The 72,089-nt window shown below is 44.5% G+C and overlaps 1 protein-coding gene across 1 annotated transcript; it reads left to right on the forward strand.

Annotated features, from left to right (window-relative positions):
• The first annotated feature begins 22,509 nt into the window (after nt 1-22,509).
• NOM1 (nucleolar protein with MIF4G domain 1) lies at nt 22,510-57,253 on the forward strand. Its single transcript, XM_088450378.1, has 11 exons — nt 22,510-23,602; nt 28,858-28,982; nt 31,685-31,880; nt 33,020-33,343; nt 34,054-34,164; nt 35,088-35,252; nt 37,113-37,234; nt 49,291-49,423; nt 51,391-51,522; nt 54,339-54,448; nt 54,675-57,253. Exons 1-11 carry the CDS (start codon nt 22,550-22,552, stop codon nt 54,850-54,852), a joined length of 2,649 nt encoding a protein of 882 aa, XP_088306504.1. The 5' UTR covers nt 22,510-22,549; the 3' UTR covers nt 54,853-57,253.
• The last annotated feature ends 14,836 nt before the right edge of the window (nt 57,254-72,089 follow it).

The raw sequence follows: 72,089 nt of genomic DNA on the forward strand, positions 1-72,089 counted from the left end.
ATACAGGGGACCCCTACGTCATTTGTCCTCTGTATTTTCACAACCAGGACCGGCGGTGATCAGATGAATTGCAATTAATTGCAAAGTCCCTCTTTGCCATGACAATGAACTTAGGGCCTGATTCAGACCCGCTCGCAAGCGCACAGTGCTCGCAAGCGGGTCGATGGTCCCCCACTGCGCATGTGCTGCCTCTGGCGTACGCATGCGCAAGACCCGTCCAGCGACGGCTACTCCGTCACTACGGGTCTTGCTTCAAGACGGGGCGGCTGTCAATGTTGATTGACAGCTCGCCCCGTTTTGTAGGTGGGGAGGGGGGGTGGCTGCACAAACGCAGGCATTCCCTTAGGAACGCCTGGCATTTGTGGGCGGCCCTACTGACATCACTAGTGTCCACTCGTGCTTGCGAGAGCTGAGACCCTACCACAGGGTCTCCTCGCTAGCCCGATGGTTGCGATAATCGCGATGGGCTCCAGGCCACTCGCAAAAGCTGTGGGTGGTCACCCACAGCTTTGCAAGCAGCCTGAAGAAAGAAAAAAAACACCCATCAGACCTGCGAGCTGCCTCCGGCAGCGAGCGGGTCTGAATCAGACCCTTAATCCCAAAGGCAACATTTCCACTGCATTTCAGTCCTGCCACAAAAGGACCAGCTGAGACAGCCGGGGGAGGGGGGGGTTTGGTATTGATGAAAATGCCTTGCCACAGGTTGGGCACCACCCTTACCCTCTAGAGCCGCTTCTGATGCTGGAGCGATGTAGCGCCATACGCTCCTTTAATTGACGGGTAGTTTCACCAATGTAGAGCATTCCGCAAGGGCATATGATGTAATATACTACAAATTTACTGGAGGAGGTTAATGTAAACTTCATGGGGAACTTTTTACCAGATCTCGGGTGTACAAAAGTATCACCTAACTCTAAAAAACTACACGTGATGCATCCCGTGCACTTATAATTACCAGGTTTACGTGCCAAAAAATGGCTGGGCGTGGTATTAGAGAAATGGCTAATGTCATTGTGTACTACAATATCTCTAATATTTCTCCCTCTTTTAAATGATGGGAGAATAGAGGATCCCAGAAGGGCTGGGATCTGTTTGTCTGTAGATACTATAGGCCACGCTGTTTTAGCAATCTTCATAAGTTCACTACTCCCAGACGAGTAAACTTGTGTCCAAACTAACTGGTTCTGAGAAATCTTTTGTGAAGAAGCCTGAAGTGCATCTGTGCAACTTATAGCCAATGCTTGATCACGTGCATTGATGAGTGATTTGTAATGATATCCCCTTTTAAGGAATTTGACCATCATGTTCTGAATTTGTAGCTTTGCTTCATTCTGATCACTACATATCCTCACCACTCTCAAAAATTGTGTGAAGGGAAGTCCAAATTTTAAAGTTTCAGGATGTTGGCTATCTGAAGCAAGCAGAGTATTTCTATCTGTGGAAAAAGGAAACAAAGTAGCGCTTGTAGAACAAAAATACAAACAATTTAATGATAATGTTGCAATCAATAAAGCAATATGTATGTAACAATATAAAAGTACACTGCAATCCCTCAGAGATGGAGGTGTGTTGGAGATGGATGATCTCTCTAAAGGATGAATATATAAATATAAAAGCCAATGTCACTCAAAAAGTCCAATGGTAATATCCACTGATAGAATAAGAACTGATTAGAGTATATAGACCAATCAACAGGCTGATTGAATAAATCTCCAAAAAGGCTGATGAAATGAGAGACATAAAATGAGATGGATAAGGGGCTCACCTTTGCCTGGATATGTGTCCAAATCTTCAATAAGTACACTCAGTCCGTGTGCATGGTCCCCGGTGTCTGTACTTGAATCGGTCTCTGACGCGAGGACATCCGCTGTATGCACTCAGTCCGTGCACACTGACCACAGCTCCTGTGGAGAGAGCTGGAAGTCACGGCCGCTGACAGTGTATGCGGGGGCCCAGCTCGGAAGAATGGTAAATGGAGAAATCCCCACGGTGAGTGCTCAGCCTGTGAGCAGAGGGCTCGTCCAGCCGTCAGTAAAACTTGTATATTTACAACTGCTGTTGTTGTAGCTCGGGCCGGCGTGGTATCAGAAAGTCTCCTCTCGGCTGGGGCTCTCCAAGTCAGGAATGGACAGTAAATAAGCAGGTGTATAAACGGCTGTGTACAGCCCAAAAAAAGCCTTAACGCGTTTCTCTGGGACAGCACTCCCGGTTTCTTCAGAAGGAGGGCTCAAAATAACAGACCAGACACCCGGGCCCCCCCCCCCCCGGCTGTCTCTAGCGCTGGTGGGTCCTTTGTTTGCGACGTCATCTGCAGGCGCAGCGGCTGGGGAGCTCGTGGAGGTGATGGACACTGGGTGAGTAAATGTCTATATAAGTTTTGTTCTGTATATTATTGGCATGTCTTGATAAAAGCACTAACACGCTGAAAGTTTGACACTACTTACCGGCTCCGTCTGGTCTGTTATTTTGATTACGCTGCTGAATCCTGCCGAGTGCCCTCCTTTCTTCACATCCTTGCATTTACCCATGGACTGGCACCCAGGCACATTAGAGTAGTTTATTTGGGAGCGCCGGACCTATTTGCTTTGTTATATTTGTTTCCAGATTGGCCACTTTGCAGTGGTGCATTACGGATTCTTGTCAAGGCACCCTCTTTTTTTTTTGTTTATCAGACGATTTTTGCTCATTCACTGCGTGTTCACTTATCTCACATCTGTATAGTCCCATGGGATGTCCGCTACGGATGACACCACAGGATTTAGGGACATATCTTTACCTCCAGGAGAACAGTTATGTCTGACTGACTCAGATGCAGATGGCATACTATTTAAAGATAAATTACAGGATTCATCTAATGTAGATTTGGTGGAACAATTGGTGGCACAACTGGCCAGATTGAAAAAAATGCGAAATCGATTACTATCTCCATGGTGTTTCTTTATCAGACTATTATAGAGATAAAAGGATACCGCGTGGGTTTAAGATATGCAATATTCCGACTATCGGTCGGCACGATCCTGAATTCTGTCGTCGGTGGGCGGCAGTTTTGAATAAATGCTCCTATGATTTAATATTATTAGTCATAGGGGAATCACGGAGAGAATTGACTACAGTTAAAGAAAAGATTGACACTTTTGAAAAAAAAAAAATCTCACCAATATCAAGGCAGATTGTTCCCAAGATTGGTGTAAGAAATTACAGGATCAAATTGATAAATATAGAGTCGAGTTGGTTCAATTTAAAAAGTCTAAACTGCAAACAATCATCTGTGACTACGCGGAGCTGCGTGTATACAGCTGGGCCTATAACAGCGGACCCAACCACGATAAACGAACAAAATTCCGCAAACTGAAAAGATTCCCTTTGGAAACTGAACAGTCCATTGGGGCAGCTTCGTCTAGTGAGCCAGAATGTGCCGATATAGCCACTACCTCCTCCAGCAGCAGGCCCCCTTTAGGGGTAGCTACAAGAGCCACTCTAGTTCTCACCAGAGAACCCACACCCGGTGCGGAGGTCAGTGGGCAAGACAGGCTAAAAATGATGTACAATCGGAGACGGTAGTCTTCAATTTATCTTCAAGAACACTCACGGAAACAGAATTAAAAGTACTCAACAAAGCATTGTCTTTTGTTCCTATCAAACAACTGGATGTTTTCCAAAATAAGATTGATTTGTTTAAATTCGATCGTCGCATGAAATTAAAAGAGCATTTTGGAACCTGATCCTATACAGAAAACGTCTACCTTTATCCCTCTCTCGTCAAATATGAACATCAAATGTTTCACCAACTACATGGACATTATTCAAAATGACCATCACAGTTCAGACAGCAAGATCTCCAATCTGACTTATCTTGAAAGACAGGCATTAAAAAATGTAGGCTCATAGCAGGACATTACCATCCGTCCTGCTGATAAGGGGGGTGGCATCGTGGTACAGGATCTAGCTTCTTACAAAGCAGAGATCTACAACCAATTGAACAAGACTAGGATATATGAGTTATTATCAGCAGATACCACCATGCTATTTAAGAAAGAACTTGACAAAATACTATCTGTTCAGGATAGCAACATTAGTCATTACACTAGAGATGCACTTACGCAAGCAAATCCTAAAATTCCAGTGTTATACACCATCCCCAAATTACACAAAGATGCCATATCCCCACCTGGCCCACCCATTATAGCAGCACGGGACTCATTATTCTATAGTATTTAAAAATATTTGGACCATTTGCTGCAACCTCTGATTCAGAAAGAAACATCTTTCCTCAAGGACACCACATCATTTATCTTAAAACTGCAGGCTTTATCACCCCTTGTGGAACCTCATTTGATGTGTACCATTGACGTAGCCAGTCTATACACTAGCATTCCCAGGGCCGGCGCTAGGCTGTGCTGCGCCCAGCGCCGTCCTGTGTTGCCACCCCTTCCCTCCTCCGCTCCCTCCCCCTGAGCTTAAATATCTCCTATAGCGCTGGGAGGGGGATGTGGGCGTTTCCTGCGCCCTCCGGAAACAGTAGCGCTCCAGGCGACGGACCGGCTTGCCCGTGCCTGATGCCGCTACTGAGCATTCCCTAAGCACAGGGTATAGAAGCTATTTGTAAATGCATTTCAGGCAAACCGGAATACAAAGGTCCTTAGATTGATTTTTTTATTCAATTATTAACATGGACATTGACGAGGAACTACTTCATTTTTGATAAAAAGATCTTTATTCAACGCTCGGGGATCAGGCGTATCCCCGAGCTTGGCGAATATATTTATGTTTGCCATTGAAGAACAATTTTACTTTTCAGATCCAACTATCACACAATCTATAGATGGATACTGTAGGTGTATATAGATGACATTTTCCTGCTCTGGAAGGGCACACATGATGATTTTGACAACCTGATAGACAACATCAATCAACAGGATTGCCCTATTAAATTAACCTCAGAAAGCAGCTATACCTGTATCCACTTTTTGGATGTTTCCATCAATCTCCAGCAAGACGGCATTATTCAGACCTCTATGTACTACAAGGATACAGATAGAAATACTCTGCTTGCTTCAGATACCCAACATCCTGAAACTTTAAAATGTGGACTTCCCTTCACACAATTTTTGAGAGTGGTGAGGATATGTAGTGATCAGAATGAAGCAAAGCTACAAATTCAGAACATGATGGTCAAATTCCTTAAAAGGGGATATCATTACAAATCACTCATCAATGCACATGATCAAGCATTGGCTATAAGTCGCACAGATGCACTTCAGGCTTCTTCACAGAAGATTTCTCAGAACAAGTTAGTTTGGACACAAGTTTACTCGTCTGGGAGTAGTGAACTTATGAAGATTGCTAAAACAGCGTGGCCTATAGTATCTACAGCCAAACAGTTACCAGCCCTTCTGGGATCCTCTATTCTCCCATCATTTAAAAGAGGGAGAAATATTAGAGATATCGTAGTACACAATGACATTAGCCATTTCTCTAATGCCATGCCCAGCCATTGTTTGGCACGTAAACCCGGTAATTATAAGTGCACGGGATGCATCACGTGTAGTTTTTTAGAGATAGGTGATACTTTTGTACACCCGAGATCTGGTTAAAAATTCCCCATTAAGTTTACATTAACCTGCTCCAGTAAATTTGTAGTATATTACATCAGATGCCCTTGCGGAATGCTCTACATTGGTAAAACTACCTGTCAATTAAAGGAGCGTATGGCGCTACATCGCTCCAGCATCAGAAGCGGCCCTAGAGGGTAAAGGTGGTGACCAACCTGTGGCTAGACATTTTCTAAAATAACAACACAATTTATCGAGCATTACATATAAGATGATAGATTGGGTTCCCCGAATATCAGGGGTGGTGACAGAGGACGCATCCTTCTCCAGAAGGAGGCGAAATGGATCCATATACTTCAGACTGTACAGCCCTCTGGTCTGAATGAGAATTTGTCACTAACCTGCTTTTTATAATGTCCATATTCCGTTATTTATCATGAGGTTCAGTCTCAGCTATTGCATAGACATTTTGGGTCATAGTACAATATTTATTTATGTATGTTTGTGTTTTCCTATGATTGTATCAGGATTACATTGTTCCTACTACATGCTATTTCAGTATAGATATGCATAGCGTAGCTTTCCCTACATCCGTGTCATGTTGTTTCATTTGTATAGTTTGTTGTCATAGTGATGGGACGGGTTTCTGACCACGGCCCTCCTCCCCCCGGCTGTCTCGAGTGCTGGTGGGTCATTTGTTTGTGACGTCATCGGCATGCGCAGCGGCTGGAGAGCTCGTGGAGGTGATGGACACTGGGTGAGTAAATGTCTATATAAGTTTTGTTCTGTATATTATTGGTATGTCTTGATAAAAGTGCTAACACGCTGAAACGTTGACACTACTTACTGGCTCCATCTGATCTGTTATTTTGATTACGCTGCTGAGTCCTGCTGAGTGCCCTCTTTTCTTCACATCCATATATATATATATATATATATATATATATATATTTATATATATATATATATATATATACAGTCACAATGGCTTTGAAATTAAACAAACAAGATGTGCTTTAACTGCAGTCTTTCAGATTTAATTTGAGGGTAATTACATCCAAATCAGGTGAACGGTGTAGGAATTACAACGGTTTCTATATGTGCCTCCCACTTTTTAAGGGGCCAAAAGTAATGGGACTATCAACTCAAAAGTTATTTCATGGACAGGTGTGGGCTATTCCCTCATTATTTCATTATCAATTAAGCAGGTAAAAGGTCTGGAGTTGATTCTAGGTGTGACATTTGCATTTGGAATCAGTTACTGTCGACTCTCAATATGAGATCCAAAGAGCTGTCACTATCAGTGAAGCAAGCCATCATTAGGCTGAAAAATAAAAACAAACCCATCAGAGAGATAGCAAAAACATTAGGTGTGGCCAAATCAACTGTTTGGAACATTCTTAAAAAGAAAGAACGCACCGGAGAGCTCAGCAACATCAAAAAAAAACCGGGAGACCACGGAAAACAACTGTGGTGGATGACAAAAGAATTACAACAGGAAGACCAGATTAGAGTTTGCCAAACAACATCTAAAAAAGCCATTACAGTTCTGGAACAACATCCTATGGACAGATGAGACAAAGATCAACTTGTACCAGAGTGATGGGAAGAGAAGAGTATGGAGAAGGAAAGGAACTGCTCATGATCCAAAACATACCACCTCATCAGTGAAGCATGGTGGTGGAAGTGTCATGGCATGGGCATGTATGGCTGCCAATGGAACTGGTTCCCTTGTATTTATTGATGATGTGACTGCTGGCAAAAGCAGCAGAATGAATTCTGAAGTGTTTCGGGCAATATTATATGCTCATATTCAGTCAAATGCTTCAGAACTCATTGGACGGCGCTTCACAGTGCATGGACAATGACCTGAAGCATACTGCAAAAGCAACTAAAGAGTTTTTTAAGGCTAAAAAGTGGAATGTTATGCAATGGCCAAGTCAATTCCCAGACCTGAATCCGATTGAGCATGCATTTCACTTGATGAAGACAAAACTGAAGGACAAATACCCCAAGAACAAGTAGGAACTGGAGACATTTGCAGTAGAGGCCTGGCAGAGCATCACCAGGGATGAAACCCAGCGTCTGGTGATGTCTATGCGTTTCAGACTTGAGGCTGTAATTGCCTGCAAAGGATTTGCAACAAAGTATTAAAAAGTGAAAGTTAGATTTAGGATTGTTTAGTTTGTCCCATTACTTTTGGCCCCTTAAAACGTGGGAGGCACACATAGAAACTGTTGTAATTCCTACACCGTTCACCTGATTTGGATGTAATTACCCTCAAATTAAATCTGAAAGTCTGCAGTTAAAGCACATCTTGTTTGTTTAATTTCAAAGCCATTGTGGTGGTGAATAGAGGCCAAAATATGAAAATTCTGCCAATGTCCCAATATTTATGCACCTTCCTCTATATACACACATACATGCAGGGGCATCAAAAAAAAATTATGTTGGGGGTCAATATATAATTTAATTTTGGCGCCCCCCTACCCCCCACTTACCTGTTGCTGGGCATAGGCGCTGGAGCACCATAGTGGAGCAGCGGGTGGTAGGGACTGGAGCCGCGGACGGTCAGGGGCTGTGCTTTATAGCATTAGGCTGCACAGATTCTGCACTGTACGGAGGAGGTGTAATGTGTGGTCTTTTAACTTAAAAACCACACATTACACCTTTGTGCAGTGCAGGGGCTGTGCAGCCTATTGCTATAAAGCAGAGCCCCTGACCGTCCTCGGCCCCTGCTCCACTCACACCTTTAAAATGCTTCCAGTACCTATGTATATGGTTTTGTAGGGAGAGAGGAAGCAGTGCATACAGTATATGTTACATAAACAAAAACACAAATTGTGTCACTGTCTTCACACTTCTATAAAGTGAACATGGTAAAGATAAAATTAGTTTTGAAAACAAACTCATAAAGCACACAGTGAGCATAGACACAAATAATTGGGAGATGTGTGTTTAGTATTTTTGTTGCATTTAGCTAGTACTGTATAGTGTCATTTGCTTATTCTTTATTTTTTACAAGTTATTAATATCAAAATATCTGACGTAAAATTAAATGTTTTAACAAATTGCTGGGTAGGCTATAGGAAGAATCTTGGAAATTAACATATTTCTTTGGTAGGCTTATTCTGGCTACTATTATGCATTACAATTCAGCACAGTGTCAAGGACTGCCATGGCAACCACAGTCACACAGCTTTGAAATGCCCCTGTCAGTACTGTCTGATCTGTGTACTTTAAAGTTCTCCCTTTCTGTCTCCCACCACTGCCTTCACATGTAATTCTAACCGTTACAATGATACTGTCTAAAAAATTAAATAACATTCAATACTGATGCCATGAGTAAAATAAATGCTAAATATCTAATAGCATATAGATAATTATAATTAAAAAAACACATCATATTGCCAGATAAAAACTGTCCATATTTTATATATGAGTTCAAGAAAATTGGGAATAAAACTCCAGGATAATATTCAAGTTCTGCTTAAATATAACTGATAAAATATTTCCACAAATTTGCTGAGTTTAAGCTCTGTACACACGGAGCAATCAGACAATGATCAGATATCGTTGTCTGATCGTCCTGCATGTGCTGGATGTTCAAGATCAAACATACAGCACATGCACCAACCCCCAAACAACTATAACGACCCGTGATCGATGATCGCAGGTCCCTATAGTAACCAGGCTAACCTGGTTGATATCAACCAGGTTGGCCTGCATGCACGGGCGATGGTCGATATCGACCATTCGTGCCCGCGCATCGACCATCGTTTGGGGGTTGGAAGGGCCCAAAAACAGGACGATATGATCAATAACGATATATCGATATCATTATCGTTCTTATCATCCTGTAAAATCTGACCGTATGTACGCACCATTAGATAACAAGTTGTGTAACAATGTCTTGAATTCGTAACATGTATTTTATAGATAATATGGAGGTCTTTTGCCTGCAGCTGGCTTGTATATACTCTATGTTCACTTGCTGTCCTAAATGCCCGGGAAATGAGAGGGCCTAACTGATCGAGAGGTGGTCAGATTAGGTGCATTTCAGCACACCCCAAACAAAAAACGAAGTTTGAGAGGATACGCCTATTCTGAACCCTGTGTCACAGCGTGCTGGGTTCACGATCCCTCTTACCGGTTGTTTCAGCGCTGGGTCTGTGATACCTCGGTGTGCGTGGGTCCGTCAGCGTCCGCTGTTGTGACCTCCTTGTTGCCGGTGGCGGGGTAACAGACAGGGTGCCCCGGTGGCTACTGCCACTAGTATTTCTTGCCGGCTTCAGGGATCAGGCAGCCATAGCTCTCATAGGGGAGCATGCACCGCTGTGAGTGTAATTTAAAGGGCCAGGTACACCAAGTGTGACATCACACTGATGTCTAATTTGAAGTCCCTTCCTATAAAAAGGTATCTCTGAGCACTACTCGGTGCCAGAGTATAGGCTCCCAAACCATACTCCAGCATTCCTATCACTAGTGATTCCTGCTGCTCGTTCCTGGCCTTGACTTTACGCCTGATCCGATTGCATCTCCTCCCTGGTACTGCGCTTGGTAATTCTGGATTGACCTTGGTTATTCTCAGTGACCTGTTTCTGTCTGATCCCAGGTACCATATCATCCATTTGGTTCTGACCCAGCTTGTCCACAATGATTTGTATGCTTTCTATGTTCACCAGCAACTGTACAAAGAAACATTATCAGAGGGCCGTGACCTGCGTGTCGGGCGCAGCTAAGTCCAAACCTCCTTGTGGGGCTCCCTGGTGAATACCACCGACACGTTAGAATCTGCGCCTCTGTACTGGGTCTTAACCAGTCCCAAAGTACAGACAAGCATCCACTATCTATCCATGAGTTGTGACGGAATACTTTGGCCACACAAAGTTGGATGCCGCTGGTAATCTCTCGCCACTAGATTTGCTTGGGAAGCTTGTCGCCAAAGTCAAGAAACAAGACCAGGCCCAAATTATGCAGTGCCTACAGACACTCATGCACTGAGACGGTATCACCCAGCCACCTCCAGTACAACCAGCACCACCTCCTGTAGCAGTCATTCACACTGCAGGTGCTTCCACACCACTACAGATCCTGAACCTCTCAAAATTGATGGTCATCCCAAAAGGTGTCGGGGCTTTCTGAACCAGCGCTCGATTCAGTTTGAGGCCCATGCTGCAAATTTCTCATCCGAGAGGACGAAGGTGGCTTACATCATCTCACTGCTATCCAGACAGGAACTAGCATGGGCTTCCCCATTGTGGGAGAGAAATTACTCTATGGTCAATAACAGCTCTGAATTCATAGAAGAATTGTGCATTCTCCGCAGCACCGGGTATTCTGCAACTGAAGCAAAACAATCTGACTGCTGGACAGTATGCAGTGCAGTTCCGAACCCTTGCTTCTGAGTTGGGGTGGAACAACGATGGCTTTGTTTTTTGCAATTATGCAAGGACTTTCAAAACAAATTAAGGGTATATTGGCATCCAAGGAACTGCCAAGATCTCTGTATGAGGGAACAGTCTTGTCGCTTCAGCTTCAAACTTGCTCCTCATTTAACGGCTCCGACTGATACTCCTGAGGAGCCCATGCAGATCAGTGTCTCTGCTATTCAAGGAGTAATCAGGAACTCTCAAGGTCTTCTTGGATTCTGGTGCCAGTGGCAACTTTGTTACAGCCTAGAAAGTCCATGAATTAGGAATTCCCAGTGTGCCTTTGCAGTCTTCACTTTTTATCATTGGAGTGGATCAGAATAAACTTCCTGCAGCTACCAACCACTCTCGAACTGCAGAAATCACCATGCAAGTGGACATTCATCATAGGGAATTAATTTCCTTCTATATACTCCCATCAGCAGAGAGTCTGATCATCCTGGGTCTTCCGTTGTTACACACGTTAGACTGGAATGAACCCCAAATTTTGTCATGGGGATCTCAGTGCTATCAGAAGTGCTTGTCGACATCCACATCATGTAATCCAGAGTTCGACCATCATCTCCCCAGATGATCCTGTTCCTGCTCCGTATCAGTCCTTCAGGGATGTGTCCAGCAAGAAAGCCGCTGAGACTCTGCCACCTTATCGAGAGTGGGACTGTGCTATAGATCTATTACCTGGGAAAATGCATCCTCGCGGAAGAGTCTTCCCTCTCTTGCTTACAAAAACCCAGACAGTGTCTGACTAAATCAAGGAGAATTTGGAACGCAGGTGTATAAAAGAGTCCAAATCACCCATAGGAGTCAGTCTTTTCTTCGTTAAGAAGAAGGATGGAGGGTTAAGACTTTGCGTCGATTACCGGGTTTTGAACACCATCATCATCAAGGTAACCTCTACCTCTGATCTCAGAACTGTTCAATTGAATAAAGGTGGGTACACACCTGACAGATATATCTGCAGATCGAGTTCAGTGTGTATGCAGATCATATACACTGAACGGCCATCATCTGTGTCTTGCTGCGGGTCCCGGCGACCAAGGGGCATGTTTGGGGCATGTCCCAGCATAGCCAATGTGATGTCGCGAGTACACACTTCCCGACGGGCAGCAGATACATTGGCCGATCAATTGATCGGCCAATGTATCTGTCAGTGTGTACCCAGCTTAAGAGGGGCAAAATCTTTGTCCAAGTTAGATTTTAGCGGGGCCTTCAACACTCATGATGGCCACTAGGAGTACCTGGTCATGCCTTTTGGATTAAGCAATACACCTGCTGTTTTCCAAAAGTAGATGAATAACATCTTCCGAGACCTGTTATTTAAGTACGTGGTAGTGTATTTGGATGGCATCCTAATATTCTCAGAGGATGTAGCGAGTCATGTTTGTGAGGTACTGTCGTGACTCCAGAATAACCGTACTGTCACAAATTGGGGTCTTAGCATTCATTACAGACTCAGACATTCATTTATTTCAGTTTCCAAGACTTCCCAGGGATGCCTCCCTGTGATTAACTAATGCACCTGTGTGCTCACCTGGTCAGCTAAACCAATGGCTATTGACCACCTCCCATTTAAACCAGTTCATGTGAGCAACTCATTGCCTGAACATGTTCCTATCCAGGATAGTTCTAGGCTCCAGGCTTACTCCTGTATCCTGTGATCGCGTTCTTTGTGACTCTATCTGCTACTTTCTTGGAATCTCATCTGCAGTGTGTAGCGTCACTTATCAGCACTGCAGCTTCCACGCTGCATACAGACCTGCATTCCATATGCCGCTGTGCTCTGTTACCTATCAGTGAAGCTGTGCCCACGCTGCATACAGACCTGCTCCAACCACTACTTGTCAGCCAGCAAGTATACCGCTTTCCATCTACCGCTGTTACCATCACCAATAGCTTGCACGCTGCATACCAACTTGTTACTCCTCAGTACAGACCCGGCAAGTTCAGCCGTGGCCTTCATTCCATCATACCACTGGGACAGTGCATGCAAGTTACTTATGGTGTTTTAATCTATGCTCAGTGGTTGTCCAGGTTATCAAGTTATACTATTGTGTTGACCTTGTACTGGTTTCTTGCACTGTGTTCTATTTTCTTGGGCTGGTACAGAGAAGGGTGATGGTTCCAGGGCTAGGGTTCAGTGGCCCTGATTCAGCTTCAGATAGAATATCTAAGCTGCTCGCAAGCATCTTAGCTATTCCGTCTGTGCTGATATGGTAATGCAGCAGGAGGCCTTCTGCTGCATTACATATCCGAGCTGCATTGTCCAACACAGCATCGCATACTCTGCGGACCATCGGCCAGATAAGGTGACCCATGGGGTCACGCAGCTGGCTGTCACAGCTGCGAGTAAGAGGCCAGGAGATCCTGGCCTCTTCCCTCCCCCCCACTGGCGGTGACACACTTCCATTTCAGGAAACGGATGCCATCACTGCTCCCTCCCCGCCCCCCAAATGGCAGCGGACTGTCAATCACTGACAGTCTGCTGCCAGTTTACTTGCTGGTCGCAGACCCGATCTGCATATGCCCAGTGTGCAGTATACGGTCTGTATACTGCGGTGTCCAGTAAGCTGTATTACCTATCCTAACTTTCAGTTACTGAGTTCCTTGCTGGTTTCAGGTCTTACTTCAGAGCTGTACCAAAATGACAGCTTCCGCAAGTTGTACTCTGACTACAGTACATAAGACCGATTCCTGGCTTGAATTCAGGGCCGGTGACAACTGTACCCGGCCCCGAGGTCCTAGGGGGCCCCGAATTGTACTGCTGCCTGCACTGCTGCTGCAGTGATCAGCAGGGTGCAGGCATGTACGGGCAGGGCCGTAGCTAGAGTAGTGGGGCCGGTGCCATCGCACAGGGCACCACAGGTCAAGGGGTGCTGTTTGGGCCTGTCAAATTTCTGTTTATTATCATTCTTGCTTGCAGCTTCCTCTTATTTCATACCCAGCATCTCCTGGCCTCTCCTATGTCTTCCCTGGCCCTTCCCCATGAAGCCCTGGCCCTCTTTTGGGTGCATTATGTCCCTTTGAAAAATGAGGGGGCGCTAATGCTCTTTCTGGCACAGGGCACCAAAAAGTCTAGTTACGCTCTGTGTACGGGGCCCCTGCTGATCACTGCAGCAGCAAGTCCAGTGGGTGCCGGGGAGGGGGGGGGGAGCAGGGTGCTGTCTGCCACCTGGCCGGGAGACATTACCTGCAAATGGGAGAGCACATATTTCTATATATATATATTGTGACACAGTTAGGTTAGGGGGTCCCTCTCCTGGGTAGAGGACTCCTTCCTTTCACACACAGCAGCTGGGAAACAGTACGCCAGACTGGATGCAAGTACAAGCTGGTCGGCGCCAGTCTTTATTGTGCAATGTCAGAAATAACACAAAGAAAACATAAACGTAAATCCTAGCCCTGTCGGGGCACTAACTTCACAGGTAGTTCCCTCACTACCAAAACCTGGCAGGGCCTAATGCCCTCACCAGCAACAAAAGCACAGCACAACACTTACAGTTAGGTTTTCAAGTGTCTCTGAGCAAACTCCCTGTCTGCTCTCCCAGGTGAGACAATCAGCCCTCAACACACTAGGCTTATATTGGCCACTCTCAGGTGGAAACCCTAACAAGCCTGTTACCAGGCTAAGAGAACCAAAACCTGGAGTGGCCGTGGGTGGAGCCCTCCCTCTCCTCTCACCCACAACCCCCAGGTCCCAAACCGGCTTTTCAAAAAGCCGAGACTCAAGCCTGCTACACTGCAGACTTTCTCCTGGGGATTTTAAACACATAGGACAGGAATCTGGGATAAATGTCCCTGCCACAGACCACTTTACCAGTGATCCTATCACAATATATATATATATATATATGCTTATGCAAAGGAGCTAATACCAGTCCCTATGCTGCTTAGGTTATGTCCTACGAGAATCAAGTAGCCGGCGGAGTCAAGCCAGCACCGAGAGAGGAGAGGATCCGGCACATGGCAAGATGAGGAAAAGACACACAAGTAGAGACGCTGCGGCAGGCATATATAGAATAAGGTAAGGTGGAACATGGAGGGAAACTGTGGGGGCTCAGAGGTTCCCCAGAAAAACCACATATAACCATACCCCCCAACTGTCCTGCTTCTGGTGGGACAGTCCCGCTATTAAGGTACTGTTCCGCCGTCCCACCCGCGGGCCGCAGTGTCCCGCGGTGGGTGGGAGTTGGGAAAAATCTATTTCACCGTTGTGCAGAGCAGCGGTGAATAGATGCCATGTGCACGGCATCTCTTCACTGTCTGGGAGGGCAGACTCAAGCAACTGGCCTGTTTCTGCCAGGGACCCTGGAATGGGGGACCCCTAAAGAATGGGTGTACCAGGCTCCATGATTTCTGATGCCGGCCCTACTTGAGTTAGGGTAGCAGGGAGAGGTCCCTAATGGCGGCTGCTGTAACTGTGGCCAGAGCTACCATAGGGAACTGTAATTAATTTAAAGGGCCAGGCATGCTTAGTGTGATGTCACTTAGGAGCCAAGTTTGAAAATTCTCCCTATATAAGGTTGGCTCTGAGCACTTTTCAATGCTAGAGTATAGGCTCACCTAGTTCCAGCATTTGTATTCCTTGCACATTCTGATACTTGTTCCTGACCTCGGCTATCCTTGTGACCTGATTCCGTCTCCTTCTTGGCTCTGTGCCTGGTAACTTCTGGTTTGACCTTGGCTAGTCTAGTGACCTGAATCCATTTCATCTCTGGTACATAGCTGTCCGTTTGGTTCTGGCTTGGCCTATCGACTACGCTTCTTAACGCTATACAGCGAATCAACCGGGTGCACTCCAGTGTATACCAGCACCTGTACTTGGGAACCCAGACAGAGGGCCTCAACCACAGTATGTGCACTCACTGGGCCTGATTCAGAGCCGCTCATAAGCGGCCCGATGTTGAGGCACTGCGCAGGCGCCGCATCCGGCGTGCGCGAGCCCCACCGAGCGACTGACGGGGCGGCTGTCGATGGTGAGTGACAGCTTGCCCCGTTTTGTGGGCGGGTAGGGGTGGTGGCTGGACAAACGCAGGCGTTCCCTTAAGAACGCCTGGCGTTTGTAGGGAGGGCAAACTGACATCACTACTGATGTCAGTAGTGGACTTCCTGCTCTATTAGAGCAGGAAGTCCAGTCGGCCTTGCGGCAGCCTAGACCCTGCCATAGGGTCTCTAGTCGCAAGACCGATGGTTGTGATTATCGCGATGATCTAGTCGCTCGCACAAGCTGAGGGTGGTCTCCCACAGCTTTGCGAGCGGCGGGAGGAAAAAAAAAAAAAAAAACGTCCACACTCCCTGCGGAACGCCTAGCGGCAGCGACCGGGTCTGCATCAGGCCCACTGTTACACCTTCAAGGACAGATAGATAAGTGCATCTTTAAAACGTTTACTAAATGTATCTCATAACTGCATGAAAGACATAGACCAAATTCATGAAAGCAAAAGAGCTAAGGAAGTCTCTGCAATTGAGATGAAGTGAAGATGTATAGTACGATACCCCACTATGCCTTAGGTTAGATTTACCTGCCTTATGTCCCTGTTCAGGCAGGTAAATCCCTTACAACCATAGATCATATGTACATACAGGGCCGTAGCTAGGGTAGTGCGACCGGTGCCATCGCACAGGGCACCACAGGTCAGGAGGTGCTGTTTGGGCCTGTCAAATTTCTGTTTATTATCATTCTTGCTTGTAGCTTCCTCTTATTTCATCCCCAGCATCTCCTGGCCTCTCCTATCTCTTCTCTGGCCCTTCCCCATTAAGCCATGGCCCTTTTTGGGTGCATTATGTCCCTTTGAAAAATGAGGGGGGCACCAATGCTCTTTCTGGCACAGGGTACCAAAAAGTCTAGTTACGGCTCTGTGTACATATTCCATGCACAGACCACTTGACCAGCTGAATGATATAAGTCCCATTCACTTTCTAGTCGCAGCAGTTTATGAAGGACTTCTCACCAAAAAATATTTGAAACACAAAAAACAGATAAATCAAATGAATATGTAAAAAAAAAAATTACATGAAAGATTTATTTTTAAATCATGAATGTTCTGTTCTAATTAAATTTAAATGTATTTTATACCTCTCCAGAGCGTTAATATAATAAGTGGTCCTCTTAGGAGCTTAATATCCTTGATCCCTGTCAATAATTATAGCAGGTGACTAATAAAGTCTGATGACCAGCATTTTTTAATCTATACATTCTCATGCTGTCTCATTAACTGTAATGAATGGATTGGCTCAGTGCAGAATCAGCTGAAAGGCTCAATGTTAATCAAGGACGCGCAAAATAAGTTTCCATTTTTTTTCACAACTTTGCCTGTTGCTCTACTCACATCCCCACTGGCAGATTCATGTTCCATGGCTTATTTATGGCTCTATTCTGCTAAACTCCTAACATTTGCCATTTTCATGTAATCTCCTTATTTATTGCTACATTGCATTTTGTCTTGAAATTTCATTCCTTTGGGTTATGTCAAATTGTAAAAAATATCTACTGACTCCCTTAAATTGATCTGAAGGACTCTCGGTTGTCTCAGTTTAAAAATATCTTCCTTCCAATGTTACATTAGATTGGGGCAGAAAGCTGCTGACTCCCTTGAATTGATTTGAAGGACTCTCAGTTGTCTCAGTTTAACTCCCCTACTGTAGTTCTGTAGTCTAATTCAGAGAATAAAGGAACATATAGCAATTATGTTTAGGTAGATTTACTGTAGTAGTAGTAGTAGTAGTAGTTGTAATATTAATAATAATATTAATAATAATAATATTAAATCAGAAATGACAATTTTGGAGAGGGTGTTATTTAAACATTTTAGGAGTAATTCAATTGATACTGATGAACTGCCGGAAATCATCATAATGTCCAGCTGCGAACATCTATTACGAAAGAAAATCTTTGCTGAAGATAACAAAGATACTGGTCACAATCTGCCTTTGCCCAACCAATACAAAGGCACCATGCAGCCATTTTTTTATAAAAAAAAGAGTCCCCCCCCTCACCCTTACAGACTTAAAGGAGGTAACTGCTAAAATCTTTAATATATTCAGGCATAACCAGGTCTGTAGCAGGGTGAAAATGTGTTGTCCCCGAACATGTGACAATGTCACATTAAGGGGCAGGTCTCAGGAGCAGCTGAATGCCCAAAGGATGCTCTAGCGGTTCTACGGAAGCTTGCCGCCAAGACCAGGGAGAAGTTGAGCATCCTATGTAGGATCCAGATGGCAGCCTACAAGGGAGAAGCTGTACGCCCGTAGCATCCTAAGAATGCCCCAGGCGGTGTCTCTCTGGGCTGCAGGGTGCTGCGCCCTGGGCAGTGGCACTGTTCACCCCTAGTTACCACCATAGACATAAGCAGGGCCAGCTCGAGGCATGTTTGACCAGTGCGGTCGAACAGGGGTGCCACCACATAGAGGGCACACCCCTCCCAACCATCCCAATTTTCAGCGGGACAGTCCCGTCTTTTGGACACTGCCCGCTGTTCCACCTGCGGGCCGAAGCGTCCCACCGGTGGTCGTGAGGTTAGGCACCCTCACCGCCGCAGCTATGCAGCGGTGCCGGCCCCGGAGAAGAGGAATGGATGCCGAGCGCATGCGCGCAGCATCCATTCAGTGCAGGGAGAGGGCTGGGTGCAGCCCAGCTACTGAAGGAGTGCTGAGCTTGCCCCCAGCCTGACGTTAAATGGGAAGCGTGCCTTACGGGCACGCCCCCAATTAGCGTCATTTAGGGGGCATGTTCTATGTTAATTAGGCCACGCCCTGTCTTGCAGGGTAAGGGGGCGTCGGAGTCCCTCTCTGCACAGGGCGCGGCTCCTCCTCGAACCAGCCCTGGACATAATAGACTAATGGGAAAATATTTATAAACATGAGGTGCTTGGTAGATATTTAAAGACTAGGGGCTCTATTTACTACAATTCGCATTTAAAATGCGGTTGTAGTGTGATATTACTGACTGAATATCACAGGGATTTATTAAAAATCCCATGCAGGGACAGAGCTTGCGATAAAGCTCTGTCCCTGCAAATCCCCTCCACAGCCTTATCACTGTATTTTTCAGAAAAAATGCAGTAACGAGGTGCTTCGGTGATGTCCTCCGTGGCACCGGTCAGCTGGTCTCCCATCCTGCACTGTGACCCGGTCAGCTGTTCTATGCAGCAGCTGACCGGGTTACAGTGCAGGATGGGAAACCAGCTTACCGGACCACGCAGCTGATCACTGGGACCCAGCTCCCGGCTCTGCTCTGCCTGTTAGAGCAGAACAGGAGTCCAGTAAGCGGAGGAGACCCTGGATAATGCCACATCCAGGTGGCGTTATTATCACAGGGTTTTCCCCGGTATTTTTTCACAATTTATTTTTCGTAAATCCCAGGCCATTACAATTCTGGAAAATGCGATCTGATTACTAAAAATATGTGATAATTAGGGCTTGGAGTAGAATTTTACGAATTCTACTCCAATTGCACTTTAGTAAACTTAGGTGAAACTAAAATAATGTGAAAATGGTGTGAAAACACCCTTTTTCACTTTATTTTAGTACAAATAATGTTAATAAATAGAGCCCTTTGAGGGAGATTGATCAAATTGTATAAAGAGGAAAATTTGAGGTTTTGCCCATAGCAACCAATCAGATTTTAGCTCTGATTTTGTAGAATGTACTAGGTAAATGATAGCTAGCAACTGATTGGTTACTATGGGCAATATCTCCACTTGTCCTCTTTAAGAGGTTTGATAAAACTCATTAAAGGGAATCTGAATCTGTTCTCCCATTGTATCTGTGTATTTATAGTCTGCTACCTATAACACTTACAATATTTGCATACTTGTCATACCTGCCATACAGGAGATGTGAGGGGGAGGTATGGAAAGAAGAGGTGAGTGCAACATAACAACAGTATTCGCATCAAGGGCAGTGTCTTCTGGACAATCTGGCAGAACAGACAACTAAGGCCCTGATTCAGAGCCGTTCGCTCTGAATCAGGGCCCACCTCCATAATTATGGAGCGTCCTCCTGGAATCTCGTATAGCTGTGGGTCACCACCCACAGCATATACGAGCGTGCAGGATGATGGTCGCGATGGTCTTGACCATCGCGACCATCGCCACTGCGAGCCGAAGCCTGCGGTTGATTTTCTCAGCCGCTCGCGAGTGGGTCTGAATCAGGCCCTATGTTTTCACATCAATTAACTAATAATGCTCAGGTTATTCATAATTGCCAATATCCCAATCTCTGGTGGTCAAAGGGGTTGTAGCCTCATGTAAATCAAACTTAGGCATCTGTGTACTAATAATCACGGTACTACCGCGATTATTAATGATCCAACTCGCCGGAGATATTTTAATTTTTAATAAAAATATCCCGGCTATGTACAATTGAGAACTCGCAGGGACAATGGTTGTGGTAACCGCTGTCCCCGCGAGTTATAGCCCCGGCATTTAAGAGAAGTCTTTCACAGAAGTGAACTGCTAGTGTAGGGCATTACCACAGCCACCTCCATGGGGAGAATTTAATTCAGTGCAATGCTGAACAGCCCTGGGAGGGAGCTTCCGGAGCTATTCAATTCAGCTCGCTGTTCACTTTGTCGGGAAGCTGTTAGGTCAGAGAATGCCGGTTCTCGCGATTTAACCTGGGTGTTTAGTCGCGAGAACTGGCATTCTCCGATTAAAGTGCTAGCCGTGAGGCTCGCTAAGTCGGCAAACAGCTGCGGCACTGGCACTTTAGTCGGATTTCTTCTTGCACCTTCAGGAGTGTGCGAGAACAAATCCTTTAGTCAGCCCAAACAACGCGCTGAATTGAATAGCTCCAGGAGCTCCCTCCCAGGGCTATTCAGCATCGCGCTGAATTGAATTCCGCCCCATGAGGCACACACACTGCACAACAAATGTAGATTATGGCCAGCATTAGCCACCAGCACACCGCCACCAATGTACAGTATTGGTGGCATCCCATCGATTGTAGTTACCATCGCCATCAAACCATTGATGGTTGCTAATCGGCGATGGTCAACTGTACAAGAGACTGTGAAATCTTAAGACAATGGGTGGGCTGATTAAATTATCATAATTAGATTGCAATAAATCCCAACCCTATTCACCCGCATTTTTTATCGCCGGTATGTACTGTAGGATCACATAACACATAACAGCCGGAACAGCACTTCCAATAATGTGCTGTCCATGCGATGAAAAGACTTCTGGGTTTATGAGCCTTTGGATCCCTCTGCACTGTTTTGCAAAAAGAAGCTAATAGGCCTTTTTAGGCAACGCCAAACTCCGGTAAGTTACACTTTGCAAAGCGTGCTCAGATTCTCCAGTATGACCCTTCCATCAGGAACAAAATTCTCTGCTCCTGGACTTCCCTCCTGTTAAATAATTGCAGCCACCTTTGTTGAAATACCCATCTCATCAATTAACTAGTTCAACACAGGTGACTGCAATCGTAAACTAGGTGGAAAGTCCAGGAGCAGGGCACTTTGTACCTGGTGGAAGGCGTTATGTTGGAGTGTATATGGGCTCTATTTACTACAATCCGCATATTGAATGCAGATTGTAGTGTGATATTATCGACTGAATTTGCATTGCGAATTCAGGCAATATCACAGGGATTAACTACAAATCCCTTGCAGGGACAGAGCTTGCGACAAAGCTCTGTCCCTGCGAATCCCTTCCGCACACTAGTCACGGTATTTTCTCAAACAATACTGTGACAAAGTGCATGCGCCGACCGGCCGCCGCTGCTACCCCCCGGCGCTAAGCCCCACCCCCCACGATCGCGGACCCCCCTCCCTCTCCCTTAATTACACTTACCTGCATGCCTTCGGTCAGCTAATATCACATACTGCACTGGGACCAGATCACCTGATGACCCGGCCGCAGTGCACTATGGGAGACCAGCTGACCGGAGGGAGAACATCACCAGAGGCCCGATCACTGGTCCCTTGAATCAGGTAAGTAAAATAAATTTTTGACAATTTTTTTTTTTTTTTTTTTTTTTTTTTACAGTACTCAGCTTGTGGTCTGTTTAGACCACCCAGCTGATTACTGGGGCCAACTCCCGGCTCTGCTCTCCCGATTAGAGCGGAGCAGGAGCCCGGTAACCGGGGGAGACCCTGGATAACGCCACCTCCAGGAGGCGTTATTATCACAGGGCTTTCCCCGATATTTTTTTACATTTTATTTTTAGTAACTCTGGTCGGATCACATTTCCTATTACAATTATGGGAAATGCGATCTGATTACTAAAAATAAGTGATACGTAGGGCTTGGAGTAGAATTTTACGAATTCTACTCCAATTGCCCTGTAATAACTTCAGGTGATACTAAAATAATGTGAAAAGGGTGTGAAAACACCCTTTTTCACTTTATTTTAGTAAAAATAATGTTAATAAATAAAGCCTTATGTGTACTTAGGTTTACATGCTCAACAGCAAGTGGCCCAATAGAACCCGGCCATGTACTGGTATTGGACAGCAGGGGGTGCTGTGAAGGAAAATGTTTCCTTCAGGTTGGTCTCAGGCTTCTCTACATGCCGGAAGTTGCTTGTCTCCCGCAAAATGGCGGCGCCCGTGGGCAGCGTGTGATGAGCCGGTACGGGCTAGTACAGACAGGGCTGCGTGTGAGTAGCAGGATGAAGCGGAGGGGCCCGGTCCGGGACGGACCAGTGCAGATGAAGAAGCTGCAGCTGTCGGTACAGGAATTTGTAGAGAAAGCGGAGGGCGGGGGTAGCTCGGCAGCTGTCACCCTAGTGTCCGGGGATGGAGGCAGAGTGATGAGCCGCAGGGAGCTGAGGAAGGAGAAGCGTCTGTCTAAAAAGAGTAGGAAGAAAGAGTATTATAGTCGGGGGTGCTCAGGGCCACAGCAGGAACTGAAGGGGCCCGGTCACACAGCGGTAAAGGCTAAGAAAAGGGCAGCAGTAGGTGGGCAGGGGCACAGAGATGGTCAACTGGCAGAGAAGAGGGCAGCTACAGATAAACAGGGGCACAGAGATGTTCCCCCAGTGAAGTTGGCTGAGCAGAGAGCATGTGGAGATGTACAGGGGACCAGCAAGAAGAAGATGAGCAGAGGGGAAGCCAGGAATAAAGCTCTCCTAGAGGCCAATGAGAAGGAGGAGAAGGAGATTAAGAGGCTGGAAAAGAGCCTCAGAATGAATAAACGGAAAAATAAGAGCTCTCTGCCCCAGGCGTTCACACAAGATGGGCTGGATTACATCCTGGGGATCTTGGAGCCGGGAGGCTCTGTGTCTGGTCTCTATGACCAGGAGGAGGAGGAGGCAAACACAGCTGAGAAGCTGCAGAAATTGTCAGAGAAAGCATTCGATGGGGAGGACAGTGACCAAGAAGAAGAGGATGATGGGGAGGACAGTGACCGAGAAGAAGAGGATGATGGGGAGGACAGTGACCGAGAAGAGGAGGTGATGGATAAGGATGATGAGATGGCGGATGATGGGGAGGACAGTAGCCGAGAAGAGGAGATGGAGGATGATGTTGGAGTTGACAGTGATGATGTTGATAATTCTCTGTCTGAGAAAGATAAGGATATGGAGCAGGAATCCGATTACTCTGGGCAGGAATCAGAAGATGTCTCTGATGGTTCAGACAATGAAGTTGTGGCCGATTCATCTGTCATTAACAAGGTATGTTTTTTTCAGTATGTTGTTTTATTCTATATTTCTTCTTATTTAAAGTTTTTCAATTACCCTACAAAAGGGCTGGCACTGTGCGTAAATCCAGGGGTGCCCTACACGCATCAGGGCATTTTTGTCCTCCTCACTACAGTGACCATGCACTGACTGTGTCTGGTAGCCTTGCGTGTTTTTCCTCCAGAGAGGTTTTGAAAAGGAGATAATCATTTGTAAAAGGCCTAGTTAGCTGTAAGTATGCATTTTTTTCATAGAATATTCTCCGCTGTAGAATTATAGACCATATGCCATTCTAGTCTATATGTATGTAACTTAAAAACATTTTCCATTAGAGGTGCAAGGAAAATGAGCAAAGATTATTACCTCAACATCCTGCTGATTGAATTGGCTCATTTCTATTTGCTCAGTGTATATCTATAGCTCTTTGAGTGCAGAACAAGAGCATATTTGAATATCTTATCTGCTGTTCCTCAAAATTGTTAAAGTTAATTTCTTAGTGCTGTGCGGTTACGCTCTTATATACAAGAGGAAAACAAGGACGATAGACGTTTGATGCTTTTCTTTAGCTGGTATAATTGTTGTTCTACACTTGTGGCAATTAGATATGCATTTCATACACTAGGGGCCCCATTTAACAAGTCATAATCCCTTTAGCAAGAGAGTCCTCTTTTCAGCATTCAACAAACAGCAGTAAGCTTATCTTACCTCCCTTTCTCACTGTATCGCTTTTGCCATCTATAGGTGATGATAGCGCTATGGTCACCATTGCCGGCGGTGCGTTGAATAGCTCCAGGATATCCCTCATGGCGCTATTCAACTCCCACTGAATTGAATCGGCCCGCATAGTCTAGTGTACTGATGTCCGTGAAGACGGTCTCCTTTTCTGTCAGTGATTGCGAAATACATGCTATAGCGCGTATTTATGCGATACAGGCAGTTGAGGACCCGTTTTGTAAAACCGAGCGGGTCATTGAAGACGCGCTGTGTATGTTCTGTGTCCATAGCAGCCAATTGCCGCTGGCAGCGTCTCCCCAGCCAAATGCTGCCAGCAACGATTGGTTTGGGAGACGCTGCCGACAGTGATTGGTTGCTGCAGGCCTGCTCTCGCAACGTGTCATCCATCACTGACCAGAGACCACCTCGGAGCACGTCCTTCCCTCCCTGCCTGCCAGCGTACTCTGTCCTTTCTGACATTGGTGCTGGCGGACCCCCTTGGTTGGCTGCAGCAGCGCTGCCTGTGCTCCATCTCAGCTCACTACATGCAGGAGGCCACTCTGAGGAAGGAGGTAACAGTCCCAACTGCTATCTCTTAACCCCCTCCCTACCCCCAGTGCTGCCCCAGCTGTATCCTGACCCCCTCCCTACCCCCAGCACTGCCCCAATATTGCTTGCCCTTAACTCCCTTCTTGTCCCCACAGTACTGCTTGCCCCTAGCCTCTTTCTTGCCCCCTGTACTGCCCCAGCTGCTATACACCCTTACCCCTCCCTACCCCCAGAATGGCTGTCCCTAACCCCCTCCTTGCCCCCAGTACTGCACCAGCTGCTATATTCCCTTGCCGCCCCTCCCTACTCCCAGCACTGCCTGCCCTAGCTCCCTCCTTGCCCCCCAGCACTGTCACAACTGCTGTCTTCACTTACCTATCCCTGGGGGAGATGTACTAAGCTCTGAAAAGTGATAAATGACCAGCCACTCAGCTCCCAACTGTCATGTTACAGGCTGTGTTTGAAAAATTACAGTTGGGAGCTGAGTGGCTGGTGGTTTATCACTCTCCAGTTTATCACTTTTCAGAGCTTAGTACATCTGGCCCCCTACCCGTGGCACTGCCTGCCCTTACTCGCCTCTAGCCATAGCTCTAACCCAACCTCTCCCTGCGTATACCGCCAGCTCTACCTCAACTACTGCTTGCCCTTAATCCCCTCTACCCCAACTGCTACTTGCCCCAGCACTGTCCCAACTGCTGCCTACTCTGACCCCCCATAATTTGTGATGAGACCCAGAAGCCGTGGAGTAGGACCCCAAGTTTTAAAAGTGAGGGGTCCCTAGGACCCACATTTTTTTTTGCTCAGCGTGATCACTGTCTGTGTGGGTTTTATAACTGGGGCACCGATTTTGATAAACTTTTTTAGCAACAGCCTTTCCGGCTTCAGTGAAGCCTTCCAGGTATTGCCGCGTCCCTGCCAGGTGGAAGTGTAATGCTCATGTGCAGACTGGCCGTAGCTCATGCACATCTCGCAACAGCCAATTGCTGGCAGCGATGAGCTGCCAGTAACAGCGTAGAGGCGTAAGTAATGTTAAATACCAATGGCATATTCATTAGTATCCCTGCATTACTAAACAAAATATGCTGCTGGTAATAAGGATCGTTGAATGGGGCCCTAGGTGTGGACCCTTTTGAGAGAAATCAGTAATGAGCTGTGCTGTAGATATAGGAGTGCCTGTATACCGGAGGGTCGTCCTGATTAATGCAACTGTGCATGTGGTGTGAGAGGAAGGTTAGAGATGGGAAATTTAAAAAAAAAAACACACACAAAAAATAAACCTAGGAGATTTAGCGGTATAATTACTAAAATGCGGGTTTTCAGAAGTGGAGAGGTTGCTATGGGCAACTTATCAGATTCTACTTAACCTCTCCTCCTCTTCTAAAAACTCTCACTTTAGTAAATTTACCCCTTAGACTGTTGGGAGGTGAAATAAAAAAAGTCGTCTGTGCAGGAGAAGTATAAAGAGAGAATTAAAAGGATTAATGCCCTTCTTAAAAGTATGTTGGATTTTTTATTTTGCCTGTGTCAGAGAAATGCTCCCAGTTCAAGTCTCTGTTAATACATTTAGGGGTGAAGGTGCCCCCTCCCCCACTTTTCCAAAATTTGGTCTAGTCTTCAAGGCATCTATTTACTAAGCCTTGGATGGAGATAAAGTCAGTTGCGATAAGGTGCCAGCCAACCAGCTCCTAACTGTCATTTTTCAAACCCAGCCTGTGACATTGCAGTTAGGAGCTGGTTGGCTGGTACCTTACCTCCGTTGACTTTATCTCCATCCAAGGCTTAGTAAATAGACTCTCTAAGTCCTGATTAGTCTGCAGACCTATTGTAGGCTGCATGGGCACAGTAGGAGCTTTACTACTGCTGTTGTATCTTCTCTTTTATGTTGTGTGCTTGGAACTGAATTCCTCCCTAATAAAATCTAAAAATGTTTTATTAAAATCTGTGCACCAGTTATTAAACCCACACAGAAAAGGAAACCATCTTCACAGACATCAGTACACTAGACTCTGGGGGCGATTCCATTCAGTGGGAGTTGAATAGCGCCGGGAGGGAGCTCCCAGAGCTATTCAACTCACCGCAATGCTTACTCTGACTGGAAGTGGGTGTTTAGTTGGAGAATGCTAGGTTTCGTGACTGAAGTGCCAGTCGCGAGGCTGTTAGCGCCGCGCTAAGCAGGAAAACAGACTCTCGGGTGGCACATTATTCTGATTTCTCCTCGCCCCTTATGCTTTATTGCGCAAAGCTGAGTGCTCACCATTGCCAGAGACACTCCCGTTAAAAAATAAATAAAAATTAAACAGTTGTTTACATTCAGCTGACTCCCCAATCAGCCATACGTTACTATACCTTAGAAACCCCCCAATTACTTAAGTAATTTTAAACTAATATTTAAAAAAAAAAAAAAAAAAAGTAACACAATGGGCGGAATTCAATTGATTCCTGCCCCCATCGCGCCCAACGGAGCTATTCAATTCTTGCTCCTGTCGGGCACGATCAGCTGACAGCGCTAGATTTCAGCTCGCAGCCCCAGGGGGGTGAGAGCTGAAATGTGTGAAAAGTGACGTGTGGATGCCCAAACATCACTTTTCGCGATCGCGCCCAGCACTTTGGTCGGGTTTAGCTGCTTTACGCGGCTAAACCCGACCACTTTGGGCGCGATCAGCACGAAAATCTGGAACAATTATATAGCGGCCCGCTCTCTCCTGTCACTTGAGACGGGAAATGCGGGCCGCGAAAACAATTGAATTCCGCCCAATGTTGGACTGCTGCTCTAACAGTGATTGATGATGGAAAGAGGCGTTATTGATGAAGATGAGGTGTTAATTGTGACGTGTTAAGGAAAGAATTAACTATAATAAATATAATTGATGAGGGGGACAGGATGGTGATATTGAAGATGGAATTGTTAGTAGGGAGATTAGGAGAGGAGGGGGACATTGGAATGGGGAAGGAGGTACTTGGGTTTCAGGACGGACATGGTATATCTAGAATAGAGTGCAGTTTTTTGATCAGAAACAAAAATAAGTAGATTAAGAAAAGAGCTGTCAAACAGACCAGACACAGCTTCAGATCAGTCAGATCCCAAGATTGTAAATTCTGTTCCAATACCTGCTCCATAGCTGGCAGCACCAGTACCAGTGAATGTAGCAACAGCTTCAAAGTCCCTGCTGACAGCCCTGGTCTACCATCCCCTCAGTACCAGCGTGGTGGTGTACTGCGTTTTTCTCTATAATTATTCAGTGACTACTGGTACATAATGTTCCAGCTGATCACACCACATATGATCAAAATGCACTTGCCTGTGCCTCCATACCATGTAATATATGGGATCATTGCAAAGAATGTTTGTTCAGACACCCTATGCCCAGGCCCCACACCCACAGCTTTCCACCACGAATTGCCTGTCAGCCGACGCTGCTGTATGTTATTGGTTAGTTAGATACTGACAGTTGTCCCGAGAGGCTTCTATTCTGTCTTTCCAAATACAAAAACACAAAATATTCTATCCCAACTTTTGATTTGTTAGCCATACGCAATGCAATATCTGTGTAATTTATTGGAAGCGATCATTTGCAAACATTGTCACATACACTGGCATCTATACTGTAGATAATTTCTTCCATGCTCTCCCTCCTGAAATAAAAATCCATCTTAAATTTTGGTGTCTTCCTCTTTCCTCCATCGCTTCCTTCCACTGTAATCTGCCACCTTCATGACTATAGCCATTTGTACTGTAATCTCCCTGGTTTGTTATTGGAGCACTGTTTGATCTGGATCTATAATTCTATTTTATATTCTTTCCCCACAAAATGTCAGGTGACCTTTTTCATTTTGGTTCCATTCTAGTTGCGGTGTCTTGTATTAATGTGAAAGGCATTTCTAATGTTGGCATGTTTGTTTTTCTGATACCACTTTTATTAATGCAAGTCCTCTAGTGTCCAATTTATCTGATGAGGATAAAGCAGCACTCTCCTCCTGTCTCCTAGCACGCCTCAGACCTGGGCACTAAGTACATCCCACCACAGCTGAGACAATCCTCTGACGCTGTGGATATGAAGAAAAGGGAAGAACTAGAGAGGCTGAAGAAGAGCGTGAAAGGATTGATGAACAGGTATCACATGACTCCTCCACCTAAATAATAGCGTCCTTTCCTGTGAGTTGTGTGCTCTGTCTTGGCTCCAGGCCTGGAGTGCATCAACTATTTTATAGTTCATATTTTTAATTGACAGGATGAAACTCCATGAACTTTAAATCACTCACATGCTTCAGCTAATTAATTTACTCTTGTGTTTTGAGCGGATGCTGCAGGTCACTCTGTGATATATGGGTCCTTTGCCAGTGCAAGTTGATATTTGTCTTTCTAGCGCACCTTGTGCTATATCCCAATGTAATTATAGTCACATGCTGTATAACTATACACTGCTATACTGTCTGTTGTAATTTAATGTTAATTAGCTGCTGATTGATTTCCTTCATATTTGGCTGCAGAAACACAAACCGAATACCAGCAGTTGCTTTATGGCAAATTACAAAGGGCCACGTACAGAGACCATCAACGTTGTTAAGTGTGAGAGAGGATTAGTCTTGTCTCCTTGTCTCTAACTGGTATAGGTATAGGTTATGCTTATTAAAGCGGGTTCTCCCATCAAATTAATAATTCTTACCGTCCCATTTTAGTTATTTTTTGTTTGTTTTATAGTCCATCTGCCAGTGAATCTAGCTCTGAGAATCAGAAATGATTTAACGGGTCTGTAGACCCATGTTAATGATGCACTGTAATGTGTTCTATCGGCTTGTGCTGCGTTCCCCTATAATGTTCCATTAATTATAGGATGTTCTAATGTATTGCAGAGGCAGGAGAGCTATATGGAACCTGTAACTGTATATGGAGGCTGCGAGCTGTTGGCTGATCAGCAGTTACAGCCCAGGTTCTTTTAGGTGTACGCGTTTAAGGCACCCCCAAAAAAACACAACTGAGGCACAGGAGTCACAGTTATGGAGGGGGAAATATAAGATTGAACATAGAACCCCCTTAACTACAGTTGCATGTCACTGAATGTTTATTACATTGTTATTCCTGCTACATGAAGCTGCTCTGATGTTTTTCTTCATTCCTCCCAAGCTTTCATCCCTCTCGCACACTGTATAATATACATGTATGTCTGACTCCTTGTTCAGGGCACATTTGCTGGTATATTTCTGGAAAAAAAGTGGGTTCATGTGTACATGCAGATCTTCAGACATGGTGGGGCTGATGCGACACTGCCCATGCTCCATGTCTGAGCATATGCGACCATGAGCAGTTCCGCTTGCTGCCGATTGGGCATCACTGTGTGGCAATGTCACGTTTGGATGTAGGAGTGTTGAGGGCTATTGCTGGCTGGTTTCAGATGGAACTCCTGCACCAGATACCGCCCTATAGAAATGTGTGCTGATGGTCATTACTGCTACTTCAACAGATGTGTGTGAGTCTGCATACGGGAAAACATGCTCATTTATTTTCTGCACGTGCGGTGCAGCTGTCTTGCATGCAGCTCTGCATCAGCCCCTACATTTGTGCATGCTTTAGTACAGTGTTGGCTAACCTTGACACTCCAGCTGTTATGGAACTACATAACCCAGCATGCACTGCTACAGTTTTGCTATTAGGGCATGCTAAAACTGTGGCAGGGCATGCTGGGATATATAGTTCCACAACAGCTGGAGTGTCAAGGTTAGCCAACACTGCTTTAGAACATATGAATAGGGATTTCTCAGCATGGTAACTATGTTCAAGAGACATTGCTTAGTAACAGGGTAGCACTGCTGTAGTTGGTACTTCATATATTGCAGCTCTCAATATACTCTATTGGGATTTTGAGTTATTCTCTGTGTTTATTATTAAAGTCCATCTGAGAACAAATCTTAACAAGTTAATTTAAACGATTCATTTGTCGTAGTCATTTTTTTTTCGACAGGCAGACCAAAAATGAAAACACTTTGCAGACAGGTATTCAATATAAATAGGGCCTCTTATTTTTCTGTGTCACTGCATAGTGCTTTGTGGAACCCTGTTAATTCCAGGGAAGAATATCTTAGAGCTCTGGCCCTGATTCAGACCCACTTGCAAGCGGCTGTACGCTCGCAAGTGGGTCGATGGTGTGCACTGCGCATGCGCATGACGGCGGGAGCTCCGTCGTGCGCATGTGCCAGACGCGACGAGCGAAGGACTTAACTTCGCTCGTTGTGTCTGATCAAAGGGGGCGTGCTGTCGATGTTGATTGACAGCACGCCCCCTTTGGTGGGCGTGCTGGGGGCGTGCCTCCCAGACGGGGGCGTTCCCAAGGAAACGCCTACCGTCAGAAGCCGGCCCACTGACATCACTAGTGATGTCAGTGGGAGTGATTTTGGCTCTGATAGAGCCAAAATCACTCCGGGCCTTGCGGTTGAGAAAGACCATCGCGGCCATCAACCTGCACGCTCGTATAGGCTGTGGGTGGTGACCCACAGCTATACGAGCGTCCAGGAGGACGGCCCTCATTCAGAGCGTGCGCTCTGCTCAGAGCGTCCGGCTCTGAATGAGGGCCTCTGTTTGTAGTAGAAGCCAAACTCAAGACCAAGGGAAAAATGTCCCTGATCAGTAATTTGCCAGAATTATCATATGGGAATAAGATGAATTAAAACAAAGGACGTAATATTTTACATTATTTTCCAACCACCAATACTTTGAGTTCTTTGAGCCACTGTGTGATAATCTCTAAACAGAGAAATATTAATACTCCTATGAAAATGAAGTGTGCCCACTGTACTGACCTCTTATGTGTTTCTTCCTAGACTGAGTGAACCAAACATGGCATCTATCAGTGGACAACTTGAGGAACTGTACATGGCCAACAGCAGAAATGACATGAATGAAACTGTAGCCAGTGTAGTTCTGAACGCCTGCATCACCGCCGCAAAAATGCCAGACCGGCTGATGATGGAACATGTGCTCCTAATCAGTGTACTGCACAACACTGTGGGGATTGAGGTAATGAGAATCCTCTTTATTGTCATGGTAGTATGGACACACTGGAGAAAGACTAATTTAGTGGTGTGTGACCTGTCCTTAGTGCTGCACTACCTCTTCATAAACTTCATACCCTAGCTGGAGCCCCAGAGGCTGGTCCATGCTGTCTTTTTCTTGGGACTCTTCCAGTACTGCAATATAGAACTGACAATTTATTTTTATCACTCTAAAATTGTGTGTGTGTGTGTGTATATCAATTGATGTTTTACGGGTCGTTCTGCTTCTTACAGAACAGTAACACCCAAGCTTTGCGATATTTGTGCAGAAGTAAAGAGCCTGTAATGTGTAAAGTGACATGTAGCTTGCGGTACAAAAAATATTATATAACAAAAAATACTTTGCTTAAGGACAGTTATCCACCGGTGTTCCAAAAACTGTCAAAGACACTACATGTAAAATGCTATTGTGTTTGTCATGTTGGAAACCAGTACTTGCTGTCAGGGCGATACTGGAGTCAGTGGAGAGCTAGTGTACTCAAGTAAATGGAACAGGCAGTGTCCACTAAAATGCGTTGTCTGCTTCCTCTCCTAACCATAAGTCCAAGTGAGTATAGGGTCATTTAAAACCAACTGGAACCAATAAGTTCCATTCCCATACCAGTTTACAAGAAATTCCAGTAAAAGCGCTATTTGTTTTATGCCACTGGGTAATTCTCCCCTCTGATCCCACTGCAGTGTAAATAAGTGATTATAGTAATTTAATTATAGATAATTTATATTATACGTACCATATTAAGTTCACAATGACCCTCAGATTATACCCAAATCACTTTCGTATGAGACCAGCACTAAAACAAGCTTCTTGCAATTGCTCCTTAATACACCTTAGGGGGTAAATTTACTAAAGTGAGAGTTTTTAGAAGTGAGTTTTAAGAGATGTTGCCCATAGCAACCAGGCAGATTCGACTTAACATTTAACCAGCACCTTCTAGAAGATAATAGCAGGAATCTGGTTGCTATGGGCAACATCTCTTCTAAAACTCACTTCTTCTAAAAACTCTCTTTAGTTAACTTACCCCTAGTAGTTTTAGGCTATTAGTCTGATTTATTTATTTTTTTTTTTTTTCCTACTAATTCAGTCTTCATCTTGTTTTTCACCAGGTGGGGGCACACATCCTGGAGTTAGTGGTGAAGCAGTTCCATGACCTCCATGGAAACGGTGCTGAAAGTAAAGAGTGTGATAACTTGATCACCTTCGTCGGACACCTGTACAACTTCCACGTCATTGGTTCCAGCCTGGTGTTTGACATCCTGAGGATGTTTGTGTCCACGTTCACAGAGAGAGACCTAGAGCTAATGCTTCTGCTGCTGAAGAACGTTGGCTTCTCCCTGAGGAAAGATGATGCTGTGGCCCTGAAGGAACTGATCTGTGAGGCTCAAACCAAAGCTAATGCTGTGGATAAGAAACTTCAGGATCAGACTCGAGTAAGAGACAATTTCAGACTTCTTAAATTACCTGGTCACCAACGTTGTCATTAAAGTCTAACCCTGTAAATGAGTATTTTACAATCAATGCCAATATTAAAATTTTTTTTTTTTTTTATAATTTACTATGTTAATCCTAATGGATCTCTGACTTCTAAAAACATTTTAGCTTTCAGTAAAATGTCCCCAAAGAGTTTTGTTAGTGTTCAAAATCAAATGAAATCTATATAATAATTTTCTAAGATCTGTCCCGTCTCCAACATGCATCCGCAGTGGGAGCCAAGGCGTGCGCCCCAACTTCTCCCACTGCTAGGGAGACGAGACACACAGCCTAGGAGGAGGACCAGGCCAGCCGTCGGGATCAGGGTAAGTATGGGGGAGGGGAGGTACAGGAGGGAGACGGAATAGAGCAGCAGAGAGGGGGCTTGACACAGTAGGGAGCGGGCAAAGACGAGGGCAGACTGAGGTGACCCAACATATGCCAGGCCCCTTTACTAGTATTGGAAAATGTGGATAATTTAGTCCCACCCATAGGTCTGGCTCTTCCTTGTGCACTCTCAGGGACTGCTCTAGCCTCTAGCTGTATATGCACACGTTTGTGAATGTTACAAAATATATCTTTTATACTGAATCAACTAACATTTTAAGAGAAGTGACTCTGCAATAGTTGCCCTTTGTGGAGTTTTTATTTGGTTTGTTTCCATCCCTAGGTTCGGTTTATGTTGGAGACCATGCTTGCGTTAAAGAACAATGATATGCGCAAGATACCCGGTTATGACCCTGAACCAGTGGAGAAACTGCGTAAACTACAGCGCTCTCTGGTAATAAAATAAATATAACAATAATCCAGCAGTAATGATGAAAGAACAGGTTACTGAGGCGCACCAAGCGGGAGAGTGCACTTTCATTTGAATTACAAAGTGATGTGTATGGATTAGGTTTCTTTCTTTTGTATATTGTTCCGCAAATGCCTATATATTCCATGTAACGGTGTGTATTTTACATTGCCTGTGGTTATGACAACCACAGGCAGATTTGATTTCTTATTCATGCACTAGACCACACTAGAGCTTACGACTCTGGGGTAAAGACATTTGTCAAATGCACAAAGCGCGGCTCTCTCCAATCCAAGGGTCATAGGTCAAGCACATTTACCTGGCTGGTAGTAAAGGCTTGGTGACAAGTGCTGCCGGATAAAGAAAAATGAAGGAATAAATTAAATGCAGCGCTGTAAATGAGAATCGGGAGGAATAGAGAATGCAGCTTTGCAATTCTGTCCTTGCAAATGCAGCGAGAGGTGTCTGCTGCATTTGCTATCCCAGCACTGTGACTGAGGTTGCAGGCTGGGATAGCCATCGCAATGGTGGACGGTCGCGATGGAGATGGCGCAGGCCAGCTGAGTAAGCCACAGCTTACGCAAGCTGGCCGGCTTGCAATGCCAGCAAACTGTGTCCGTGGACACAGATCCTGGCCTCGCCATGCTCGGAAAACGGGGGAGACCTGCCCCCTGTTTCCTGTAACGCCAGCCGTCTCCTCCCCAGCACCACCCCTTAAATTCCTCTGCCTATCAATCAGGCAGAAGCATAGCAGGGGCTGCGTGCGATCCCTCGGGACCCGTTCTGCACATGAGCAGATTGGGTCCTGCGCACGTGCAGATTCCCAATAATCACTAGTGTGCAATGCTGAATCTGCCCCAAAGACTATTGATGTGGTGAGGTCTTGACGTGCTGTTCTATTTGTGAAGGTCCATAGCAGCGTGTCTGGCAGTGACACTCGTCTCCGTGTATCCCTGGAGAATATCTTGGAAGCGGACAAGGTTGGAAGGTGGTGGATTGTTGGATCCTCGTGGAGTGGAGCACCAATGATTGGCCAGTCGTCTGTCACGAAGCCTGCGCAGGCAGTTGGGAAGGTATAAATGTTGAGGTGGTATTTATCTGAGATGGGGAACAGTGCACAGTCTATTGGTACCATTCATAATTAAATCTTCATATTAAATGGAATTTTTGAAGCAAAAACCTTTAAAAGGGTAACAGACAATGTAACCTCACCTGGAGGAAAAAAAAATCATCCTGATTGATTGAAAATACATCTACTAGCATGGATTCGTCACTCTTATTATGACATTCTTTACTAATTACAAATATATGAACAAGTTTACATAAGTGGTTCCCAAAATTTCTTGAATCACGGCCCCATCAACATTTTTTTTTCACAGCACCCCTAGGCCAAAAGTTTCTTTTTGAGAAATTCTGAAAAATATTGTTTAATATAGTAAATTGTGCTTGTATGTCATCCTTGGGTTCAGTAATGTGGTGGTGTTTAGGGTTGTTTCTCTGTTTGTCCTAATAGGCAAAACCAGTGCTTGCTAATAATAGCCTATCAGGTGGACCATAATTAATCCCTGAGGCACCCAGTTTTGGAACCACTATGTTGCAGCTTAAATTTAAATTAATATTAAGATGGATAAGCCTAAAAGTTAACTATGTATATTACCCTCCATAAGTGATGTGCCTGTCCTTTAACAAAAGGAAGGATTCTATTGTTGACATCGTACAGCTCCAACTGAGCCCAATTATGCAAAAAAAACATATGTATGTTACCAAAATAAACCCTGGATTGGGTGTGTGCCCAAATGATTCTTCTACACCTGACTATTCTGCTGGACTGTCCCACACTGCTTGGCTATTTACAATACATTTATAGGTGTAACTCCTGTGGTTGCCTTTGATGTTGGTATTACATTATTATTTATTGGAGGATAGAGAGACGGAGAGAACCACCTCACTCCTAGACTAGAGATACATTTTACACCTCTTCTATTTAGATGAGCAACATGATACTATTCAGAGGCTGCAAGTGGGTCCCTCTATCTCTCAATCAGACTGTACATTACCATTAATTTTGGTAATAAGCTAAATTAATATATTTAATCAAAGAAAATATAGGATTCATTACATTCCTCGTACTCCGAAACACATACGAATCCCCCCCCGCCCACTTAAAGTGTCCAGAAACTTTTTTAAGACCCTTTCTAATCTACATTCATCATAACCTCAAATACCACCATATTGCCTTTTAGAACATACTCCCCAACCCCTCAAATTCCTCACAAAATGCTCTTACTGCTGTCATTGGAAGCACCAAAGATTGATACTGTCTGATGTCCATAACTAATAAAGGGTATTCTGATAGCTGGTGGGCAGAGAAAAATGCTATACAAGCTTTAAAGCCAGATATTTATTTTAATAATTTTTTTGTTTTGTTTTTTCAACTTTTGGTGTATTTTACACCATTTCCTCCATACACCTCAAAATGTTTACATCTGTAAATCATTATACGTTTCATCGGTTACAAATCTTTGTCCTCTACACACCTTCCCACAAAGTCCTATCACCAGTGAACATATAAAACCTACTATAACTAGATCATCAAATGTTGTTCCCAAATATTGAAATATACACAGTACACCTTCAAGCACATTGCAAAGAGATGTTTTGCTCAAGAAATTAAATTATCATGGGGACTCTACTCCCAGCGAACTTCTTGAATAGACTCCGGTTTAAAAAGATTGTGATGATCCATTTATTGTTATATCTGTACTGTGAGCTTGAACTGTTCCACAATTTTAAAAAAATGACGACCACTTCTTGGGCAGAAATCACCTTGGGTCACTTTGAAACAGTCTTAAAGGCCTTTGGTGCCGCCTCATTGTGTTATGAAGGGAAATCTATACTTGTACAGTATGTAATAGTGTATTCTCTTTCCTAAGCTCAGTGCAAAGATCCTGGACTTGGCTCGCAAACAGAGGATGAACACTGATATCAGGAGGAATATCTTCTGCGTTCTCATGACCAGTGAAGACTATTTGGATGCTTTTGAGAAGTTACTGAAGTAAGTTGTCTTAGTGGAAGGAGGACCTATTGCCATGAATTACCTGCTTTCTGACTTCACACAATTAATATTTGCACTTATTTATAAATGGGAAATCTGTAATGCTTTGATCCTTCTGGTATAGCAGGGATCATGTCCTCAAATGTTACCAGTTTTACTTTCCAGCTCTTTTGCTGGCAGCTCCTCTAATCCAGAAGCAGCTGCTTAGAATAGGGATTTAACAGTAATTTACAAACTAAGATATAGTTTTCTGTATGAGAATTATGAGTCTGTACTGAAAAATGGAACTGCTAGATATATTTTTTTCTCTTGCAGCCAGGCTGGGGAACACTGGACCATGGACCACTGGACCATGGGGATGGATTGTAGGTTGGGGCTGGAGCTGGCACTTAATAACTACTGTAGCTTTAAATCCTATGCTCCTCCCCCCTGCAATCCCACAATTCCAGTCTTCGTTAAGTGCCTGAGGAGTTAGGCACCATTTTTATGGGCTGCTAAGCTTCCCTTCTGTAGTATAGTTTTCGTTTCTCCTTCAAGGTGGTGCGCCCTTGGAAGGTCAGTCTGACGCAAGCCACTTCTTCCGCAGCAGAAGTTAATTTTCCGGGTGCAGAATGTCTGGTAACAATCTCCGTTCTGGGGACCCGGCTCTAAAGAAGCCTAAGGCTTAATAGAGTATCTCTCTCTACCCAGTTCGCTTGCACGTTGTAGGGCGGTTGTTTGGGATCAGCGACCGTTTTGGTGACTTCTTCAGCCAGCTGGGTGCGTGGCATCTTTCGCTATAGTTCCATCTGGGACCTCGGAGGTCTGCCACCATGGCGTTGCTTATGTTGTGTTGTTTTTTTTTTTTTTTTTTCCACAATTGGGCCGGGCTCTCATCTGACTCCTTTCAGCCGGCATGTTTGCTCCAGTTCCGCCGCAGGTACGGAAACTGGGGTTCTATCTCTTTCCCTGTTCGCAGGCCGACCGGCTCTGGTCTCTTCGTGCCTTGCGCACCAGGGGCTGGGTTGTTCAGTTCGCATGAACTCTCTACGATCCTCCTCGCTACACGTCCGGAACGCGTGTCTTCGGATTACGTTTGAGGTAGGTCGTCCTACTTACTCCGTGGGTAATTGACTCAGTCCCTTGTCTATTCCGGGCCTTACCGTTTGGTGGAGCCCTGGCTTCGTGTGTTTGCACCACAATTCGGTAGGCTCTGCCGCTCCTAGTGCGCACAGCAGGTATCACAATTTTCTCTTTTTGGAGGGTCTGCTTGTTTAGGATACTTCTGCTTGTTTTTAAGTACTTTCGGATCAGGGCTGTGTCCCGACTTTTGCATGGTCTTCCATGTCCGCGCCTTCCGTTCTAGGGGTGACCTTCGACACCACTCTTCAGGGGTATTGTCTTGCGGCGGACAGTGCAGGGACCCTATCGACCTTGGCCTCAATGGTTCGGTCGTTGCCTCGTCCATGGACTGGGTTGAACATTCAGTAAACCAGGTTCTACTTACGGGAGTCCTAGTGTGTAATTCTCCAAACTTGACAGGGTTGCTCGTCATCCCTCTCGTCTCCGTTCCAATTCTGTACAGCAGCACCCATTACTCTCCATTGGTGGAGGGTTTCCGTTCTTCTCCTCCAGGTCCACTCCTTGGTCATTCAGGATGGGCTCATTGTGGCCACGGCCGTGAGTCCCCTGGGCTAAAGTGCCGTGAAGTTGCTGTTCGGCTCTGAAGCCTTTCGGTCACCATCCACAACGACTCGACTGTTCGATGGGCTCGAGCTCCAAGACATCGTTCTGAAGGACCCTGTCCGTCCTCACTGGCCGTTCGCAGTCGGTCGGACAACGACCAAGTGATGACATAGGTACATCTTCCAGCAGGCAAAAGTGCATACCGTAGTCTTTCCGGGGCGATAACCTTTGTTCCATCTCTCTGTGGTGGTCTTGCCGGAAGTGGCAGGGCAGTGGTCTACACAATTTTGGATGGGATCCTGGTATTCGCTGGCTTCCGCAAGTGGCTGCCTTGACTGTCTGTTCCGTGGAATTTTTATCCAGAGCATCTGTTTCCACTGTCCACACTATTCCTTCAGGTCTCCAGGGGCATTAAGGCTTCCTGAGTGAGGGTAATCCTGGTGGCTCCAGGCTGTCGGTGCTGGTCATTGTACATGGTTATTCTCCCGAGGTAGGTAGGCCCGTGGTGGTGTCTTTCTACTTCAGGGTCCATAGGGTATCCACAGGATACCTTGGGGTATAGGCGATGGCGGCAGACATCCAGGCACCACAGAGTTAAATTTTCAGCCTCCCAGGATGCACTGGGGTCCCTTTCCTATACCCCGCCCCCGAGCCTCAGGCCACTCAGTTTTTGTCGGTGCCTGGCCGGACCAGTCGCACTGTACAGAGGGGGGTCTTTTTAAGGCCCCTGAATATTTCTTCGCAGCTGTGGCTGCACAACTAGAGTGCTCCAGCATAGGACAGTCAGTATTGACGTCCATGCTGTCACTCCTACACCCCGCCGGTACCAGAACGCCGGTACCGATCCGGGGATGCTGGTAGGTAGCTGGGGTCACAGCTAGCGGTGATCCCGGCTATCTGGACTGTGGCCGGATGCACGGGGAACAAGGTAAGCGGCGGGGACCCGCGGTGGGCACCCGCCGGTAACACAGTCTTGTTTGGTCCCCAGGCAGGGGGCTCCCTGGGGACCGGCTGCGCGTGGGGCCAGGTACTGATCCTGCGCCTTCCACTAGACCACCAGGGACAGGGGGCCGCAGCATGTGCGGTACAGCGCGGCGTCCCAGGGGTTAATAGCAAGCCAGGGGAGAACGCCTTCCCTGTCTCACAGCCGGCGTCTCCCCCGCTGCACAGTGCCATTCCACAACGGTCTGAGCGTGCTGTGTCAGCGCTCCTCCCCCGGGCCCTGCCTTCTCTCTGCTCCTCAGTGGCCATTTTCTCACTACATGTGCTGGGGATGGCAAACGTTGCTGGAAGCTGATACAGATGCCATTGCGGTCCGGGTCCCCTGCATACCTCTCCTTCAATAAGGTCAGTGTATGCAGCACTGTTTCCTACCAGGCTCTGGTCTGTGTAGTTGATCGCAGTGTTTGTAATGCAGGATATTATCTGTGCATTGTATGTGACTTAAATGCTAGCGCTGTTTGCCTGTACTTTCATTTCTGACTGTCAGCCCTTTTTCCTATCCCTGTTCTTCTGCTACAGCCCTTGCGGTGCGGTGTTGCAGGGTGTTTATTACCTCACAGTAAACGTGGTTTTTCTGTGTGGGAGGTCACATACGCTCCGTTCACATTCCTCATGTCTGAAAGTGAACGAGGATATCCTCTTCCAGCTATAATGTACTGATATCATGTGCAGTTAGCGGAGGGATATGTAGACGCTGAGGGTTTATGGAGGGCATGTTGTATTATATATCACGCCCCATTTCTGTCACTGTGCCTGCACAAAAAAGGGGACCGCCCTCGGCTGGCTAAGATGCTTCCAGCCTTTGTGGGCAACGCCCCCTGCGTTTCCCCATAAGGGTTATCGCAGCCTGTGGTGGTCTCATCACATGCAGGGGTCCCTGGACAGTTGATGGTACCCCAGTGTATCCTGTTTTTCGCCCCCCAGGTCTCGCAGGAGCCTGTGTGGGTGAATTTATTGTCCAAATGGTATAGCACCTGATGGACGTTTTACAGGGGGAGTCACCATTTCGGCCTTCTAAACAGCCTTTCGGGTCTCAGACGGGTAAAGGCATGACGTCTGATGACGGTGAGATTATTGACTTTTTCAGACACAAGCCCCTTAGTGCAAAGGAGGCGTAGTCTGGGTCTAAAGTCTATATACCTGGCCTTCTACGGGCAGTCCGTGCGGCTTTGGTTATTACATATCCCCCGTGGCTAAATCCAAATATGCCTTCTTTAAGGATAAGGGTGTTGCCACTGTAATTCCTCTATCTGGTCAGGTGGATCATTTAGAGGAGGCGTGGAAAATCTGGGTAAGCGGTTCCAGCCTCAAAAACGGTTGACTTTTTGCATACCCCTTTTGCGGATAATTACATTTCCGAATGGGAGTTACCTTTACGGGTAGATTCTCATGTTACACGTCTAGTGAGGAGTGCTACGTTGCCCATGCCCTCCAGGTCCTCTTTGAAGGAGGTTCCAGATTGCAAGGTGCAAATATATCTAAAATCCAATATTCCCTTGCTGGAGGGGCTTCCAGGCCAGCTATGGCCGTGTGCTGGGGGGACAGAGCCATGGAGCGCTGAGTAGGTAACTGGATCTCTGCACACTGACTCTCCAGCAGAGCAGGTGGATAGTGGCAAATCCTCAGAGACTTTGCCACGTTCATAATGAGACGGTCTTACATATAGCCTACTCCTTTCCAGAATCTCCACAGCAGCAGTAGCGGCTTGCCGCTCCCTGTGGTTGCGCTCTTGGAAAGCGGATGCAGATTCCATTTGGAATGCTTTGCCTTTTACGGGACAAGTCCTGTTTGGCCCTCGTGTGGACGCAATTGTGGCCCTGCAGGTAGCAGCTGGGTGCGTGCCATCGGCTACAGTCCCATCAGGGTCTGGGGCTTTGTCTTTTCGGCCCTGTGAGGCCAGGGTAAGTCTAAAATACAGCTTTCCAACACAGTAGCCAGGAAATCTGCTCAGCCATAAGAACAGGCTTGGAGTACAAGACGTCCTACTCCCAGGTTGGACTATAAGCCTTCAGCCTCTAGGGACGGGCCTCCTCTCGGGAGACCCCAGAGTTGGAGGCCGGCTTCTCCAGTTCGCCCAGTGCTGGTGTCTGACCACCATGAACACTGGGGTAAGAGAAGTATTTTCTTGAAGGTATGTCCTCTCCTCCCGGTAAAAGCCTCCCAGACGGTTTTTCGTTACAGGTCTTCTGTCAATTCAGGACAAGGCCCTGTAATTTTTGAGGGTGTTACACTCCAGGCAGGAGTTATAGTACCTATTCCGTTGCCCCAAAGGGGAACGAGGTATTACTCCATCCTCTTTCTGGTACAGACACCCAATGGGTCTTACCAGGACATTCTCAACCTCGAATCCTTCAACAAATTCTTAAGGGTTCCTCGGTTCGGGAGGGGGACCCTGCATTCCATCATTCAATGGAGCCTGGGAAATTTGTGGTGTCGTTGGATGTATTCAGGGTGACTACCTCAATATCCCTCTTTTCTTAGCACACCAGTGTTTTCCTTAGGTTTGCAGTGGTCGATAAGCATTTCCAGTTTCTGGCATTGCCCCTTGGTCTGGCCTCCGCGCCTCACGGTTTACCAGGGTCATGGCAGTTATGGCAGCCCACCTGCGGATGCAGGGGGTCCGCTTGTTACCCTATCCGGGCGACCTCCTGTTGTTACCACGGACCCCAGAGATGATACTTCAGTGCCATATGCAACGGACAATATCTGTGTTGCTACGTTAGGGCTGACTGATGAACTGGAAATGGTCCTCTCTGATTCATCACAGAAGATGATCCATATCCCAACATCGGAGGATCTTTGTGATTGAGGAAAAGATCTCTGCATTACAGGCAAAGGTACGCAGTTGCCTGCAGAGTCGCCGAGTGTCTATTCACTTGGCAATGTGGTTCCTGGGTTCCAGGGTGTCGCTGTTCGACATGGTGGAGAGTACCCAGCTTCACTCTAAACCTCTGAAAAACTTGATCCTCTCCGGATGGGATGGGTTGCCCCATCGGATAAAGTCAATAGGCTTTCCCCGAGGTTTGTCTCACTCTGGCCTGGTGGCAGCGGAAGGCTCACCTAAACAAGGGGCACCCCCTTTGGGATTGCGAACAGGGTCCTTCTGACGACGGACGCCAGTATCCGTGGCTGGGAAGCAGTGACGGGTCCACACTTGTTCCAGGGCAGGTGGACACCAGTAGTTTTTGCGCTTCCCATAAACATCTGAGAACTCTGAGCAGTATTCAAGGCTCTCCAGCATGCAGGATAGGTCCTCCACGGAAATATCGTGCAGGTACAGTCTGACAACGCCATCATGATGGCTTATGTAAACCACCTAGGAGGTTCCTGTAGTCAGGCGACACTAACAGTGGTGTCCCGAATTCTGGCTTGGGTGGAAGGCTATATCCCTGCCGTCATCGGCAGTGTTCATTCAGGAATCCTCAGATGGAAAGCAGGCTTTCTCAGCTGTCAAGACGTGCATTCAGGGAAATGTCCTCTTTATCAGGAGGTGTTCAGTCTTCTGGTGAACAAGTGGAGCCTTTCAGAGATGAGACTCTTCTGATAGACGTAGGTAGGTCCAGTGGACCTTCCAAGTGGTGTACCTCGTCCCTCCGTTATCCCTTCTTCCTCCAGTAATAGCAAGAAGGAGGCACGCTCCAGCTGATAGCTCCAGCGTGGGCCAGATGGCACTATTACTCAGATCTTCGGAGCCTCTCAGTTAACACTCCGAAGCTGTTTCCTCTACGCCCGGACTTGTTGTCTCGGGATCCTGGCTGATACCCAGACCTGGGTTGTCTGTCCTTGACGGTGTGGCGGTGGAGACTGCCCTCTTAAGGTCTAGGAGTTTTTCCAGCTCTATAGTTAACAGGGGCTCTGTCCATGCTAAGAGCTCGGAAGCTTTTATCTGCAAGAATTTACCATTGGGTATGGTATACTTTCTTTCAGTTGTGTCGCCCTAGAGGCTAGGCTCCTCCGGTATTCCGGATATCCAGAGGTTGGCTTTCCTACAGGTGGGCTTAGATAACGGTCTTCGCCTTGCTTACCTGATGGTGCAGGTTTCTGCCCTGTTAGTATGGTGTCAGTGTAGGATTGCTACTCTTACTGATGTCCGCACTTTTGTGCAGGGTGTAAGTTATATTCAGCATCCCTGTGTTCCACCTGTGGCTCCTTGGGATTTGGCTGGGGTCCTTAGGGCTCTCTGAGGACCGCCATTTGATCCACTGGGCTCAGTGGATTTCAAATGGCTTACGGCTAGGACTGTATTCCTTCTGGCTCTTAATTTGGCCAGTAGGATCTCAGAATGAGAGGCTCTGTCATGTAGACCTCCCTTTTTCTCATCTTTCCTAGGAACAGGGCAGTGCTTCGCACTTGCCCTGATTTTTTACCTACGGCGGTGTCTAGTTTCCACATCAATGAGGAAATTATAGTACCGGCCTTTACTTCCCCAGTCCTGTCTGCTGGTGAGGTCTATTTGGCTGTGGTACGGACGCTAAGAATTTAAGTTGACCGTACCAGTCCATTTAGGAAATCAGACTCTCGGTTTTGTCCTTTCTGGTTTCCATAAAAAGGGTTGGCCTGCCACTACGCTAACTTTGGCAGGATGGATTCACAGGTCTTCCTGTTCCATCCTCTATTAAAGCTCTTCCACTAGGTCTGTGGGTCCTTCGTGGGCAGCTCGACGTGGCGCCTCAGCGGTGATTGGCAGCCACGTGGTCATCTGTCCATATTTTTGTAAGGTATTATGCTTTTGATACCTTCGCCTCTCAGGATGCTTCCTTTCGGCGGCGGATTCTCCTTACAGCACAGGAGCGTCCCCACCCTTAAAGGATTCTGCTTTGGGACATCCCCAAGGTATCCTGTGGATACCCTATGGACCCTGAAGTAGAAAATATGAGATATGGTAAGAACTTACCCTTGTTATCTCTATTTCTACGAAGTCCATAGGGTTCCACAGGACTCCCGCCCTGTCACACCTGTACTGCAGATGGGCTTTGATCTGGTCACCGGTTTCTCCGTCTCCTTCTGGTGAGAATGTGATTCTTGTGTGTTCCAGACTGTCTTCTCTCTCTTTTTTTGTTGCTCCTGCTCCGGCCTATGGCTTGTTACGAAACTGAGTGGCCTGAGGCTCGGGGGCGGGGTATAGGAGAGGGACCCCAGTGCATCCTGGGAGGCTGAAAATTTAACTCTGTGGTGCCTGGATGTCTGCCGCCATCGCCTATACCCCAAGGTATCCTGTGGAACCCTATGGACTTCGTAGAAATAGAGATAACAAGGGTAAGTTCTTACCATATCTCATATTTTCACTTTGTCCCGACCCGCTACAACTAGGCTCTTTTCTAAAGGGGGACTTCCTCGGTTGGCTTTCACGCCTGTACTACTGTGCCTGGGAGTTATAATGCTGCAGGTCTTCTCTCTCATGGTCCGTACTAGACTGCAAGTTCGTACTCCGTTTCCATCACATGCTTGACTTCACCCTACCGCAAGCACTGCAAACATTTCGGTGTAAAAACCCGCCTATGTGACGTGTACTCTGACGCTGCCTGTTAATTATGCACGCCTCTGAAATGGCGTTGAAACACTCAGGCATGCCTGCGTTCGCAACTCCTCTCCCCTGTGACCGCAGCCCTGCCCCTGTTACCACCCACAAATGGCCTTTTCTGTCACTCATTCCACTGGGCTGTCTTTGCTGGGCGAGAGAGCTCTTCCCGATCGCTCAAACTAGTTCGCGCACTGCGATGCATGCACAAATGCATAACTTCGGCCTCGTACGAGCGGATGCTTGCGAGCGGGTCTGACTGAGCTCCTTTGTCTCATCACGTTACAGGTTTTGGCCCTGTCATTTTCTTTCACAGCTGCGTTTGTATCTTCCAAGTGTCTAATCTGTTTATGCATGGTGGGCTGCGTATTTGCCACTGTTTCATCCACAGGTGGAGCCGTGGATTCTTAAATCTAGTCTCCTGGGCTCTCACACAAGCTCCATTGGAGTCGCTGCATTCATTGGATCTTCAGTCTGTTGCTTGGAAGCTGTTCTTCCTTATGGCTATTGCCTTTCCTCAGCATAGTTACGTATTTGCTTGTCTTCCATGTAGATTGTGCGGTTTTACGATTCCAGACAACACTGGTTTCAGATGTTGTTCTTCCGGTTATTCCTCCTTTTAGTGAATTCCTCGGACTGGGATTATATGGCTATGCAGATTTCCTTGGACACTTCTTCCTTGGTACGCCGCACTGTTCTCTGCGGGTTCTTTATGATGTGTTGGAACATGGTTGGCCGCCTACTCAGCAGACCTTTGCGCGTTGGATTAGCTCGGACATCACTCAACCCCTTCTGGGGCAGGTTGACCGCCACCAGACTGGGTGTCACCGCCTTCTGCTAGGGCGGTGGCGATCTCTTGGGTAGTGCAACGTGCGACTTCAGTAGCACAGGTCCACTCTGCAGCAATCTGGTCCCCTGTCCGCACGTTTGCTCATATTTACATTTCAGGTTTTTTAACCTCCAGGAGGCACCCACTTTGGGCGTACAGTTCTCCGGTCAGGCATAATAGAAACAATAAAGTAATAATCAATCTGCGCTTGGGTAATCTCTAAAAAGGTAAGTGATACTTCCCTTAGCGTTTTGTCTTTTATGTCATGGATCCTCAGTATTCATTCTGGATGCATATTCCATATAAAACATAAAATCAAAAATAGAACCATAGTGTAATACAATCAACACATTTATTGATTCTAAAATATCAAACTTCAAAATGAAAACCTCAAAGTGCAAATGATGCTAAAATACATAAGATATCTGCAGCCAAGTCAGATAATGTTGTGGGGAATTACCAGATATTCCTCATCAAAAAGGGCCTGTAGTTGGTTAAAAAGTTGAAGGTCTCCGGAAACCTTATGGGGGGTACCCTTCAGCTAAGGAATTCCTGGATCTTTACCAGCAAGTTCTTCCACCAGTCACTCTTTCACCAATGCGTTTTGAGAGCTTTAACTCTCTTCCTCAAGGTAGTGTGACTGTATTGCTCAAAATGTGGATTCTTATATTCTACCCATGAATTACATCCAGGTCAAAGGGTCATAGGTCTTACTAAAAAAACTAAACAAATTTCCTAGATCTTGCATCATCAATGGTATAATCCTTTTAGTCCCATGTACTCTATTTAATGAACTTTAAGAGGGATTTAAAAGAGAACATATTCCAATAATTTTCGCCGTACCGAGAGACTTTAATTTGCTCCCAGGAGGCAGTGCTACTTCGGTCACTGGACGGCTGTTCCCCCTGGAGTCTCAGGTGACATAGTATATAGAAATATTTGGGGCCATTGAAAGAGGTCTTTTTAAGGACTCCTTTCCTTCTATGTTTGCTGGGCTTGACATATAGTGTAAGAACAACCTATTGTCATGAATTACCATCTCCGTTTGCTGTGCCTGACGTTTTTCACTGCCTCTTCCGTCGGGAGACCCAATGAGGACATCTATTGCGAATATTATGTATTATCCAGAGACAGTGGCCAGTGTTTAATACTGTTTGCTTGTCTTCATAATGCTTAATTATTATTCCTGCTTTTGAAATTTGTTTAATTTTTTTTTTTTCATAGTGTCATATCATATAACTGTGTTTTTCCTCCGTTAGTATTTAATTGTCTTTAGGGTTTGTTCAGTCCTACTATCCTTTTTAGTTTTCCTGCTTGCTCCTAGGGTATGCAGTCGGGATGCCGGCGGTCGAAATGCCGACCGCCGGCTTCCCAACTGTCTAATCCCGGCAGGGGTCTAATGACAGGCGTCGAGATCCCGACGCCTGTCATGTTATCTACCCCGGGAGCCCCGTATACCGATCAAAGGTAACCCGCAGAGGCAGGCTGCGGGTAAGGGGGGGGGGAGGTTTAAGTTTAGGCAATTACAGGGGGGGTTAGGCACTTGGGTGGGGAGCGGGGAGGTTAGGGTTTTATATTTGGTTAGGCTATTTAGTTTATTATTTTGGGAGTCTCTTGGATGCCTCTTTAGGTCCTGGGCTGGATGAACCATGTACAGGAATATTTGACCCAATGCTTTCATAATTTCCTAATTCCCGGTGCCTGAACCTACAAGTGCCTAAACTTAACCTCCCCCCTTCCCGCACCCTAAACCTAACCCAACCCCTTATACTTACCTTCGGGATTCTGGAGCCGGGATCCCAATGCTGGCACCTTGACTGTCGGCACATCTGGATGCTAAATAAATAAAAAAATATATATATTTTTATATATATATATATATATAGCAAGTTTTTTTTTTTTTCTTTTCACTGTATACAGGTTCAGATACGCACATATAAAACAGTCGCATACCACATTAATCCTTTCAGATTTTTCAAGTGGATTGTCGCATCCACTTGTTACTAACACCAATTTTTGGGTGAAAAACACGAGTCGCATGTGACTTGAAAGCTCACTCGCGTCCAGATGTATGAGGACACATCTGTATATTCTGTTTATGTTGAACTGATATTTGTTTTATATACGACTACTACTGTATGTTGACTTTGGAACAGCTCCGTTTGGCGTTAGGTGCAGGGGTGAAGCTACATTGCATATTCTTTTTCTAGAGCGGTGTTCATATTCGTTAGATTAATACCCACTAGTCTCATGGTATTATGTTTGGATTTGTGTCCCCACTTCACTACTCTATTGTAAGGGTTCTAGTATATGTCGAGTTGCATGTATTATGTGAAATGTTACTGTTGGGTTGCCCCATGCCTGCTGCTGTTGAGCCGCTTGTCTAGTTTTGTTTTATGTTAGGTTTACTATATTTTTTTTTTTTTTGCTACATATATATTATCTTTACATTCGTTTCTCTTTATATTTATCTGAGTCCTAAGTGTTACCCCTTTAGATTATTGTACACTGGTCTTGTCTCCTCATTTTATTGTTTATTGTAATTTTTGTGTTTGAAAATGTCAAAACTTTAATAATAAACACAATTTAAAAACTCCTATTATTTAAATTGCTTTGTAAATGTAAAGCTGCATTACCAGCTATAAAAAAAACATTTTGCTAATATGCTCCCTTTTTATGAGGCTAAAACTCAAGGAGCAGCCATTTTTTTTTTTTTTTCCAATTCTGTAACCGGTCCAAGACGCAATCATAGGAGATTACGGCTTGTGATTGGTCCTCATGCTCAGCCATCGTTCCCATGCATTTCACAGATTGAAAGATGGATGAGTTTTATTATGTACTGGTTCTGCATAACAGAAAAGCACCTTTATTTAGCAGACCCTGGCAATCCGGCTAGGAGGAGGGGGCTTACTTGGAAAATCATTTTCATTCGCAATAATGCTGCCTACAGAGAATGTAAAACATCACCTGGTTTTCTTTTTTGTTTTTTTTTTGTTTGTTTTTTCCCCTTCAGGATTTTAAGTTTGTTCTTTGCCCTTTCAGATTGGGGCTAAAGCACCATCAAGAGCGGGAGATTGTCCATGTCCTTATTGATTGCTGTCTGCAGGAGAAGCGCTATAACCCTTTCTACGCTTTCCTGTCCAGCAAGTTCTGCGAGTACGACAGGCGGTTCCAGGTAACCTTGTGAGATATTCAGTTACCATTATTTATTATTGCTACCAATAATAAAATAAAAACATTATACCATTCTTTTTTTATGAGGCTTTTGCTATTGGTATGATTTTTATTTTATTTGGAAGTAACAAAAGCTCTATAGCTTTACAGTAATCAGAAAGGGTAATGCCATTTAGCTGGTCATTGTGTTCATCATTTTTAAACTGAATCGGGTACTGCAATGTATAACTTAAAGTGCTGCAATGTCCAAAAATAGACTTTTTCTGATCCATCATTATGGCCAAAACTGTATATATTGTGTGCTCACCAGCAGCCCTAGCCTGTAACCTTGTTACCTGTCAGTCTCCTTATTCCCTGACATGCTGCTGTGCTGTGAGTGGGAAGGGACAGATTCAGTACACAATCTAGTAGTCTAAGGAGAAAGCTGCTCAGTTTGCAGTGTTAGGGTATTGTGGCATACACATTGTCATAGGTATCCATTAAATGTTGGAGGATGTCACATTAGGGATTTTACCCTGTAGTGATTCCATGGTAAGTGATTTATTACAGCATAACAAGCAATAATTGTAACTGTATGGAAATCAGTGGTATCTGACAATTACCAGCCACGCACAATGTATTCATACACCCCTCTGATGAAATCCCTGTCTGGAAAGCAATGCGTTAGGGAAGAGTACTATCCGTCCACAGCCTGCAAGTGCTCTGGAACTATCTGACGCTGCTCCTCCAGCAGCTATCAAGCATGGCACCTAACTAACCAGTGCCTACATCAAATGTACTGCAAGCAACGGTAGCGGACAGCAGCAAGCGGAGACTCCCACAGCCGGAGAGGATCGAGACATAATTGGGCAGTGAGACCACTCCACCGCAACAGAGAGTACCTATACATGACGCAGTGGGGTGTGGTGTAAGAGATAGACATACAGTAAGTAGTTAGACAATGTTTAGATAGACAGTTAATAGACAAATATAAAAGTTCGACAGACAAAAGTCAGACGCACTAAAGTTAGACATGTAAAAAGTTTGACATGAAAATGGTAGACTTTTTTTTTTTCCCCTAATCTTCACCCTAACCCTCCCTCATGGTGCCTACCCCTCCAGTAAGTGCCTAACACTAAACCAAACCATAATCCTACAAAAATAAATAAAAAAAAGTTGACCATTTTTGTGTCGCTCATTTTCATATCGAACTTTTGATTCTGTCGACCTTTTGTACCTGTCGATCTTTTTACATGTCTAACTTTAGTGTGTCTGACTTTTGTCTGTGTCGAACTTTTATCCTTGTCTAACTATTAACTGTCTAACATCTGGTGTCTATCTAGACATTGTCTAATTACTGTCCATCTATAGTCAGAAACCCGACACAATGGAGGGTGTCCGCTCACAGTTTGTGAACCCATTGGGAGCTCCCGCCTCGCACCACAAGAGAGCATCCACCCCTCACATGCGAGTCAGACAAACTGCATCAGTTTAAATTCCACTATTTGTTTTGGAAAAAAAACTATAGCATTGTTGCCACATGACAGTGGATGCATCTGGATACAAACTTTCAATTGTGACATTGATCACGGACTGCTGTGTATTATACTACATCAATATAATGTCACTGTGTTTTTACTGATTTCGCAGATTTTCAAGTTTCATGCACAGATTTTATATATATATATATATATATATATATATATATATATTTCAGTTAGCTTCTCATACAATCATAAATTATTCCAATATTTAACATTAGGGTGTTTAGTACCACAGGGCTGGTTTTTTTTTTTTTTTTTTTTTGGCTAAGCAACCATTTTTACCTGCAGCATGTCACACATACATAGGATGTTTATCGTTGTGAGTTTATATCCTTTCTTTATCTCCTGTGTCTAATTTTTTTGTTCTTTGTTGTGGTTGCATGATTATTGGTGACCAGCTTTATCCGGTTCCTTTATTTTATTGTTATTTTGTATGATATTTCAGATGACATTCCAGTTCAGTATGTGGGATAAATTCAAGGACTTGGAAAGTCTGTCAACAACCACGTTCTCAAACCTCATCCACCTATTGAGTCATCTGATTAAAAACAAGAGCCTTTCACTCTCCATTTTTAAGGTGAGGATCGGTCTGGCAGATTAATAAGAGCTGTCAGTCTGTGTTTACATGTTTCTGGGTGCTGGCTCACTATTCAGTGTATGGGGAGAATTTAATTAGCCCCGACATTTACCCCTTGGCTGATGACAAGCACCAGGAAGGGAAATGCTATTCAATTAGCATTTTGCCTGTCCACTACCTCTCTCCTGTTGCCTGTTCCCATCTTGCCCACCACTTCAGTCTCTCCCTTACATCTGTATTCAAGCATTCCCTTGTCTCCCCCATTCTTAAAAAAAAAAAAACCCCACCCTTGATCCTAACACTCACTGACCCATCTCTCTCCTCCCATTTGCTGCCAAACTCCTTGAGTAGATTGTCTACAATCCCCTTACTGACCTTTTCCTCCCACTCCCTGATAGACTCATTTCTGTCTGGCTTCTGTCCTCTCCACTCCCTCACAAAAGTCACCAATGACCTCCTTGCTGCCAAATCCAAGGGCCTCTACCCTCTTCCACTTCTCAAATTCTGCTGCTTTTGACACTGAACCACCCTCTCCTCCTGCAAATTCTTCACTATGTCAGTGTGCGGGATACTGCCCTCTCTTGGCTATCCTTCTACCTCTGACCTTTCTTTCTCCATCTCCTCTCATGACTCCCCCTTTTGCCCCCACTAACAGTAGGTGTCCCCCAAGGTTCTGTTGTGGGACCTCTCCCATTCTCCCTCTATAGTTCCTCTCTAGCTGAGCTCATCAGCTCTTTTGGCCTCTGATATCTCTGTGCTGATTACACAGATCTCCTCCCCTGACCTCTCCCCTTCTCTCCTCACTCGGATCTCCAACTGTGTCTGCTATTTTTTCATGGATGTCCTGTATAAGACTGAGTTGATCATCTTCCCACCCTCCCGCATAACCTCACCTCCCACAACCATCTCCTCTAGCCCCCAAGTGCGCTGTCTTGAAGTTATCCTGGATTTCTCTATCTCCTGTAATGCGCACATTCAGCAAATTTCGCAGTCCTGCTGTTTCCATCTCCAAAATATTTCTAGGATTTAAACTCTTTCTAACCTCTCTCCCTCTCCACTCCAATCTGTCCTCAGTGCTGCTGCTCGGCTCATCTTTCTCTCCAAACATACTACATCTGCCTCCCCTCTCCTACAACCCATACACTGGCTCCCCTTCAGAACCCAATTCAAGCTTCTCACACTCACTTACAAAGCCCTAACCCAATTCTCTCCCATTTACATCTGACCCTGATCTCCCTTTATACGCCTGCCCGCCCACATCGCTCCACAAATGCATGTCTCCTCTCCTGCCTACTGATTACTTCCTCCCCACCTCCAAGGTTTTGTCTGTGCTGCTCCCTACCTCTGAAATTATCTCCACCTCCCTACTAAGTTTCAAAGGGGATCTCAAAACTCACTTATTCATTAAAGCCATCCAGCTCTCATCCTAACCCGCTGCTCCTTGCTCCTTCCTCACTGTCTACCTGATCTGTGTCACCCCTTTCTGTCTGTCCCTCCCTCCCTTTTAGATTGTAAGCTCTCACGAGCAATGCCCACTTCCCTCATGTGCTTCTCCTTTCCCTTAATTATACTATCATATACACCCTACAACGGCACCTAACTTTTGGTTGCTGCCACCCTGCTGCTTATTTGAGTGTTGTGACCACGGATGCAGCAATGTAAAACCCATGTCCTTGTCCTGCACTGTTATGTACTGTAAGTCACTGTTTTCTTGTTTAGCTTATTTGTAAGGTGCTGTGGAACCCTTGTGGATCCATAAAAAATAAACAATAACGGGCTAATAATATACACTGCGTCTCCTATAATTGTGATCCACCAATCTGCATATTTCAGGGATCACAAAATACGCACTATAGCGTGTCTTTATGCGCTACAGCAAACTGGGGACCCAGTTTTAAAAACTGATTGGGTCCTGCAGGACGCGCTGTGTGTGCTGCAGTAACCGATCGATGCGTGGCGGCGTCTCACCAGCCAAACACCGCGCCACCCTTGCTGCAAGACTCCTAACTGAGTCTGTATACACTGCATCCATCGGGCATCTCTTCCTTGGCTGCAGCAGCGTTGTCACTGGCGCCCCTCTAGCAGCCTGCGCTCCTTCAGCCAGCTGAGCTCTCTGCACGCAGGAGGCAGGGAGGTGGACACTGCATGGGACAGAAGGGCTCCCAGCAAAAGCAAGGAGGCAACCTCCCCATGTGCTGTCTATCCTTACCCACCCCTACCCTCAGTACTGCCACAGCTGCTATCCTAACCCCAGTACTGCCCCCAGTATTGCCTGTCCCTAACCCCCTCCTTGACCCCAGTACTGCCCTAGTTATCAAACCTTTCCCCTCCCTACGCCCCTAGTATTGCCAGCTCCTAACCTCTTCCTTGCCCCCAGTACTGCCCTAGCTGCTAACAACTGTTTCCCCCTCTGTCTCCCATACTACTGCCCCAGCTGCTATCTACACTTGCCCGTTCCCTAACCCAAGTACTGCCTGCCCCTAACCCCCACCATGCTCCCCAAGTACTGCGCCAGCTGCTATCTACCATTGCCCCTCCCTACCCACAACACTGCCTGCCCCTAGCCCCCTAGCACTGTCGCAACAACTGTAAACACTTACTCCGCTCTAGCTGCAGCTCTACCCCAACCCCCTCTGACCCCAACTACTATATACCCCCCATTACCGTCCCAACTGCTGCCTGCCCTCAACTCCCCATAATATGTGACGGGACCCAGAAAAAGTGCAGTAGGACCCCAATTTCTTAAAGTGAGGGGTCCCTGGGACCCACAATTTTTTTCGCTCAGCGCGATCATTGTATTTATCTTCTTCCTGCAGGTTATAGAGTTCAGTGAGCTGGATAAAATCAAAGTTTCCTTCTTGCGTCAAGTTCTTTCCAAGCTGTTGTTGGAAGCTGAAGTAGATGATCTTGCTCTTATATTTGGAAAGTAAGTTGTTTTACAAATCTGGTTAAATTAAATCTAAACGCTAAAGAGAGCACTAAAGTATTTAACACTCATAAGGCTGTAACTGATTTTCATTTGTGAATTGATTCTTTTCGGCAATGAGTAAGCCACCGATGTTTAACTTGGTTGAGCCACTAGTTACATCTGTCATGTTGTGCGTCTGTAGAGCAGTTATGAGTTACATGCCTGTGTCCTGTATTCCCTTTAGGGTCTCTGACAACGCCAAGCTGGGAATGCTACGCGAGGGCTTGAAACTTTTCATTTCACATTTCCTACTAAAGAACATCCGAGCTCAGAAAAGTGCAGAAGAAGCCGATTTGCTCAGTCATAAAGCGGATTTAGCAGTCAAAGCTCTGGAGGCAAAAGATAACAGACTACGGTTATAGAGGTTGTTTTATAGTACCAAAATGTCCGGCCTGGTACAAACCACCTCTTCTGTGGAGAGCTGTGTTACTCAACAAATGAGGGTACACAGGACTTTTATAAAGAATTAAACAAATCTTTGTATACTCACCATAATTCATTGACTCTTTGCAGACTTTAGGAACGTACTCTGTTTCATCTGGCTGTTTCATAATGAGTGGTGACATTTATTTATTTGTATTCTAGCTCTATTGGAAAGGTTTTCATTTGTAATACTGTTCTCTATATAGTAGTTTTTTTAATAACTTACTGACCTTATGGAAGTTACATAATATAAAACGTTAAGATTCTCTGGTTACAATACTTTTCTGCTATGTGCCCAGAGCTATTAAACATGACTGTTGGGTTTGTTAATGATTGTCACTGCTGCTGCATAGTTATGTTGCAGCAATATATAATGTTGTACTGCAGCTATTTACTATGCCGGCTCTTCTCGAGCACTGGCGAAACCACCAATCGGTGAGGGGTCAACCTGCAACTTAACCTGACGGCAAAGGCAATAAGCACATTTCATGACACATGTCCACATATGCGCATTGTGATCTCAGTGAGAGGATATCCAGAGAAGACTCTTTGGTTTCACTTATTCCCTTTGTCTGTATAGCTAATGCCATACCTCCACTTTACTCCGTTAGAGGTTCATAGGAACACCTGTATGCAGCAGAAAGAAAGACCGCGGGATACATCAGTGATTTCCTCTTGGTAAATTGTGAGAAGCTGAGAAAAATCCTATCTTAGCGTCATAAATAGACCCCACTGGGGGGAATTCAATTCAGTGCGATGTTGAATAGCGACGGCAGGAAGCTCCTGAAGCTATTCAATGCACCGCGCTGTTTGGGCGGGCTAAGGATTTCTTCTCGCACCCCTCTGGGGATGCGAGGAGAAATCCGACCAAAGCGCCGGACACACAGCTGTTTTTCCGCATAGCGCGGCGCTAACAGCTGCGCGCCTGGCACTTTGGCAGAGAATGCCGGTTACGTGCCTTAACACTCTTGTTAAGACGCGAGAACCGGCATTCTTCGACCACACAGCGCACTGAATTGAATAGCTCCGGGAGCTAGCTCCCAGCGCTATTCAATTCGCATTGAATTGAATTGCCCCCACTGTCTGTACTTTATCACAAAGTGAAGCTACGTGTTAATTGTGTAAATAACAGATCTGTAAAGATACGAATTGCCCAGAAGTCACTGGCAAGAGTTGACCTATTACCAAGCTAGAAGTCCTTTCATGTTGCAGATCTTCAATTAAGTAAAATACTTTTTACCAGAATTCACTGTGCAGAATGTTTTACACCTTGTGCTCCAGAAACGTGTATATAGTATCATAATTTGATAATAAATGTAGTTTTGTTACTGACCACTAGATGGTACTCTAAGCAATAAACCTATAGTTGTGTAATGGTTTTGCCACAGAGTGGCTGGTTTAAATTTAAAACATTTTAAGATAAGCATTGGTGTAGTCTGGTTAATAGCCTTATGTGTAAGAAAAAGTATTTTATATTGAATTTGGTAGAATACAGGTAACCAATAGAGGTACTGACAGCGGAGCTGCAATTAAAATGATAATTACATTTTACTTATAGGGTGCCACAAGAGGTCCGCAGCGCCGTACATACAGTAAATGGTACACAGAACATTACATTACAATACAGTAACCAACTTATAAACAGAACACAAGTAACAATTAGCAACACAATTCTCCATACACAGTACAGCTCTGAAGGTGAAGGCTGTCATAGAAGTGTTAGAGAAAAAGGCTGTGAGACAGTGGGGAGGAGGACCCTGCTCCTAGGAGTTTACAATCTAGGGGAGATAAAATGGATTATAATGGTGATAGTTTGCTTTGGGGAATACCAGTAAGGAGACTATTGCAATAATCAATGTGCGATATAAGTGCATGAGTTAGAGTTTTTGCAGTGTCTTGTGTAAGATGCGGTCGTATTCTGGATATGGTTTTTGTTTTTTTAAGATCTATGTAACATGATTTGGAAGCAGAATGAATGTGAGGCAGCACAGATGGTGTAATGGTTAGCATTACTGCCTCACAGCACTGAGGTCATGGGTTCAGTACCCACTATGGCCCCAACTGTGTGGAGTTTGTATATTCTCCCTGTGCTTGCGTGGGTTTCCTCCGGGTGCTCCGGTTTCCTCCCACACTCCAAAAATATACTGTTAGGTTAATTGGCCCCCAACAAAAATTAACCCTTGTGTGTATGTGTGTGCGTGTACATGTGGTAGGGAATATAGAGTGTAAGCTCCATTGGGGCAGGGACTGATGTGAATGGCCAACTAGTCTCTGTAAAGCGCTGCAAAATATGTTTGCACTATATATAAATAACTGGTAATAAATAATGTGAGGAACAAAGTACAGTTTTGTATGTGTGGCTGTTTTGATGTTCGTTAAGTCAAATCTTTAATAGAACGACTGGTTTGACTACATAGCCCAAACCGCACGGATATTTGGATAAATAAATAACTTTACAGGAACTGCAAGAAAATTAACCCTTACCAATAATGTTCTAATCCTGTGATGCATATGAAACATTCCTCTCTGAACTGCAGTTCTGGCAATTTAAACCGGCAGCATTTAATTGCATACAAAAAATTGAAAATTATAAATACCAGAACGCAAGTATGTTTTTACATTGTAATTGGCAAATCTGGAATTGGTAAATATGCTGCAATATTTATTGATAACCTGTAGAATCATGTAACAGTACGTGTATCTGTCTCTTGCTGTTATGTAGTACTATACATCATGGCTACTTCATTAGAAATGTTTAACCACTCATAATGCTTTCACAGAAACAACCTATAATGTTGTAAATGAAGAAAGTATTTTACCATTGTATGTTGATTCTTAGCCAGTCACTAATCGATAGGTTATCATAGCTGAGTTTCATGATCTCCAATTATTCTAATTAGTGAGTAATGGATTATTGTCTCCTCTAATGTAAAGATTGAGCAATATAATTGTCCACATATAAACATGGAGTTACTGTACATAGAATGCTGTTCCAATTGAAAAATGCAATTTATTAGCATATACAAATATTGGCATAACTGGGTGCTACAGAAGAACAAATCATTTGGATAGCGACAAAGCTGCGTCACTAAACTGTACTGATTAATTTGATATGTAACATTTGTGAATCTGTATATGAAGTGCTACAATGTAGCAGGCGTGTCTCACAGCAAGTTCTATTGTGTTTCATCTTCAACTTTGTATGTGTTTAAAACTAAGGGCCGTATTCAATTAGCAGCGAAAACAGCTAAAAAAAACAGGTGAAAATGGCAACAGGTGAAAAAATAAAGTTTTCTCCATCCCCGACCAGGAGAAAAAAAAAATGGAAAATCCCTATTTCTGAACATCAAACACCCAATCCCCCCCCCCCCCCCCCAATGATAAATTACAAAAAAAAATTCTTTTGCCCAAAATTTGCACAGTCGTATTTTGCCAAAGTACGCAACTTATTATTTATCATTAGGGGGGTTGTTCAAAGGGTTCTGAAAGAAATCCCCACATTTTTAGCCAAAAATAGGGATTTTGCATTTTTTTTTTTTCCCTCCTGGTCTGGGATAGAGAGAACTTTTCTCCAGTTCTATTTCGCCTGTTGCAGTTTTCGCCTGTTTTTTGGGCGAAAACGGTGGCCTGTTTTCACCACTAATTGAATATGGCCCTTAGTGCTGTGTGGTGAAAGTCGCAGCCCAGCGTCTCTAGTGCACAGTGAGTGGCGTTTCACTGTATTTGCAATGCGACTAAGACTCGCAATTTAAAGAAGTTGTGCAGCTCAGTCACGCTAGGGGTCTCGCACCACATGGCGTTTTGAGGCTTGGTGAATAAGGACACATCTGTAGTTGTTCATCAATACAATTTAGAATAATGGCAATAAAACTAAATATTGGAATCCTCGATCAGATATGTTTTTAACACGGTGTAACCCAAATATATGTGGAATAGGTGGATACCAACTAACATCAAAAAAACGCAAGAGGAATTTTTACTATTAATTGAAGATGCAACAGTGAAAAATCAGTAGTATATTCCAAACACTGAGGGGATCCTAAGCACATATTTTAACTACATATATAAATAGCTGTTAAAAGAAAGAAAGAAGAGAGGACCCACCCCAAATACAAGAGGTAACTTTTCTATTTATTTTAGGGTATAGATATTCTAGGGTGCGCCATAGATAAATGATCAGACACTAATTGATCAGTAACCCCACATTTCCTGCAGAAAACTCTCCCTGTATCTTAAATGTCATATATATCCGTTCAAAAGTTTGGGGTCACTTAGAAATTTCCTTATTTTTGAAAGAAAAGCACAGTTTTTTTTTTTTTTTTCAATGAAGATAACATTAAATTAATCAGAAATATACTCTATACGTTGTTTTTAATGTGGTAAATGGACTATACGAGCTGCAAACGTCTGGTTTTTAAAGGAATATCTACATAGCTGTATAGAGGCCCATTTCCAGCAACCGTCACGCCAGTGTTCTAATGGTACATTGTGTTTGCTTAGCGCGTTAGACTAATGGATGATTAGAAAACCCTTGTGCAATTATGTTAGCACAACTGAAAATGGGTTTGCTCGTTAGAGAAGCTATAAAACTGGCCTTCCTTTTGAGCTAGTTGTGCATCTGGAGCATCACATTTGTGGGTTCGATTATATTCTCCAAATGGACAGAAAAAGAGAACTTTCATGTGAAATGCGACAGTCTATTGTTCTTAGAAATGAAAGCTATTTCATGCTAGAAATTGCCAAGAAACTGAACATTTCCTACAACGGTGTATACTACCCTCTTCAGAGAACAGCACAAACATGCTCTAAGCAAAGTAGAAAGAGAAGTGGGAGGCCCCAGTGCACAACTGTGCAAGAAGACAAGTACATTAGAGTCTCTAGTTTGAGAAATAGATGCCTCACAAGTCCTCATCTTGTAGCTTCATTAAATGGTACTCGCAAAACGCCAGTGTCAACGTCTATAGTGAAGAGGCGACTCCGGCATGCTGGCCGAGTGGCAAAGATAAAGCCATATCTGAGACTGGCCAATAAAAGAAAAGATTAATATGGGCAAAAGAACACACATTGAACAGTGGAAGACTCGAAAAAAGTGTTATGGACAGACAAATCGAGGTTTGAGGTGTTTGGATCACACAGAAGAACATTTGTGAGATGCAGAACAAGTGAAAAGACGCCTTCTGTCAAGCATGGTGGAGGTAATGTGATGGTCTGGGGTTGGTTTGGTGGGAGATTTGTACAAGGTAAAAGGGATTTTGAATAAGGAAGGCTATCACTACATTTTGCAACGCCATACCCTGTGGACAGCTCTTTATTGGAGCCAATTTCCTCCTCCAACAGGACAATGACCCAAAGCACACCTCCAAATTATGCAAGAACTATTTAGGGAAGAAGCAGGCAGCTGGTGTTCGGTCTGTAATGGAGTGGCCAGCACAGTCACCAGATCTCAACCCCATTGAGCTGTTGTGGGAGCAGCTTGACCGTATGGTACGCAGGAAGTGCCCATCAAGCCAATCCAACTTGTGGGAGGTGCTTCAGGAAGTGTGGGGTGGAATTTCTTCAGATTACCTCAACAAATTAACAGCTAGAATACCAAAGGTCTGTAATGCTGTAATTGCTGCAAAAGGAGCATTCTTTGACGAAAGCAAAGTTTGAAGGACAAAATTATTATTTCAAATAAAAATCATTAATTCTAACCTTGCCAATGTCTTGACTATATGTTCTATTCATTTTGCAACTCATTTGATAGTCCGTTTCATGTAAAACACAAAATTGTCTGGGTGACCCCAACTTTTGAACGGTAGTGTGTGTGTGTATATGTGCATATATGTATATGGTTTGGAGGGAGGAGAGCGGGGCAGAAAACATGATTGTAGCACCCAAAATGTCTTATTTGTTGTCATTTAATTGAGTGTTCCGGTTTAGGAAGAAAGATTGATTATAAATTCTTGAGTTACTTTAAGGGGAGCAATATAACATAGTTGAAAATTCAGTCACTCCATTTTAATTAATTCAGTCATCCTCACAGGTGTATTTATTAGTTGGAGTGGGGTCTGTGGATGAACACACGTTTTCTTATCTGGGCACCCGATAACTTTGCTTTTAACTGGTATCAAGCCCTCATTGCGATTATGGTACCCTGTGCCTGTCTCTCTACTATCTGCTGTGACCGTACACTGACTCCTCTGACCTTGCTAGTGTAAGCCCACATTGTTTTTAGTACTCAGAGTGTGCACCTGTGTTCTTTGACCCCTGCATTGTACTACAAGTCTCAGCATGGTAGTACCTCTTATGTTAAAAATTAGGGTTGCCAGTCCAAGTCCTTTCCCCCTTTCCGCTATATTTGTGTATATTTTGTACACTTGAAAGCTGAGACTCCTTCTGCTTGGTATTTGCACCCCACCCATCTGCCCTTAGGTGCCTTTAATCGTCTGCACAAATGCCTACACTTGCTGTCTACATATTAGAATGGACACTATGGGCCGTATTCAAATTGGAGCGAAAAGTCAGTTCTCGGCGCTAATTTATCGCCAATGACGTAATTTTCACTTATCCCCATATTCAATTTCGAAGACTTTTCGCAGGTGCGAAAAGTCTTTGTAAAAAAATGGGGATAAGTTTTCACCACTGCATAGGTGGTGAAAAAAAGTGCAGAATTGGGGTTTTGGGGTGTAGAATAAAAAAAAAATAGCCTGCAGCCTTTGGAATGTCCCCTTAAAGTAATCTGTGTAAAAAAAAAAAAAAAAAAACATTCCTCAGGACACCCCAAAAAAGGTACTTTCATTTTGGGGGTGAAAAAAAAAATATTGGGGGACAAACTACTAAACTAAATAGTTCCCAATTATGCGGCAGGTGTTTTCTAGAATGCAGCTGGTAGCGGCAGGTGGATTTTTGAGGATTTTTTATTTTTTTTTAATTACTTTAAGGACTTAAAAATATGCTTGCACCCATTTCCATGTACCCCAAATTTGATGGGACTAGTTTTTTTCCCCAAAAAAATAAAGCTAAGTGCTATTCTTTACCACTTCCTACAAGACGCATTTATGCACCTTCCGTGGCTATTTAAAAACACCAATTACCTTCAGCAGGCCAAATCTGGGGTACCCATAGTGATCCCCCATGTCAGACCATCTTTTGGGGGTTGACCGGATGATTTCCCCAAAAGTGACAGGACTTTAAGATACTTACCTTTTGGCCGGGTCCCGTTTTCGCCGGTTCCTAATTGAATACGGGGTTAAGTGGGCACGCGCCCGATGCTTTATCCCAGGAAAAAACGGCGATGATGGCAAAAAGTCCCACCTCTGACTTTTCACCTCAACTTGAATACTGATCTATGATAGGTAAGTCCTGGATAAATTAATGTATTAGGGATGACAGGGACCCATCTTATGAGGTTCACCTTGACATGGTGGATGGGCAAGCAAATTTGGCCAAACTAGTACTAAGAACCTCACTTATACTGCATTTTATTTGTAGAGTTTATCAGGATTATTTGGCTTTCATTGTTCTTAGTACTCAGAGTGTGCACCTGTGTTCTTTGTCCCCTGTAATGTAAACCCAGTGCAACTTCAGATCACCCTCTTCAAAGCCTGAGCCAAAGTTCATGAGAAGGGGTTAATGAGAGGAAGCGTTAGTTGGAATGCAGGAACGTGTAGAAGGAAAGAACCCATAGACTTTTCTTTCTGAAGAAATTACTTAGACTTAGACTTGATACAAGCACTTTATTTTTAGATACCTTTTCTGTACAATGGGTAGACAGCAGTGCCCCAATGCACTTGCCTCACAGTGCCCCATCAAGCACATTGACTGTTGGATGGCGGAGCTGGGAATGCTGCCCTATTGACTGCTCAGGAGAATGCGGCAGTGTCCATTAACCCCAATGTCTCTGTGGGAGCTACAGCTCCTTGGCACAGAGTTTCAATCCATCAAGAGGAAGTTGAGAGGTCTACAGTTCCAGTACTCTGTGTGTAATACCCCACTATGCCAGGTATTGCACATGTTGTACAAATGCTATGTAAGATGAGTGTAGCTGGCTGCCTTCATGTGTTGTTTTTTTTTATTTATTTTTAAACCGATGAAAGAGAGCACAGATGCCCCATCCCTGAACCAGCTTCTCTGGCCACTTAAGCTGCCATTACTGCCCATTTGCTCTCAATGCAGGTATGACACATCCATAATAGCTAGAGGGGAGCACATTACATATGACATGTTCCTTCCTTTCCTTCTATGGTATCAAATGTGAAGATGATCTACTAGTCTGCAGTTACGCTGCACAATATTTTGTCATGATTGCGGACTATTATACTTGAGAACTGACATACTAAACACACCAACTCGATGGGCACCCTCTGAACATTAAGTATTGAGCTTACAAAGAGATAAAGTTCCATCAAAACAGCTCCTAACTGTTATACAGCCTGTAAAATGTCAGTTAGGAGCTGATTGGTTGCCACTTTATCTCTCCACTTTATCTCCAGGATTTGAAACATCTCCCCCTCATTATGTAGCCATTGCTATACACAACGCAGTCAGATGCACAACTCTGCATAATGGTGTGAGCTGTTTCTATGCCACAGGTCTCAAACTCAGTCTTCAGGACCACAAACAGTGCATGTTTTCCAGGTCCCCTCACAGAATCACTAGTGAAATAATTAGCTCCACCTGTGGATATTTTAAAATGTGTCAGTGAGTAATGAGTACACCTGTGCATCAGCTTGGTGACCTGCAAAACATGCACTGTGTGGGGTCCTGAGGACTGAGTTTGAGAACCACTGTACCATGCAATGCAATGTGTAGAAGGTCTGTGGGGGGAAATGTATCAAACCTACAGAGATCAAATGGAGAAGTTTTCCATAGCAATCAATCTTAAGGCACACATCCACTAGACAATAAAAGTGAGCGATTGAACGATAACGATATCGTTCAATCGTTCATTTATTGTTTACAAATTGTTTGTTGAAATGTCGTAAATGATGAACGATGAGCGGTCCCCTTCGTCGTTTACTGCATCGTGCGTCGTGCTGGTTTTCCATCCAATTTATCGTTCTCGTATCGTTATCATTCACAAATCGTTTGCAAATCATTCAGACTGAAAGATAAAATTTGAAGGGAAAAATCAAGGGAAAATCGTCTAGTGGATGTGTGCCTTAACACTTTGTAAAAACCTTGTGCACCAGAGATATTGGGGCAGGGTATGCTGCACATATATAAGAAGTGCCTGTTGCTTCTTTTCACTATAAGGTCAGATTTATCGGGTACTGTGCTCACCCTTATGTAGGGGTGAGCGCAGTAACCCGATTAATCTGAACTTATTCTATCTATCATTTACTTAGTGCTCTCTATAAAAATGCTTGCATGAGCCTGACTGCTGGCTATGGACAATGCCATCTGTTCTGTTAATAAGGTTAGATAAATCCCCACATGGTGTTCTGCATATGACAGGGTGGACAGAGGAATAAACTGAATTAGCACTTTAATACCCCTGGACCTCATGAAATGGCCCAATTGTATAATAAAAAATATAGTTATTTATTTTAAATGTGACAAAACATGTATGTGTAAATAACTACAGCCCAGGGTACTTTATATTTGTCATCAGTTTAATAAGTGTAGGGAATAAACGTCTTAGCTATTCTAGGAACATTGGGACAATGATGAAAGTTCATGTAAGAAACTTGGAAGACTGTAGGAATACACAGACAGCAGACTTTCCTTTACTCCCAGAACAAGCAACGTCTCCCATTATAGCAGAATATCGGCTTCCATGTAACTTTACTAACCACATTTATGGCGATATCAGCACATATACTTCCAGCAGGGACCAATGAATCCTCTTCCATCTGCGCTTGTTACATTTTGCCGAGACATCAGGCACCTTATGGATTAGCAGCACTTAGTAAATGTTGCCCATGATCCTTCGCTCAGAGACGCTCACAAGTGTCAGGTGTGGTTTCTTTCACTTTGTAAAACAGCGAGCCAGTGATGGAGGAATGCGTTCCAATGCCTGGGTCAGGAGAATGTGAACAGTACTTTTCCAGACTTTACTTTTTTATTATTATTATTATAAATATGATATATGTCCTACGTTTTAGAAATTAATAATTGGATGGGTCCTGTTACAGAAGATCCCATAGCAACATTTCCTATTCTGTTAAACCTCTGCTTATAGTAGAAGGAGGAATTGTCCTGACTGTATGTTCATTTATGAGACACTTGTAGCCTTTGTACTTCTACTTTGTACAGTATGTATCCAGCTGTGATTTCCTACAGGGTTATGTAGAATTGATAACACATATGTATCAAACCTTTTAAAGAGGACAAGTGGAGAAGTTGCCCACTAATTTTATAGAAGGTACTAGATAAATGATAGCATAGCAACCTATCAGCTTCTAGCTAACTTTTTGTAGTGTGTAAAGTAAGTCTTTAACGCAAGCTTTCATTTAACTGCCTAATACAGCAACAGTGGCAAGCTCCCTCATACTGTTATAGTGTAGCAGCTATGTGAGTGATAAGTGCTCTCTTCACTTGTACCTACCCCTTGCACAGGGTTTCTCCAAATGAATCTACCTATTTGTGTCTCCTAACCATGGCATCTGTGAGTCAGAAGGTGGGAAAGGGCCCATACACAAGTAACTGTAAACCAGGATAATAAAAGCCCACATACATATGCGATATATTGGGCCAATTCCCCGATCCCTAGATGGACATCGGTGAAATCTAACATGTTGGATTTCACTGATTTGCCAATCACTGCCAAAATATGATCGTGATCAGGAAATCAAGCATTTTTTAAATGAAGAATTTTACAGATTCCCCAATTAATTGGCAATCATCGATGGCCGCTGATCTGCATTTCCAACTGGCGGTTCCGGTTGGATCGGGAAATCGGTGATTCAGCTGGCAGATGTATGGGGGCCTTTAGTTTGACAGGTAATAGAAGCTGTTGTTATATTTGAAGATGGTCCCATTATTATAAGTCCATTTCTTTATAGGACTCTTCCAACATACATTTAATAGTTGCACAGAAATAACAACAGTGTGTTAGGATTCACACTTGAGCTTAAACTCGATTCCATTAGGATAGTCACTATCATGTTTGACCTGTGCACTGTAACTTCCTGAACTCCCTGAAAACAAGGCAGTGGTTCTCAAACTCTGTCCAAAGGACCCCACACAGGTCACGTTTTCCAGGTCTCCCAGAAGGTGTACAGGTGTAGTCATTACTCACTGACACTTTTTGAAATATCCACAGGTGGAGCTAATTATTTCACTAGTGACTCTGTGAGGACACATGGAAAACATGCACTGTTTGGGGTCCTGAGTACGGATGGCCATCGGTATGGTAACCATTGATGGCAAAATAGCAAGTGGCCATCCATGTTAACCAACTATGCAATGGATGACCATCGATGGTTTCACCAACCGATTGTCATCCCTGTTCTATGACTGACTGGCCCGTGGGCCAATCAAAACCGGGGTGCATGGCTTTGTGGGTGTTGGGGGTGGAGCTATGCTCCATTTCTCTGCACCATGTATAAAAAAAACAACTATTTGGTTATGTTTTTCCATCAATGGAGGTAAACCATCTAGTTCTTCCCCATCGATGGGAAAAACATTTGACATCGGCCATAAACCATCGATTATTATGAATCATCGATTGACGATGGCCAACCCTAGTCCTGAAGACCGAGTTTGCGAACCTGTGACATAAGGCTATCACACAGGTTACATGTACCAGGCTCATTATGCTCAGATGCCACAGTTTTATCCAATAAGCAGGTTGAATTAACACTCCCAGTATCAATGCTAATATACTTGCAATATCTACAGCTCCTCATGGTTCTCCCACTAAAGGGGAGATGTATCAAACAGTTGCGAGCAATAAAGCAGTGAAGTTGCCCATAGCAACCAATAAGCTTTCTAGCTATCACTCATCTACCATAGTTTATAAAATGACAGTTCAAAGCTGATTGGTTGTTTTGGACATCTTTTTAGACTTGATCTTTCTAGAAGGTTTGGTACATCTCCCCCTAGAACAGTGATTCTCAAACTCTGTCCTCAGGACCCCACACAGTTCACGGTTTCCAGATCACCCAGCAGGTGCAGAGGTGTAGTCATTACTCACTGACACTTTTTAAAAGAAACACAGGTGGAGCTAATTATTTCACTTGTGCTTCTGTGAGGAGACCTGGAAAACATGTACTGTTTGGGGTCCTGAGGACCGAGTTTGAGAACGTGTGCCCTTGAACCTATAGGCGCATATTTATCAATTGTAGCTCCTTGTACTCACTTCTAAAAACACACACTTTAGTAAATATACCCCGTAGGTCTCTGAGCTTAATCTAGAGTTCCTGCTACTCTTTACTCAGTACTTTAACTTTGTCTCAGTAGCTGTAACCCCCAGAGTGAATGAAGATTCAATTGAGAGTATAGCCCATGCAGGTGTCCTCATCCCCTAATTCACTCCTGATCCTTCTCTTAAGGTGTACTGTCATTATTCCCACAAAATGTTGCACACCATTTATGGCTATTTAGTGCTTCCATCTTTGAAAACTCATTTTTAGGAATAGCAGCACCCACTTACTCCAAAATATATTATCTGCATCTACATGTTTATATGTATTTTAGAGATGAACATTTCAGTCCTACTCGGATACATCCGGATAGGAAATACAGCATCTTATTGGCTATCCATCTCTCATGTATTTTGGTTAGCCAATAAGATAAATCTGAACTTGCGCTAATTTGGCAAAAATAACCAAGTAAAACTGGACTACTCATCTCTCATGTATTTATTATCTACTTGCTATTATAACAATGTTTCATGTTTTACACTGGTTGTATAAAGAACACAGTACTTTAATAGTAAACATTACACTGCATAAATGTACCTTATTTGTCCCCTCTTTTGTAGTGACTGAGCCAGTCCCACCTTTCCAGCTTTTTATCCAAGCTGCCACCATCGTTTGACTTATAAACAGATCTTTATGGATATTCTCCATTATCTCCCAAACTGATCACTTTCCAGGGTTTATTGTGTTTGTGGATTGATCAGACAAATGCACTTTGCGGCCTGTATCTCCTCTATGGGGTATGAGGGAAAATTAGCATAGAGATTAGTTGTAAATTGGATTCCTCAGCAAACTAGCAAACATTTTGTACCATAATTAGGGGGGTATTGAATTGTTTTTTGAGCGCCTATAATTATTGGGTGCCCAACAAAACAATTAAATTATAGCTCCGATCATGTTTACCGAGTTTAACCACCTAAAGAGGCTAAACCCGTCTAAAGTCCTTGTTAGAGTGCCCAAACGGCTATTAGGTGCCCAAAAGCCAGACTTACAAGGGTGCGAGCATAAATCTGGGTGTCCAAGGCATTCACGCCCCAATCAGAGCAACAATTTAATTGCTCCAACAGGCGCTCATCATTAACGGATGCACAAAAAACTATTGAATCCCCCTCTTAGATGGCAATGTACACAACCAGACATCGCTGTATTGAGATTTGAATTGAATTCTGCACTCTCGAATGCATAACACGCAGTAAGGAGCCAATACATATTACGTGTTGTATGTTTCCATCTCTGGGTTTAGGGATTGTAGAAGTAGCTTGAAGCTCCTGTTTTCCTAAGTTTGTTCTATCCTTTAAAACTTGACAAATCCTTCTATTTCTTTGATTCCAAATGTTACTTCCTGTATGTGGCCCAGGTTATTCATTAAACTAAACACTTTTTTATAGCATGGTTTTAATACAAAGCATATTTGAATTGTTTGTTATTAGATGACATATATGAAAAAAAAAAAGTTGTGAAACTCACTGCAATTAAAAGAAAATCAGGTTTTAAGGTGCATACACGAGTAACGATTTTTTGAATGATTTGTCATTAACGACGTCGTTATCGTTCAAAAAATCGTTCAGTTTCTGAGTTATAACGATGAACGATAATCGTTCAAGCGCGCTCCTGTTTGTAGTTTGTAGTTCATCGTCCATTTCAGACTGTCCAACATAACGATTTTCATTAAGTGAAGGAACATTTTTCATTCATCGTTGTAAAAATCGTTCATTATACTTCAAAATATCGTTCACTTTTTCAAGGGAAAATGTGACAGAAAATCGTTGGTTACAAAATCGCTACGTGTGTATGCACCCAGGGCCAGATTAACAATGGGGCGGATGGAGCTACAGCTCCAGGCCTCCACATAAAAATAGGCCCATTGTCATGACAACACGATGTTGACTGACCATCTCCTCTCCACATAGCCATAAATCATAAGTAGTAAAATTGTATTTCTATTTACCTCACAAAATGAAGCATTTTTTTATTTTACATATTTAGGGAGACATTGTGGCTGAGAGTATAGGGGTGTACACGCCCACATGGCACTGGCCACACCCACACAGCACTGGTCACACCTCCTCTGCTTCTCATAATAGGCCCTTGTTCATTTTCAGCTCCAGGCCCATGTGGCCCCAATCGGCCCTGTATGCACCTTTAATCTTTCAGTGTTTCTGCTATGACTGGCTCCACAGTAATGTCACACAAAGGAAAAGGAATGTCATTTACCATTTACTAAATCTAGCCATGGAATATTTTTTTCCTAAATAAAAGGATCACTGTAATTAAATGATGGTTTCCAGAATCCCAGCTACCGAAACATATATATGTGTAGTTATAATACAATTCCGAGAACAAGATGTGTTTTTGTTTATATGGTGACTCTTTTATAAGGAACATCTGTGATTCCTATAAGGGAGTAAGACGACCTTTATGGGGAGGAATAAAAGGATTAAATCATGTCAAGAGCCAGGTGGTGAAATCATCACATATTGTTATGAATATCTCCAAAACAAGGACAGTTTGGCTATTAAATGGAGGAATCTATGCCTGAAATCAGAGTGCCATAGGGAAAACGGGACTGGTGCCTTTCTGTTTCCCAGCTAGTGGCAGTGGGCGCCAGAAGGTTTTTAAGGGTAATGTCGGACAAGCAATTAAAGCAGAGTATGGACTGGATCACTGTAAGAAACCACTGCAGAGAGTATAATGGCTACATTTTCTCCATTCATTATAGTGTCAGTGCTTTAGCAGTTAGGCACCATCTTTTGGGGATCGTGTGGACATGACCTCTAAAGTGAAACTGATGAGCAATTGTAGATGGCTTTGGTTTGCTTTATCATTTTATGATACATAAAAAAATCATTAGTAAAATATACTATACTATGATGTGATGCAGTATATATGATCTTTTATATAACAACCACTAATAACAGTAATGATAAGAAGATCAAATCTGATCTACCACCTAGTAGTAGATCACAAATCCCCATTAAAGGGACATAAGCATACTGTATATACTTGATAAAGTGCACCAAGTATGAAATGTGTTGGACTAACCAGCGCCGCAGACTGAATACCCCCAATACTGACACCATCCAACCTCCCCCGACTCCCACCAAGCATGGAGCAGAGAGCAGGGGAGAAGAGGCCGCTGGCACTACAGAAGAACGGAGGGAAGTTACAGGGCAAGTTTAGAGTTAAGCTTGGTACACACTGACAGATATATTGGCCGATCAATTGATCGGCCAATATATCTGGTGCCCGTCGGTCAGTGTGTGCCAGCGATCTGTCTGAACGACGTCGTTCGCAGACATATCGCATTGGCCGTGCTGCACAGCTGATGGAGAGATATATCTGCAGACATATCTGTCCATCTGCCGACCGCCTGTATGCATAATGCGGGTAGGGGGGCGGAACGACCATCATCTACAGATATGTCTGCTAGGTGTGTACCCACCTTTAGGAGGCTTTCCAGCCATAAATGACCAACTTGCCCGGCTTCTTACAGGAGCAGAATATATTAGAAAAGAGCTATAACGTTATTATAACTAGTAAGCAACTAATTGTATTGCTTTTATTCGCTTTTAATGCTATTTTTATTGTTTTATTGCTTGTTGACACAAACTAATGCCTCTTCGTAACCCAGTTCCATCTCCTCAGTCCCAAGGTTCGATGCATCTTACTTGCATACAAGACATTTTTATTTCTTTTTTACCAGTTATTTATATAGCACACACATATTCTGCAGCGCTTTACAGAGAATGTTTGTCCATTCACATCAGTCCCTGCCCCAGTGTAGCTTATAATTTATATTCCCTGTCAATTAACCTACCAGTATATTTTTGGAGTATGGGAGAAAACCGGAGTACCAGGAGGTAACCCATGCAAGCACAAGGAGAATATACAAACTCCACACAGTTAGAGCCATAGTTGGAATCTGACCCACAACCTCTGTGCTGTGAGACAGTAATGCACATATCTGCACTTATGTACTTTTGATTCCTGGGCATCATGGCCGCCAAATTATCAGGCCCCTGTCCTAAGTGTGGCCAAGCGTGTAGGGTGTGGCCATCCTGAGGGCATGGTTACACTGCCCTGGCTGACCCACCCTCTTCTCCTGCTTAGAATGACTAGTGCAAATTCATGAATCAAAACTGGATTAAACAATAAATGGACCACCATCGCTGTCTGTGTGCGGTCATCATTTGACCCAAGTTTGAAGACCACAGCAACCTATCAACCAAGTAAACACACAGCTTACATCTCTTGATATTTACAAAAGGTAATTCAAAAATATGGTAAAATTCTTGATAAAACTCTGCTGCTATCTACCAGGATGCTGAAGATGAAACGAGGGTGGACATTTCAGTAAGACAATGATCCCAAACACACAGCCAAGGACACACTCAATTGGTTACAGAGAAAGAAAATAAAGCTGCTAGAATGGCCCAGCCAATCACCTGACTTGAATCCAATTGAAAATCTATGGAAAGAACTAAAGATCAGAGGGCCTGATTCGCTCTGAATCAGTGCCCTCCTACCTAAAAATGGAGCGGCCTCCTGGTCGCTCGCATAGCTGTGGGTGACCACCCACAGCATATGCGAGCGGCCAAAAAGATGGTCGCGATGGTCAAAACCTCTATCAGAGCCAAAATCACTCCCACTGACATCACTAGTGATGTCAGTGGGGCCGGACCCAGATGGTAGGCGTTCCCATGGGAACGACTCCATCTGGCAGCCATGCCCCCGGCACGCCCACCAAAGGGGGCGTGCTGTCAGTCACCATCGACAGCACGCCCCCTTTGGTGTGAGACCCGGAGCGACTGAATGACCCCCAGAGTTCA

The sequence above is a fragment of the Taudactylus pleione genome, unplaced genomic scaffold (assembly GCF_031769625.1).
Source record: "Taudactylus pleione unplaced genomic scaffold, aTauple2 ptg000517l, whole genome shotgun sequence".
In the NCBI taxonomy this organism is placed as follows: domain Eukaryota; kingdom Metazoa; phylum Chordata; class Amphibia; order Anura; family Myobatrachidae; genus Taudactylus; species Taudactylus pleione.

Excerpts from the sequence above, each read along its gene's own strand:
- NOM1 (XM_088450378.1), top strand. The coding sequence starts at position 22,550 with ATGAGCCGGTACGGGCTAGTACAGACAGGGCTGCGTGTGAGTAGCAGG. Across the intron at positions 33,344-34,053 it reads AACTTCAGGATCAGACTCGA|GTTCGGTTTATGTTGGAGAC; the intron begins GTAAGAGACAAT and ends TTCCATCCCTAG. Across the intron at positions 37,235-49,290 it reads GCTTTTGAGAAGTTACTGAA|ATTGGGGCTAAAGCACCATC; the intron begins GTAAGTTGTCTT and ends TTGCCCTTTCAG.